Consider the following 72,089-nt stretch of genomic DNA (forward strand, 5'->3'; position numbering starts at 1 on the left):
TGTTCATATTATTTATTAAACAATGAAACACTATAACAAAGAAACAAAACGAAAAGCCAAACAGTTCCGTCAGGTAACGAATACAAAACAGAAAATAACTACCCACAAAACACAGGTGGGAAAAAGGCTGCCTAAGTATGATTCCTAATCAGAGACAACGATAGACAGCTGTCTCTGATTAGCAACCATACTCGGCCCAACACAAAGAAATACAACACATAGAATGCCCACCCCACACCCTGACCTAACAAAATAGAGAAATAAACCGTCTCTCTCAGGTCAGGGCGTGACAGATTTACCGTTTATAATGGTTGGATCTTAAAATTAGCCTAGCTATAAATTATATACTTTTAAACTAATATCAAATCAAATTTATTTATAAAGCCCTTCTTACATCAGCTGATATCTCAAAGTGCTGTACAGAAACCCAGCCTAAAACCCCAAACAGCAAGCAATGCAGGTGTAGAAGCACGGTGGCTAGGAAAAACTCCCTAGAAAAGCCAGAACCTAGGAAGAAACCTAGAGAGGAACCAGACTATGAGGGGTGGCAAGTCCTCTTCTGGCTATGCCAGAAGAGCCGATCATTCAGAGTATCTCTACCGCAACTGCTGTCTCTAGAGAGTTGAAAACAGCAGGTCTGGGACAGGTCAGGTCAGGGTGAACAGGTCAGGGTTCCATAGCTGCAGGCAGACCAGTTGAAACTGGAGCAGCAGCATGGCCAGGTGGACTGGGGACAGCAAGGAGTCATCTGGCCAGGTAGTCCTGAGGCATGGTCCTAGTGCTCAGGTCCTCCGAGAGAAAGAAAGAAAGAAAGAAAGAAAGAAAGAAAGAAAGAAAGAAAGAGAAAGAAAGAAAGAGAAAGAGAGAGCATACTTAAATTCGCACAGGACACCAGATAAGACAGGAAAAATACTCCAGCTATAACAGATATAACTAATAGCCTCGTGTTTATTCTCTTCCATAGTTGTCTGTCAATGTTGTGCAATGTTATAGCTATAGTAAACGTTTATGAATTAATGATTTGCTGATAATGGTTGCAATCCAACCATTGATCAATAAATAATTGTATAGGCCTAAAGTTCACTGCAAATGAGCACCAACTAAACCGTGGTGCAATGCATCTGACTTGACTGTTGGTGAGTGAATGTCAATGTTTTAAATAAATACATTGTTTTAATGTATTTATTTATTTGTTAGGGACAGATACAATGATTCAATGTTTTAGTTGTATCTATCCCTAACATATTAGGCTAATATTTTAGGCTACTTAGGCTATCTATTATTAACTGGAGGGTGACAGCAGTGACGTCATCATGGGATAAATGTAGGCTTAGCATTCGCAGGATTATGCAATAGTGATCTTTTTTATTTAGCAAATTTAATTAGTGTTCTGTTTCTTTGGCCAACCCTTGTAGAAATTAAGTCAATGAGCATTATGGGTAAAAAAAACAAAACAAACACAGCGGAATATAAAGTGGCCAGCTCTTCTTTTGACCATAAAATGAAGAAAATCTGCGCAAAATCTAGGAGATCCTCCCACAGCTTAGAATGCTTAGGATATTATAATATTGATATTATATGCCATTTTGGATTTAGTGTATACTTTTATCTTAAGCGACTTTCAGTCATGTCATTTTTGTTGTCACTGCTCTTGTTGTTGTGCGTTTCCTAGCCTGGATTGGTTGAATGGATGATCACAGCTTCACTTCAGCTGGTCAGTTTGCTATTGCATATCACCACTGAGACAATTGTTCACTTGGTGTCATAAGAGGTCAACCGAAGTGATCCCTCCATACAGTAGAATAGAGAAATGACACAGAGCTCATTTAAGCCTTGCTCCGAGCTTTGTGAGAAAGACAGAGAGAGGGAAGCTGCTACTTTAGAGAGAGACAGAGAGAGGGAAGCTGCTACTTTAATTCTCCTAACCTGCTATGTAAGTTCTCCTAACCTTGACCTAATTCTCCAAACCTTAACCTAACTCTCCTAAAACTCTACTTTAATTCTCCTAACCTTAACCTAATTCTCCTAACCTTAACCTAATTCTCCTAACCTTCTACTTTAATTCTCCTAACCTTAACCTAATTCTCCTAACCTTCTACTTTAATTCTCCTAACCTGTTGCGTAAGTTTTTCTAACTTGCCACTTTAATTCTCCTAACCTGCTACATAACTTCTCCTAACCTTAACCTCATTCTCCTAACCTGCTACGAAAAGTAAATTTTGACATTAGTACTGTATATTGTACAGTATTTTTAGTCAAAACCCCGGAGACTGGGTGGGACAGAGGGGAGAGGAGCATTACCCATTCTATTTACAGTCCCGGGTTGTATTCATTGGACACGACATCGAAGAATATGGACTGAAACAGGGAGGGAAGTATTCCAGCACTGCAGGTATAAAAAAGATGTATACATTTATCGAATACAAAAGAAGAAGAACATTTACAACTTAAAAATGGAGATTGCCTAAATGCTGCTGCCTGTGCACTCACAGACACCATAATGGGACTGGACACCATAATGGGACTGATATAATGATCTAATTCCATTTCAATTCCAGTCAATTCAGGAAGTACAGTGAAATTCCAATTCCAATTGTTTTCAATTGGGGATTGGAATTTGGTTTACTTTCTGAATTGACTGTAATTTAGATGGAATTTACCCTGGTATTGTCAGAAGCCTATGACAGATACACTATATATACAAAAGTATGAGGACACCCCTTCAAATCAGTGGATGACTATTTCAGCCACACCCATTGCTGATAATTGTATAAAATCAAGCACACAGTCATGCAATCTCCATAGACAAAACATTGGCAGTAGAATGGCCTTACTGAAGAGCTCGCTCAGTGACTTTCAACGTGGCACCGTCATAGGATGCCACCTTTCCAACAAGTTAGTTTGTCAGATTTCTGCCCTGATCAACTGTAAGTGCTGATATTGTGAAGTGGAAATGTTCAGAAGCAACCACGGCTCAGCTGCGAAGTGGTAGGCCACACAAGCTCACAGAACGGGCCGAATGCTGAAGCGCATAGCACATAAAAATCGTCTGTCCTCGGTTGAAACACTCACTACCAAGTTCCAAACTGCCTCTGGAAGCAACGTCAGCACAAGAACTGTTCGTTGGGAGTTTCATGAAATGGGCTTCCGTGGCCGAGCAGCCCCATACAAGCCTAAGATAACCATGCACAATGCCAAGCGTCAGCTGGAGTGGTGGAAAGCTCATTGCCATTGGACTCTGGAGCAGCGGAAACAAATTCTCTGGAGTGATGAATCACACTTCACCATCTGGCAGTCTGATGGACAAATCTGGGTTTGGCGGATGCCAGGAGAACACAACCTGTCCCAATACATATTGGCAACTGTAAAGTTTGGTGGAGGAGGAATAATGGTCTGGGGCTGATTTTAATGGTTCGGGCTAAGCCCCTTAGTTCGAGTGAACGGAAATCTTAACGCTACAGCATACATTCTGGACAATTCTGTGCTTCCAACTTTGTGTCAACAGTTTTGGGAAGGCACTTTCCTGTTTCAGCATGACAATGCCCCCATGCACAAAGTGAGGTCCATACAGAAATGGTTTGTCGAGATCGGTATGGAAAAACTTGACTGGCCTGCACAGAGCCGTGACCTTAACCCCATTAAACAACTTTGGGATTAATTGGAACGCCGACTGTGAACATGGCCTAATCGCCCAATATCAGTGCCCGACCTCAATAATGCTCTTGTGGCTGAATGGAAGCCCCGCAGCAATGTTCCAACATCTAGTGGAAAGTCTTCCCAAAAGAGTGGAGGCTGTTATAGGAGCAAAGGGGGGAACCAACTACATATTAATGCCCATGATTTTGGAATGATATGTTCCGAGCAGGTATCCACATACTTTTGGTCATGTAGTGTACATCAACTTCATTTGATGACACATTTACATTTACATTTACGTCATTTAGCAGACGCTCTTATCCAGAGCGACTTACAAATTGGTGCATTCACCTTATGATATCCAGTGGAACAACCACTTTACAATAGTACATCTATATCTTTTTTTTGGGAGGGGGGGTTAGAAGGATTACTTAATCCTATCCCAGGTATTCCTTAAAGAGGTGGGGTTTCAGGTGTCTCCGGAAGGTGGTGATTGACTCCGCTGTCCTGGCGTTGTGAAGGAGCTTGTTCCACCATTGGGGTGCCAGAGCAGCGAACAGTTTTGATTAGGCTGAGCGGGAACTGTGCTTCCGCAGAGGTAGGGAGGCAAGCAGGCCAGAGGTGGATGAACGCAGTGCCCTTCTTTGGGTGTAGGGACTGATCAGAGCCTGAAGGTACGGAGGTGCCGTTCCCCTCACAGCTCCGTAGGCAAGCACCATGGTCTTGTAGCAGATGCGAGCTCCAACTGGAAGCCAGTGGAGTGTGCGGAGGAGCGGGGTGACGTGAGAGAACTTGGGAAGGTTGAACACCAGACGGGCTGCGGCGTTCTGGATGAGTTGTAGGGATTTGATGGCACAGTCAGGGAGCCCCGCCAACAGCGAGTTGCAGTAATCCAGACGGGAGATGACAAGTGCCTGGATTAGGACCTGCGCCGCTTCCTGTGTGAGGCAGCGTTGTAGTCTGCGAATGTTGTAGAGCATGAACCTACAGGATCGGGTCACTACCTTGATGTTAGCGGAGAACAACAGGGTGTTGTCCAGGATCACGCCGAGGTTCTTAGCACTCTGGGAGGAGGACACAATGGAGTTGTCAACCGTGATGGCGAGATCATGGAACGGGCAGTCCTTCCCCAGGAGGAAGAGCAGCTCCGTCTTGCCGAGGTTCAGCTTGAGGTGGTGATCCGTCATCCACACTGATATGTCTGCCAGACATGCAGAGATGCAATTCGCCACCTGGTTATCAGAAGGGGGAAAGGAGAAGATTAATTGTGTGTCATCTGCGTAGCAATGATAGGAGAGACCATGTGAGGATATGACAGAGCCAAGTGACTTGGTGTATAGCGAGAATAGGAGAGGGCCTAGAACTGAGCCCTGGGGGACACCAGTGGTGAGAACACGTGGTGCGGAGACGGATTCTCGCCATGCCACCTGGTAGGAGCGACCTGTCAGGTAGGATGCAATCCAAGAGTGAGCCGCGCCGGAGATGCCCAACTCGGAGAGGGTGGAGAGGAGGATCTGATGGTTCACAGTATCAAAGGCAGCAGATAGGTCTAGAAGGATGAGAGCAGAGGAGAGGGAGTTAGCTTTAGCAGTGCGGAGAGCCTCCGTGACACAGAGAAGAGCAGTTTCAGTTGAATGACCAGTCTTGAAACGTGACTGATTTGGATCAAGAAGGTTATTCTGAGAGAGATAGCAAGAGAGCTGGCCAAGGACGGCACGCTCGAGAGTTTTGGAAAGGAAAGAAAGAAGGGATACTGGTCTGTAGTTGTTGACATCGGAGGGATCGGAAGGGGTGCAACTCTCGCTCTCTTGAAGATGGAAGGGACGTAGCCAGCGGTCAAGGATGAGTTGATGAGCGAGGTGAGGTAAGGGAGAAGGTCTCCGGAAATGGTCTGGAGAAGAGAGGAGGGGATAGAGTCAAGCGGGCAGGTTGTTGGGCGGCCGGCCGTCACAAGTCGCAAGATTTCATCTGGAGAGAGAGGGGAGAAAGAGGTCAAAGCATAGGGTAGGGCAATGTAAGCAGGACCAGCGGTGTCGTTTGACTTAACAAACGAGGATCGGATGTCGTCAACCTTCTTTTCAAAATGGTTGACAAAGTCGTCCGCAGAGAGGGGGGAGGGGGAGGAGGATTCAGGAGGGAGGAGAAGGTGGCAAAGAGCTTCCTAGGGTTAGAGGCAGATGCTTTGAATTTAGAGTGGTATGAAGGGGCTTTAGCAGCAGAAACAGAGGAAGAAAATGTGGAGAGGAGGGAGTGAAAATATGCCAGGTCCGCAGGGAGGCTAGTTTTCCTCCATTTCCGCTCGGCTGCCCGGAGCCCTGTTCTGTGAGCTCGGAATGAGTCGTCAAGCCACGGAGCAGGAGGGGAGGACCGAGCCGGCCGGGAGGATAGGGGACATAGAGAGTCAAAGGATGCAGAAAGGGAGGAGAGGAGGGTTGAGGAGGCAGAATCAGGAGATTGGTTGGAGAAGGATTGAGCAGAGGGAAGAGATGATAGGATGGAAGAGGAGAGAGTAGCAGGAGAGAGAGAGCGAAGGTTGCGATGGCGCAATACCATCTGAGTAGGGGCAGAGTGAGTAGTATTGGAGGAGAGCGAGAGGGAAAAGGATACAATGTAGTGGTCTGAGACTTGGAGGTGAGTTGCAGTGAGATTGGTAGAATAACAGCATCTAGTAAAGATGAGGTCAAGCGTATTGCCTGCCTTGTGAGTAGGGGGGACGGTGCGAGGGTGAGGCCAAAAGAGGAGAGGAGTGGAAAGAAGGAGGCAGAGAGAAGTGAGTCAAAGGTAGATGTAGGGAGGTTAAAGTCACCCAGAATTGTGAGGGGTGAGCCATCCTCAGGAAAGGAACTTATCAAGGCGTCAAGCTCATTGATGAACTCTCCAAGGGAACCTGGAGGGCGATAAATGATAAGGATGTTAAGCTTGAATGGGCTAGTGATTGTGACAGCATGGAATTCAAAGGAGGATATAGACAGATGGGTCAGGGGAGAAAGAGAGAATGTCCACTTGGGAGAGATGAGGATTCCAGTCCCGCCACCCCGCTGACCAGATGCTCTCGGGTATGCGAGAACACGTGGTCAGACGAGGAGAGAGCAGTAGGAGTAGCAGTGTTTTCTGTGGTAATCCATGTTTCCGTCAGCGCCCAGAAGTCGAGAGACTGGAGGGTAGCATAGGCTGAGATTAACTCTGCCTTGTTGGCCGCAGACCGGCAGTTCCAGAGGCTGCCGGAGACCTGGAACTCCACATGGGTCGTGCGCGCTGGGACCACCAGGTTAGAGTGGCAGCGGCCATGCGGTGTGAAGCGTTTGTGTGGCCTGTGCAGAAAGGAGAGAACAGGGATAGACAGACACATAGTTGACAGGCTACAGGAGAGGCTACGCTAATGCAAAGGAGATTGGAAAGAAAATTAACTAAACAACTGGGGAAGCGAGAGAGCAGGGCCTCCCTCACTAACCATTCGCTGAAACACTCAAATAGAACTATTCCAACTTCCACTTAGAAATTATAATTGATGTAAACTACAGTGGTTCAATGTTTCCAGGAATAGGCTCAAACTTAGTTTATTCAGCTAGATAACTTGGTACAGTATTCTTCCGTGAAACCCACCCAGTGCACCGTGTCTTATGACGCCGTCGCTAACTAGCATGCTAGCATCCAATAACACACGGTTAGCACCAATACTTGGTTACAACAAACTACCAATGGATCATTCATGTTCGTGTCTAGTTCCTTTAATAACGCAGAAGTAATTAAACGTTGGCTAGCTAACACAAAGTCAGTCCTGCTAGCTACACAAGTGGACTACACAACTCGAAAGCTTACGTTGCAAAAATCTTATTGACTAAAAATGATACAGTACTGCTAGCTGGTAGCTGATAGAGTTGGCTAGCTAGCAGTGGCTGCGTTTACCTTTATCTTTGATACAAAGACAACTATGTAGCTAGCTAACATAACACTAATCAAATCGTTCCGTTGTAACGCATAGAACCAACACATGTTGGTTCTAGTTGTTGTTCATGTGTTTAGTTTAAATGCAGGGGCAGAGTGCTATCTGGGCCCTGGGCTCCCACAATTAGCACAATGATAATGAAACCTTCCTGTCCATCACTTAAATGATCACAATATCATCCCAATATTAACATGTACTCACAACAATGTGTAGCATATTGCACAGTGGTTCTTTAAAAAAACATGAGTCTATTGATGCACTGGTGCGTCAATCTATGTAATATAATATACAAATCCTGTCAGTTTAAACTAGAGATACTGTATCTGTTGTATTGCATGAGCTGCATCTCAATCCACCACATCCGTTATTCCACATCTATGGTGGAAGGTGGCCGAGCTACAGCAGTGTTTATCCGACCATGAGACATCCCGAAAATCAGTCTTCTCACGAAAATGTCTGTAGCGTCCGAACGGCCTGTAAACTAATATGACCCCACTGTGGAATGGGTAGACTCTCACAAACACGATGGTGTTCTACATTTTGCTCTACGACCCCCACAAGTGTCACGGGCCTCGTCTGAAGGTACCAATACAAATTAATAGAAATATGGAGGTAGTTTTGCGCCAACAAAAATATGGGGTAAAATATGTATCCCAAAAAAACGAAATATACTGCTCAGAAAAATAAAGGGAACACTTAACAACACATCCTAGATCTGAATGAAAGAAATAATCTTATTAAATACTTTTTGCTTTACATAGTTGAATGTGCTGACAACAAAATCACACAAAAATAATCAATGGAAATCCAATTTATCAACCCATGGAGGTCTGGATTTGGAGTCACACTCAAAATTAAAGTGGAAAACCACACTACAGGCTGATCCAACTTTGATGTAATGTCCTTAAAACAAGTCAAAATGAGGCTCAGTAGTGTGTGTGGCCTCCACGTGCCTGTATGACCTCCCTACAACGCCTGGGCATGCTCCTGATAAAGTGGCGGATGGTCTCCTGAGGGATCTCCTCCCAGACCTGGACTAAAGCATCCGCCAACTCCTGGACAGTCTGTGGTGCAACGTGGCATTGGTGGATGGAGCGAGACATGATGTCCCAGATGTGCTCAATTGGATTCAGGTCTGGGGAACGGGCGGCCCAGTCCATAGCATCAATGCCTTCCTCTTGCAGGAACTGCTGACACACTCCAGCCACATGAGGTCTAGCATTATCTTGCATTAGGAGGAACCCAGGGCCAACCGCACCAGCATATGGTCTCACAAGGGGTCTGAGGATCTCATCTCGGTACCTAATGGCAGTCAGGCTACCTCTGGCGAGCACATGGAGGGCTGTGCGGCCCCCCAAAGAAATGCCACCCCACACCATGACTGACCCACCGCCAAACCGGTCATGCTGGAGGATGTTGCAGGCAGCAGAACGTTCTCCACGGCGTCTCCAGACTCTGTCACGTCTGTCACGTGCTCAGTGTGAACCTGCTTTCTTCTGTGAAGAGCACAGGGCACCAGTGGCGAAATTGCCAATCTTGGTGTTCTCTGGCAAATGCCAAATGTCCTGCACGGTGTTGGGCTGTAAGCACAACCCCCACCTGTAGACGTCGGGCCCTCATACCACCCTCATGGAGTCTGTTTCTGACCGTTTGAGCAGACACATGCACATTTGTGGCCTGCTGGAGGTCATTTTGCAGGGCTCTGGCAGTGCTCCTCCTGCTCCTCCTTGCACAAAGGCGGAGGTAGCGGTCCTGCTGCTGGGTTGTTGCCCTCCTACGGCCTCCTCCATGTCTCCTGATGTACTGGCCTGTCTCCTGGTAGCGCCTCCATGCTCTGGATACTAAGCTGACAGACACAGCAAACCTTCTTGCCACAGCTCGCATTGATGTGCCATCCTGGATGAGCTGCACTACCTGGGCCACTTGTGTGGGTTGTAGACTCCGTCTCATGCTACCACTAGAGTGAAAGCACCGCCAGCATTCAAAAGTGACCAAAACATCAGCCAGGAAGCATAGGAACTGAGAAGTGGTCTGTGGTCCCCACCTGCAGAACCACTCCTTTATTGGGGGTGTCTTGCTAATTGCCTATAAATTCCACCTGTTGTCTATTCCATTTGCACAACAGCATGTGAAATGTATTGTCAATCAGTGTTGCTTCCTAAGTGGACAGTTTGATTTCACAGAAGTGTGATTGACTTGGAGTTACATTGTGTTGTTTAAGTGTTCCCTTTATTTTTTTGAGCAGTGTATTTCCTGAGTGTTCTTATATCTCCTAGATATAGGACAGACACTTCAAAACCTTCGGTAGTCGATAGTTTACATACACCTTAGCCAAATACATTTAAACTCAGTTTTTCACAATTCCTGACATTTAATCCTAGTAAATATTCCCTGTCTTAGGTCAGTTAGGATCACCACTTTATTTTAAGAATGTGAAATGTCAGAATAATAGTAGAGAGAATTATTTATTTCATCTTTTATTTCTTTCATCACATTCCTAAGTTTACATACACTCAATTAGTATTTGGTAACATTGCCTTAAAAATTATTCAACTTGGGTCAAACATTTCAGGTAGCCTTCCATAAGCTTCCCACAATAAATTGGGTGAATTTTGGCCCATTCCTCCTGACAGAGCTGGTGTAACTGAGTCAGGTTTGTAGGCCTCCTTGCTCACACATGCTTTTTCAGTTCTGCCCACAAATTTTCTATAGGATTGAGGTCAGGGCTTTGTGATGGCCACTCCAGTACCTTGACTTTGTTGTCCTTAAGCCATTTTGCCACAACTTTGGAAGTATGCTTGGGGACATTGTCCATTTGGAAGACCCATTTGCGACCAAGCTTTAACTTTCTGACTGATGTCTTCAGATGTTGCTTCAATATATCCACATAATTTTGATGCCATCAATTTTGTGAAGTGCACCAGTCCCTCCTGCAGCAAAGCACCCCCACAACATGATGCTGCCACCCCGTGCTTCATGGTTTGGATGGTGTTCTTCGGCTTGCAAGCGTCCCCCTTTTTCCTCCAGACATATCGATGTCATTATGGCCAAACAGCTCTATTTTTGTTTCATCAGACCAGAGGACATTTCTCCAAAAAGTACAATCTTTGTCTCCATGTGCAGTTGCAAACCATAGTCTGGCTTTTTATGGTGGTTTTGGAGCAGTGGCTTCTTCCTTCCTGAGCGACCTTTCAGGTTATGTGTTTTGATTGTCAAAAGGAGTGGACCAAAACGCAGCATGTTGAGTGCTCATATTATTTATTATAATGAAACACTTAAACAAAGAAACAAAAACGAAAGCAAACAGTTCCGTCAGGCAACAGACAACTAAACGGAAAATAACTACCCACAAAAACCCAGGTGGGAAAAGGCTGCCTAACTATGGCTCCCAATCAGAGACAACGATAGACAGCTGCCTCTGATTGGAAACCATACCGGCCAAAACATAGAAATAAAACACATAGAATGCCCACCCCATATCACACCCTGACCTAACTAAACAGAGAAAAACGGCTCTCTCAGGTCAGGGCATGACATTATGTCGATATATGTCGCTTTACTGTGGATATAGATACTTTTGTACCTGTTTCCTCCAGCATCTTCACAAGGTCCTTTGCTGTTGTTCTGGGATTGATTTGCACTTTTCGCACCAAAGTACGTTCATCTCTAGGAGACAGAACGCGTCTCCTTCCTGAGCGGTGTGGTCCCATGGTGTTTATACTTGCGTGCTATTGTTTGTACAGATGAATCTGGTACCTTCAGGCATTTGGAAATTGCTCCCAAGGATGAACCAGACTTGTGGAGTTCTACCATTTTTTTCTGAGGTCTTGGCTATTTCTTTTGATTTTCCCATGATGTCAAGCAAAGAGGCACTGAGTTTGAAGGTAGGCCTTGAAATACCTCCACAGGTACACATCCTTCCCTCATGCTGCCAAACATACCCTCGTAAAACTGACCATCCTACCGATCCTCGACTTCGGTGATGTCAATTACAAAATAGCCTCCAACACTCTACTCAGCAAATTGGATGCAGTCTATCACGGTGTCACCCGTTTTGCCACCAAAGCCCCATATACTACCCACCACTGCGACCTCTATGATCTCGTTGGCTGGCCCTTGCTTCATACTCGTCGCCAAACCCACTGGCTCCAGGTCATCTACAAGTCTCTGCTAGGTAAAGCCCCGCCTTATCTCAGCACACTGGTCACCATAGCAGCACCCACCCGTAGCACGCGCTCCAGCAGGTATATCTCACTGGTCACCCCCAAAGCCAATTCTTCCTTTGGCCGCCTCTCCTTCCAGTTCTCTGCTGCCAATGACTGGAACGAACTGCAAAAATCTCTTAAGCTGGAGACTCTTTCCTCCCTCACTAGCTTTAAGCACCAGCTGTCAGAGCAGCTCACAGATCACTGCACCTGTACATAGCTCATCTGTAAATAACCCATCCAATCTTCCTCATGCCCATACTGTATTTATTTATTTATTTATCTTGCTCATTTGCACCCCAGTATCTCTACTTGTACATTCATCTTATGCACATCCTACCATTCCAGTGTATAATTGCTATATTGTAATTACTTTGCCACCATGGCCCATTTATTGCCTTACCTCTCTTATCCTACCTCATTTGTACATGCTGTATATAGATTTTTCTACAGTATTATTGATTGTATGTTTGTTTATTCCATGTGTAACTCTGTGTTGTTGTATATGTCGAATTGCTATGCTTTATCTTGGCCAGGTCGATGTTGTAAATGAGAACTTGTTCTCAACTAGCCTACCTGGTTAAATAAAGGTGAAATAAACATTTTTAAAAACTCCAATTGAATCAAATGATGACAATTAGCTTATCAGAAGCTTCTAAAGCCATGACATCATGTTCGGGAATTTTACAAGCTGTTTAAAGGCACAGTCAACTTAGTGTATGTAAACTTCTGACCCACTGGAATTGTGATACAGTGAATTATAAGTGAAATAATCTGTCTGTAAACAATTGTTGGAAACATGACTTGTGTCATGTACAAAGTAGTTGTCCTAACCGACTTGCCAAAACTATAGTTTGTTAACAAGAAATTTGTGGAGTGGTTGAAAAACAAGTTTTAATGACGCCAACCTAAGTGTATGTAAACTTCCAACTTCAACTGTATATGTCATACCTAAAGGGGTCCTCAAATAGCTAAATGATTCATGGTATGACCATCTTAAAACAATTCCAGCTTTTTAAATGTTGCCATTTGTCAAGCACTTACCCTCTGATGTCCACTCCCTGGCATCTCTTGATTGAAGTTAGTGTCTAGCAAGCAAGCAGCTGCGTTTTTCAAACAGGGATGGGTGAAGTAGCCTTCTATCTCGTGCTCTACTTTGTGTGTGGGTGTGTAAACGTGTGTGTGTGTGTGTGTTTGCGAGAATAAGTTATATGCATGTGTGTGTGCTTGTGTGTTACCATGCGTGTGTTTGTTATGCTCACAAATGTGTGTTTATGTTGTATGGGAGTGTGTGTGTGTGGGGGGGGGTTCACCCCACTGGTCTCTCTGACTCTGCCTCACACCCATACTACCAAAAGTTGTTATACCTTTACTTTTAATGAAACAAAGTTAATCTTTGAACAACAAAAAAAACACGTGTATGATCAACAATCTAGAAAACAGAACACTGTGTTCGCTGATTAATATCAAAATCACAACTAAATTAACTATCTTACAAAAAACATGATGGATGATGGTTGCCCAGCCTGGTCTCATAGATTAGACGTAACATAGTAAAGACATTCAAATTAATATGATATATTATGTTCTGTATGGTTACATAAGATAGAAGGTAACTTAAGTAGGATGGTTGGTCGGGGTGGATGGGTATACGTATAATGCGAAGATCTAGCAAACTAAAGGTTGTGTGTTTGAATCTCATCACGTACAACTTTAGCATTTTGTCTAATTAGCATCTTTACAACTACTTACTGCCTTTTAGCTACTTTGTAACTACTTAGCACGTTAGCTTAACTTTAATCCTAACCTTAACCCTAACCTTAACCCTAACCCCTAGCCAGGCTAACGTTAGCCACCTAGCTAACGTTAGTAACAACAAATTGTAATTCGTAACATATATGTTTTGAAATCCGTACCATATTGTACAAATTGTAATTCGTAACATATTATATGAAATGGATGATGGACATCCACAAATTAATACATACCGTACGAAACGTAACATATCATATTAATTGGAGTGTCCTGGATTTACCTTTATTAGGTTACGTCTACCCCTGAGTCCAGGTTGGGTTGCCTTACAGAAAGTAAACATAACAGTGTGATAAAACCTTAACATATTACTCAGTGGTAATATCTATGTTCAAAAATACCACCTTCAACCATTTCTCTGAAACACACATATCATACAAGGCATCAGTGTGTATGGTCAAGCATATCCCTTTGTAATTAGTATGGACATCTATAATCCACTGTCAAAATCTTTGTTGTCTCACTGAATGAGCAAACTCATAAACTGCAAAACCTGTGACAGACCCACATGGTTTAGTTTCAGTCTCAGACCACCAATACATACATAACCATAGATCTCTCAAGGGTTTCTGTAGCCACAATAACCTGTGCTAAAACCCATTCCTTTCTAGGGCCATTTTCAGACCTCTTCCTGGTTTATGGACATTTCTCAACCCAGTAGATTTTCACCAGTGTCATTCCCAGAGAGATCAGTGATGTTATTCCCTAACGGAGGAAGGTACTTCCTGGGATCACCAGGGAAAGGTACGGAGGGGGGCTGGTTGAAATGCCCCATCAGGAAGATTCCGATGGTGCCCATGAAGAACGACAGCGCCATGGCGATGAAGCACACCCTGTCAATCACCCGGCCAACCAGGAACCACTCCTCATTCTCCTGTTGTGGCATCAGAGGGACAGGTCAGAGGGGAGACTAAGAAGTGGAGAATCACTCTAAATGTTGGGAAATCAGTTTCCTTTCAGTAATGAAAGAGTAATGAACGGTATTACAGAGTGAAACATGTTCTGGCACAAAATGGTAACTGTGCATCACCCAGGTGGGTGAAACACATTTGGGAGACTCACACTGTCAAAGTTGTTTTGCTGCCTGGCACTCTTGGCAATATGTTTGCAGGATTCCACACACTGGCGCACCTCCGGTGAGGCCTGGGCCAGGCTGGTCCCCAAGTCCTGTGCCGTACCCCCCTCAAGACTGTTATCTAGGGTCAAAGGTTAAAACAGAGAATTAACCTATAGAAATTTCTTGCAATTTTCTCGCAGCTAAGATTGAAAATATGGTAACACTTTACATTAAACTACCCTTATTATTGTGTAATTACACTGTACTTACAGCAGCAAACCCAACCCTAGCTTCATGTCCAGCTGCTGGTTCAACCCTAACCCTTGTACCAACACTTATCCTTTTCCTAAGTGGAGGGTAAGTACAGTGAATTCCCATTGTAATATTCTATGTGTAACCGTACTCACAGATCTTATCCAGTGCAGATTTCATGAGGCCGTCTCTCTCTCTGAGCCTGGAGAACATGAGTTCAGACCGGGCCGTCTTCATGACGTATTCTTCTGCCTTGATGATGAGTCCTAGGGAGCTGCGACGCCGGCAGGGGACTAGAAATATGTTACTCCCACTGTCGGTACTGTGACTGTGAACATTACAGGTTCCATCACTGAAGTCACAGTCCTCAGACGGTGTCCACGGTCGCATCTGCATCCTCAGCAGCCGAGGCAGGATGTTCAGCAGGACCTGAGGTCAACATTGTCAAGGGTCAAAGGTCAACACCAGAGTTGGGGTAGGTAGCCTAGTGGTTAAGAGCATTGGGCCAATAACGAAAGGTCGCTGGTTCGAATCCCCTAGCATAAACTTTTGATGTGCCTTTGAGCAAGGCACATAAACCCAATTGATCCTGTAAGTGGCTCTGGATAAGAGTGTCTGCTAAATGACTAAAATGTACATGTAAATATGGGGCCAATTTGAATTGAAGACACTTAATTCAGGAAGTCTATTTTTATATATATATACATAGATTACTTGTCCTTAGTTTATTGATAAATCATTCAAATTAGATTTTTTTAAATCTTAGAATTTCAGTTTAATTCCAGAATTGACCCCATCCCTGGTCAACACTACCAGTCCAATCAGTCAAACTTTCCCTTATGGCCTAACAAGCCATCCAGTAATGCAGAGGACCATATAAAACCACATTAGAGGCGTGGGACGCTTCTGACAAACTTGCTGGTCACAGTTTTACAGTCTTACCTTCCTGACTTTATTGTTCATGATGTGTGTATTGGGGGACCTTAGAGAGAGGTTCAGCACGATGACACAGTTCATTACTATGATGGTGGTCACGGACATGACAAACATCAGGTACCTACAAAACACATGAAGCCATTAAAGCTAACGGTTACAGAAATCAGGACTGCAGACAGGCTCTATAGACCTCTGTTATAGACCTCTATATGAGTGACCTGTTGTTATGTTGGACACCTACTGACAAAAAAATATGTTATTAAATATTTTGACATTTTTTCAAAATTAAAGATTTAAGGAAATACAGGCAGGCACCACATTACTACAAGACAAAACGGCTCACTCAATCAAATCTGATGGTCTATATAAGCCAGCTTTGATATAATAAAAATAATCTTGAAAAGGTAGTGGAATGGGGTAATGTCTTAGTGTGATGTGGGAAGAATCCAATACTTAACCTTGTATGTGGTACAAATCACATTATTGTGGGAGAACCTCCTCTAAGGGTATGAATTAGTCTGTTTGAGAAGGTTTGAATCCTAATCAACCTGCTTACACATAGTCTGAAGTACAATACCAACATAGCTGCTGTAGTAGGTCAAAGCTGTGTGCTGGAAAACCTTGGTAGAGCATGGGTAAAGTACAGTAGGCATTGTGGGGCTCATGAATTTCCTTTCTTTATCGACTTCCGACCAATGGCTACTTCTCACTTAAAACATTGTTTTTAATAGAATAACATATTAGAACTAGAAGGTTGTTTTCCATTAAGAAAATTGTGTGACTTGCTTCCACTCTTTAGAAGTTTTTTTGTGGTAGTTGAAGAAGTTTAAAACATTTTACTTAAAGGGAAGCAGTAAAATATAGTCTAAGTAAATTATATTAAAATAAGTGGTCCTACTTTCCGATAAGAGGAACAGTCTGGGAGGTTTCTGGAACCTTGTTGGCTATGAGGATGAGGAAGACAGTCTGGGCCAGGAGAATCATGATGGACACGGTGCACTTCTGACCCCCAGCTGACCAAAACCAAAATCAGATCACAAGCACAGAGAGTCAATCAGTTGATAAACATCTACATTTACATTGATATTTTTGTCATTTAGCAGCTCTTATTCGGAGCGACATGCAGTTCATCATCAGACAATGAAATACTGTATGTACTGGGTTGCACAAGCATCTATAGGTGTATCAGAGGTGTTACCGGGTAGGTTACGTGAATGTGCGGACGGTGAGTATGTGAGTGTGTGTGTGTTTGTGCATGAACGTGTGTGTGCGTGGGTGTGCATACGCGTGTACATGTGTATTCGTCTGTGTGTGTGCGCGAACTTGTGTTCATATGTGTGTACAAGTGTATGCGTGCGTGTGTGTGTCCATGCAGTCGTCACCTTTGGCAGGCAGGAAGTAGACGAGCAGGCCCAGGGATGAGATGAGGACACAGGGAACGATGATGTTGATGACGTAGAACAGAGGTTTCCTCTGGATCATCAGGAAGAACACCACTTCCTGGTACTCTAACTCATCTTTAGTGTAGCGCTGGTTAATCAGCTTCTTAGCAGGCCTGTGTTTGATGATCCACTCCCCATTCTCTGGCAACAGACGAGAGCTAGACTTAATATGAATAGTGTCATGGCTTCCATGTAAGCTGCTTAGAACATTATATAATTCTGTCTAGAATGAGATAACGAGAGAACAAGAGAACAAGAGGTTTGAATCCTGTTCAGTTCCCAGATGATGCAAGAACTTTGTATTTGTTTTTAACAAACAGAACCCAAATTGAATTGAACGTTTATTGACGATTCTATGAACATTTATTGTCTTGTTGTAAAATGCTCTCATGTTATCCTCTTTTCCCTAATGTCCCTAGTATTTTTCATACGCTCACAAAAAAAACACATAAATCAATCAAGGTGTTTGCGGCGTAGGGTTACTACAATACCTGTAAAAGCCTCAGGGTCGATCACCACCCACTCCACAGGCTGGTTTTCCTCCTCTGTGAGAACTAGTTCTATCTCGTTTGCGTTGTAGGTCTGGGAACTGAACACAGGGATAGAGGAAACACAGTCATCCATAACTGTGAAACTAAAAACACAGAACCTCCACTGACACACCAATAAGCTACATCTCATATTGACTAATGATATTTTTATATTTGCGGTTAAATCGATTGGTTTCCCAGACAATTTTCCATACACTTTGGGCTGGATTAAATCCGTATCGCGAAAGATCCACGTTATAGCTCGATTGAAATTTAAAGGCAATGTTCCTGCGTTCGCAGAGACTGCATTCACAGTAAATGCTGCATGTGTTGACTGAATCGGAAAATTAACTTTACATTTTAACATAGCTTTGCGATGCGGATTGAATCCAGCCTCCACTCAATTCTTTCAGATCTGCTGAAGGGGTATACAGTATAACGGCCCAGGGAGGTTAAGGGCGAACTAGTCAGTTGCAACCAAAATGTCTAGTCTGCACTTAACCCAAACCCTCTGAATCAAAGAGGTGTTGGGGACTGCCTTAATCAACGTCATCGGCACCCGGGAAGCAGGTGTTGTCAGGGGTTAACTGCCTTGCTCAAGGGCAGAACGGCAGTTTTTTTGCACATTTTCCTTTTGGGGGATTCGAACCAGCAACCTTTTCGGGTAACTGGTCCAACGCTCTTAACCGCTAGGCTACCTGCAGCTGGTGGTTATTTTCAGTTGAGATTAGTCATTAGTGGGGTGTGTGTGACTGTGACGCCCATACCGGAACACCATGGTGCAGTTCTGCCAGTCGAAGGGGAAGTAGTTGACGGTGATGGAGCAGGCGCTGCGATAGATGGCAGGAGGCAGCCAGTACACACAGCCACCAGGAGACACCAGGGCATTACAGTACATGGCTATCTCAAACTTTCCGTCTACACTTTGGAGAGAGAGAGAGAGAAAGGAGGGAGGTTATGTATGGGATTTTTTCTGACATCTGACAACTTCCTAACATGGATGCCGTTATCATGAATCTGCAGTGTTCCCTTGGCCAGCACGTTAAGTGATGATTTTACATCATGCTTTCTAGACTCACTTGTTCTCCAGGATGATGTCAGGCAGCCAGATGCTCTTGGAGGGGATCCTCATCTGGGAGGTGAGGTTTCCGTACAGGATAGACCTGGGAGGTTGGTCCCAACTCAGCCTGTAGTCACACCATTTCTGACAATGGAAAAAGCAGATAACAAATAGAATATGAAAGGAAACGAAGACAAAGAGTCAGGAGACATGGTGTGGTACTAAACCACTGTGTGAGTGTTTAACTTGAGTCGACAAGGGATTTTACCATTTCAATCCAGACGCTGGTTGTAAGGGCTTCTTCCTTTTCATTCTAGGGATGGAAAGCAAGATGATCACACAGACACAGACACACACACACACACACACACACACACACACACACAGACACACACACACTGACCAGGGAAATAAGGTTGGTGAGGGTCATCTTGACGGTGACCTGTGTGATGTCACCACTCTTCTCCATGGGCCGGACGTTCTTGTTGTAGCCTATCATCAGGTCCTTGAACAGCTCCCCCTCCAGGTTCACCCCTGCCACTGCTGAGATACAATCATAGAGAGACACATGGTGAGATACAATGAGAGACGCCGAGTGGGTTAGAGTGAGAGAGACAAATAGTGACAGCGTGAGATAGAGGGAGATAGGGTGAGATAGAGGGAGATAGAGTGAGTTATTAATACTTCAATAGGGGAACACACAAGGTTGGATGTCAGCTAAAACTGCACGATATATACAAGAGTATGTGGACACCCCTTCAAATGAGTGGATTCAGCTTTTTCAGCCACACCTGTTGATGACAGGTGTATAAAATGAAGCACACAGCCATGCAATCTCCATAGACAAACATTGGCATTAGAATGGCCTTACTGAAGAGCTCAGTGGCTTTCAATGTGTCACCGTCATAGGATGCCACCTTTCCAACAAGTCAGTTCGTCAAATTTCTGCCCTGCTAGAGCTTCCCGGTCAACTGTAAGTGCTGTTATTGTGAAGTGGACATGTCTAGGAGCACCAACGGCTCATCCGTGAAGTGGTAGGCCCCTCAAGCTCACAGTACGGGACAGCCGAGTACGTGGCATGTAAAAATCACCTGTCCTCGGTTGCAAGACTCACTACCGAGTTCAAAACTGTCTCTGGAAGCAACATCAGCACAATAACTGTTAGTCGGGAGCTTCATTAAATGGGTTTCCATGGCAGAGCAATGCCAAGCGTCGGCTGGAGTGGCGTAAAGCTCGACGCCATTGGACTCTGGAGCAGTGGAAACGCGTTCTCTGGAGTGATGAATCCCACTTCACCATCTGGCTTTGGAGGATGCCACGAGAGCGCTACCTGCCCCAATGCATAGTGGCAACTGTAAATTACGGTGGAGGAGGAATAATGGTCTGGGGCTGTTTTCCATGGTTCATGCTAGGCCCCTTAGTTCCAGTGAAGGGAAATCTTAATGCTACAGCATACAATGACATTCTAGACAATTCTGTGCTTCCAAATTTGTGGCAACAGTTTGGGGAAGGCCCATTCCTGTTTCAGCATGAAAATGCCACCGTGCATTAAGCAAGGTCCATACATAAATGGTTTGTCAAGATCGGTGTGGCAGAACTTGACTGGCCTGCACAAAACCCTGACTTTAGCCCCATCGGACACCTTTGGGATGAATTGGAACGCCGACTGTGAGCCAGGACTAATCGCCCAACATCAGTGCCCGACCTCACTAATGATCTTGTGGCTGAATGGAAGCAACTTCCAACATCTAGTGGAAAGCCTTCCCAAAAGAGTGGAGGTTGTTAATGCCCATGATTTTGGAATGAGATGCTCGACGAGCAGATGTCCACATACTTTTGGTCATGTGGTGTAGCATACTGTGAATGTGATATGTTTTTCCTGCAGCAAATTATTCTTTCAATGTTATATACAAACAGATAAAAATATGTATTTTATTCCAACTTCAAATACATAAAAAACAAACATTGTCAAGATATGCCAGGATATGCATATAATTGGTACCATTGGAAAGAAAACACTTTGAAGTTTGTAGATATGTTATAATTAATGTAGGAGAATATAACACAATAGATATGGTAGGAACCCCCCCCCCAAAAAAAAAAATGTTTATTTTGAGGGACCGTGCTCTTACAATGGAAAGTATAGGGGCATACTGAATTCTAGCTCCCAGGATGCAATTCCTATGGTTTCCACAGGGTGTCAGCAGTCTATGTTCAAGGTTTCAGGCTTGTAACTTCCAAAACGAATAAGAAATATCAGTTTTAGTACAGGGACACAGTCTTGGAAATTCGTGTTTGGGCGCGCCATGAAGACAAGACGCACCTGCTAAAATCGGTTTCCTATTGAACATACTTCTTTCCGTAAGAAATATTATAGTTTGATTACATTTTAGGGTTTCTGATGAGTAAATAAAAACGTATTTTGACTTGTTGAAAAAGTTTAGGAGTAGATTTTCGGATTCCTTTCTCTGCATATTGAACGAGTGGATTACTCAAATCGATGGCGCCAACTAAACAGACTTTTTGGGATATAAAGAAGGATTTTATCTAACAAAACAACACTACATGTTATAGCTGGGACCCTTTGGATGACAAATCAGAGGAAGATTTTCCAAAAGTAAGTGAATATTTAATCGCTCTTTGTGAATTTATCAAACCTGTGCCGGTGGAAAAATATTTTGATGTGGGGTGCCGTCCTCAAACAATCGCATGGCATGCTTTCGCCTAGGCTTAAGAAGTTTTTAATCAAAAGACAGCTTCTCTAAGGGCCTTTTTTTTTGGAACACACAAAAATAGCTCAACTATTTTTAATTGTTTATTCTGTTCTCCAGTGACACTTTTTAACCATGCAAAACATTTGTGCCATTTTGAAGTGTTTGTATAAAGCTTTAAACTCATTGTCATAATGCTTCTACCAACAGCTCAGAAAACCTGTATAAGCTACTCATCCCATACCCTGACATTCCAATAAATACCAATAAAATACCAACTGAAATACCTCTAGAAACTAGCCATGCTTATACAGTAAAGTGGATGCTAACATTCTTACCAGTAGTGAAGATGAAGAGAAATATCCATAGACCGAGTGGTGGAAAGCGTTGAGATCCTGCTGCCATCTCTGGGACTGAGATTATTATCGTTTCATACCGATACTACTCTTTAGGTTTGGCTGCCACCTGCCAAGGGGTGAGGGGTGATGTGTGGTGTGTGTGGCAGGCGTGGGGTGTAGTTGTTAGTTTGTGTGTGTGTGTGTGTGTGGTGGTCAGGGTTGTGTCAGTTTCAGGGGAGGGTTTACTGTCTTATGGCCCTAAAAGTATTTCTGGAGCGCTGCACTCCTACTGTGTATCCCAGGACTGCATTGTCAGCTGTCACAACGCGCGCGCACACGCACACGCACACACACACACACACACACACACACACACACACACACGGCACTGGAATGTGTAGCGGCCCTTTTACGGGCTCCTTACCAATTATTTAATTTTGTGTGTTTTTTTACACTGATCGTAACTTTTTTTGTACATAATGTTTTCACCATCGTTTCCTATGACCGAAAAGAACAGCGATCACTAACCTCGATTTGGATGAAGATTTCCACTTCAAAGATTCGGAGGCACAGGACATACTGCTAACCCCGGACCAGGCCCTCATCCCCGAAACTCGGAAGAGAAAGTTACGGCGATATAGAGGTCAACGTGGGGGAACCCTGATGAAACTACGATATAGAGGTCGATGTGGGGGCACCCTGATGAAACTACAATATAGAGGTTGACGTGGGGTCACCCTGATGAAACTACCATATAGAGGTTGACGTGGGGTCACCCTGATGAAACTACGATATAGAGGTCGACGTGGGGGAACCCTGATGAAACTACGCTATAGAGGTCGACGTGGGGGAACCCTGATGAAACTACGATATAGAGGTCGACGGTGGGGGCACCCTGATGAAACTACGATATAGAGGTCGACGTGGGGGAACCCTGATGAAACTACGATATAGAGCTCGACGTGGGGGAACCCTGATGAAACTTCGCCGGCGAGTAAATAAACTGTCTCTACCCTCTGTTCTACTGGTGAATCTACAATCACTGGAGAACAAACTGGATGAGCTCTGTTCAAGACTATCCTGTCAACAGGACCTGAAGAACTGTAATATCCTATGCTTCTCAGAAACTTGGCTGAACAAGGACATGGATAATATACAACTAGTTGTTTTTTCTATGCATCGGCAGGATAGAACGGCAATGTCAGGTAAGCTCAAAGGGGTAGTGTGTGTCTCTTTGGTAACAACAGCTGATGTGCGATCTCTAATATTAAGGAGGTCCCGAGGTTCTACTCACCTGAGTTAGATTACCTCATGATAAGCTGTAGAACATAATATTTACCCTGTGAGTTGTCATGTATATTTTTCATAGCTGCCTGTTTACCAGACCAATTCTCAATCCATTAAATGTATTATGAAAACCCTTTTTTCATTAGAACTTGTCACAAAGTGCTTATACAGAAACCGAGCATAAAACCCCAGAGAACAAGCAATACAGATGTAGAAGCACGGTGGCTGGGAAAAACTGACAGCACCTAGCCGTCATGAGGCGACCGACAGCAACTAGCCATCATGAGGCGACAGCAACTAGCCGTCATGAGACGACAGCAACTAGCCATCATGAGGCGACAGCAACTAGCCATCATGAGGCGACAGCAACTAGCCATCATGAGGCGACAGCAGCTTGCCGTCATGAGGCGACCGGCAGCAGCTAGCCGTCATGAGGCGAGCGACAGCAACTAGCCGTCATGAGGCGAGGGACAGTAACTAGCCGTCATGAGGCGAGGGACAGCAACTAGCCGTCATGAGGCGAGGGACAGCAACTAGCCCTCATGAGGCGACAGCAGCTAGCCGTCATGAGGAGACAGCAACTAGCCGTCATGAGGCGACAGCAGCTAGCCGTCATGAGGAGACAGCAGCTAGCAGTCATGAGGCGAGCGACAGCAGCTAGCCGTCATGAGGCGACCGGCAGCAGCTAGCCGTCATGAGACGACCGGCAGCAACTAGCCGTCATGAGGCGACAGCAGCTAGCCGTCATGAGGCGACAGCAACTAACCGTCATGAAGCGACAGAAACTAACCGTCATGAGATGACAGCATCTAGCCGTCATGAGGCGACAGCAGCTAGCTGTCATGAGATGACCAACAGCAGCTTGCCGTCATGAGGCGACCGGCAGCAGCTAGCCGTCATGAGACGACCGGCAGCAACTAGCCGTCATGAGGCGAGCGACAGCAACTAGCCGTCATGAGGCGACCGGCAGCAACTAGCTGTCATGAGGCGACAGCAACTAGCCATCATGAGGCAACAGCAACTAGCCGTCATGAGGCAACAGCAACTAGCCGTCATGAGGCGACCGGCAGCAGCTAGCCGTCATGAGGCGAGCGACAGCAACTAGCCGTCATGAGGCGATAGCAACTAGCCGTCATGAGGCGACCAACAGCAGCTAGCCGTCATGAGGCGACAGCAACTACTGTAGCCGTCATGAGGTGAAAGCAACTAGCCGTCATGAGGTGACCGACAGCAGCTAGCCGTCATGAGGTGACCGACAGCAGCTAGCCGTCATTAGGCGACATTAACTACTGTAGCCGTCATGAGGCAAAAGCAACTAGCCATCATGAGGCGACAGCAGCTAGCCATCATGAGGCAACAGCAGCTAGCCGTCATGAGGCGACAGCAACTAGCCGTCATGAGGCGGGCGACAGCAACTAGCCATCATGAGGCAACCGACAGCAGCTAGCCGTCATGAGGTGACAGCAACTACTGTAGCCGTCATGAGGCGAAAGCAACTAGCCTTCATGAGGCGACAGCAGCTAGCTGTCATGAGATGAGAGCAGCTAGCCGTCATGAGGCGACAGCAACTAGCCGTCATGAGGCGACAGCAACTAGCCGTCATGAGGCGACAGCAGTTAGCCATCATGAGGTTACAGCAACTAGCCGTTATGAGGTGATCGACAGCAGCTAGCCGTCATGAGGTGACAGCAACTAGCCATCATGAGGCGACCGACAGTAGCTAGCCATCATGAGATGACAGCAACTAGCCTCGATGAGACGACAGCAGCTAGCCATCATGAGACGACAGCAGCTAGCCGTCAGGAGGCAACAGCGACTAGCTTTCATGAGGCGATCGACAGCAGCTAGCCGTCATGAGGCGACAGCAGCCAGCCATCATGAAGCGACAGCAACTAACCGTCATGAGGCAACAGCAACTAGCTTTCATGAGGCTACCGACAGCAACTAGCCATCATGAGGCAACAGCAGCTAGCCATCATGAGGCGACAGCAACTACTGTAGCCGTCATGAGATGCCAGCAACTAGCCGTCATGAGGCGACCGACAGCAACTAGCCGTCATGAGGCGACCGACAGCAACTAGCCGTCATGAGGCGACAGCAACTAGATGTCATGAGGCGACCGACAGCAACTAGCCGTCATGAGGCGACCGACAGCAACTAGCCGTCATGAGGCGACAGCAACTAGCCGTCATGAGGCAACAGCAACTAGCTTTCATGAGGCTACCGACAGCAACTAGCCATCATGAGGCAACAGCAGCTAGCCATCATGAGGCGACAGCAACTACTGTAGCCGTCATGAGATGCCAGCAACTAGCCGTCATGAGGCGACCGACAGCAACTAGCCGTCATGAGGCGACCGACAGCAACTAGCCGTCATGAGGCGACAGCAACTAGATGTCATGAGGCGACCGACAGCAACTAGCCGTCATGAGGCGACCGACAGCAACTAGCCGTCATGAGGCGACAGCAGTTAGCCATCATGAGGTTACAGCAACTAGCCGTTATGAGGTGATCGACAGCAGCTAGCCGTCATGAGGTGACAGCAACTAGCCATCATGAGGCGACCGACAGTAGCTAGCCATCATGAGATGACAGCAACTAGCCTCGATGAGACGACAGCAGCTAGCCATCATGAGACGACAGCAGCTAGCCGTCAGGAGGCAACAGCGACTAGCTTTCATGAGGCGATCGACAGCAGCTAGCCGTCATGAGGCGACAGCAGCCAGCCATCATGAAGCGACAGCAACTAACCGTCATGAGGCAACAGCAACTAGCTTTCATGAGGCTACCGACAGCAACTAGCCATCATGAGGCAACAGCAGCTAGCCATCATGAGGCGACAGCAACTACTGTAGCCGTCATGAGATGCCAGCAACTAGCCGTCATGAGGCGACCGACAGCAACTAGCCGTCATGAGGCGACCGACAGCAACTAGCCGTCATGAGGCGACAGCAACTAGATGTCATGAGGCGACCGACAGCAACTAGCCGTCATGAGGCGACCGACAGCAACTAGCCGTCATGAGGCGACAGCAACTAGCCGTCATGAGGCGACAGCAACTACTGTAGCCGTCATGAGGCGACAGCAACTAGCCGTCATGAGGCGACAGCAACTAGCCGTCATGAGGCGACAGCAACTAGCCGTCATGAGGCGACAGCAACTAGCCGTCATAAGGCGACAGCAACTAGCCGTCATAAGGCGACAGCAACTAGCCGTCATGAGGCGACAGCAACCAGCCGTCATGAGGCGACAGCAACTAGCCGTCATGAGACGACAGCAACTAGCCGTCATGAGACGACAGCAACTAGCCGTCATGAGGCGAGAGCAAATAGCCATCATGAGGTGACAGCAACTAGCCATCATGAGGCGACAGCAACTAGCCGTCATGAGGCGACATCAACTAGCCGTCATGAGGCGACATCAACTAGCCGTCATGAGGCGACAGCAAATAGCCGTCATGAGGCGACAGCAACTAGCCATCATGAGGGGACAGCAACTAGCCGTCATGAGGCGACAGCTGCTTGCCATCATGAGGCGACAGCAACTAGCCATCATGAGGCGACAGCAACTAGCCGTCATGAGACGACAGCTGCTTGCCATCATGAGGCGACAGCAACTCGCACCCTGATGGAAAAATCCCTCTAATAGTGCTCCTGTAGTTCACAGCCAGGCTCAGCTTACTGAGTCCCTTGGGAGATCGTTTGTGTATGGGACATATTTGGAATGATTTTGTGATAATAGCTTTGCTTACTGGCATGGAGAGCATTTGCTGTGGTGTCTGTGATGTGTGTCAGTCAGTCTGTTGGCCAGACAAAACATTTTCGCCATCGTCCTTTATGTGTTGGAGACAAAAGGCCAGGTAAGCTGTTTTATCAGTATTTACCACTTCTTAGAATGTATTATTGCAATTTTGCTTGAATATCAGCATTGATTTCCAGATTTCAGGACTGGGATGGGATATGGGATCAGCAATAAAAATCATTATTCTACTGGTTTACAGCACATAACACTCATAATATGATATAATACAGCGGTCCTCGAACTCAGTCCTGGGGACCCCAAACATTTATTTTTTTGTCCTAGCACTACACAGCTGATTCCAATAATCAACTCATCATCAAGCTTTAATTATTTGAATCAGCTGTGTAGCGCAAGGGTGAAAAACTAAATGTGCACCTGAGTTTGGGGAACGCTGACATAATATAATGACAACATGACAGACTTCTGAACGTCTGATGTCAGCTTAACAACTACTGACTTTACACTGTCATCATGTGATTTATTCATTTTAAGAGATCCCACTGTTGAAAGCTTCAGCTCGGATCCAAACCTTGGGGCCAAAGCCCTCTAATGCCATATGAAAGAAACTGTAGGCTAGCTAGGCTGGGTGGATAACTTGATGTGGTGGAACAGATATATAGGCCTACAGTATGTTTATACAGCTGTTGCCCTGTTGCCTATTCTCCCGAGTCCCAACCTGGCTAGCTCTTTTTAGGAGCCCCAAACTTCTCATGCTTTCCCTCTGAGGCAGTGATGGGCATAGGATCCGTAGTGTGTGCAGGCTTTTTTCCCCCAGCCCAGCTTCAATAGATCTGATTCAATAATTATGGTCTTCATAATAGATGACTAGTTGAATCTTGTATGGCTCAACTTCCATTTTAAGCCCTGAGTCAACTTCTTCACAAAAGCTAGTCTAAGACAGACATTCCCTTCTTTTTCCCAACCCTGACCACCATCATCACCCAAATAACGTTTCCTATCAGGGTGAGATCTGCTCTGTGAACTGTAGGTCTGTCAACACAGCTGCAGTTGTCACTGGTAGATCAAGCCAATTGTTTGTTGATAGTGTGTATACAAACCATCCAAATCATGTCAGACCTGAAAGACAATCCCAGATCTATGACCAGGGTCTGGGAATAGGGATAAGGGCTATGGAGATGAGGGGGGGTGTGATGGTTCCCTTCCCCCTATCATTCCTCCAGCCTGGATCACCGCAGCTGCTGTGTTGACAGGAAAGCTAATGTTAAAGAGTCAACATTATGCTTATTCTGGTCCAGTGTAGACGATGGACAAAACAAATGAGACCTTGATTCAACCTTGATTCAAAAGGACCATGATTGATGAATTGATAGATTACAAATTTATGAATGAATGAGTTCAGAGTTGAAACGAGGACAAGCGTTCACTGCTGTGCACTTCACATTACAGCATACTGTTTCACCACTTCACATTACCTTACAGCATACTGTATCACCACTTCACATCACCTTACAGCATACTGTATCACCACTTCACATTACCTTACAGCATACTGTTTCACCACTTCACATTACCTTACAGCATACTGTATCACCACTTCACATCACCTTACAGCATACTGTATCACCACTTCACATTACCTTACAGCATACTGTATCACCAAGCACAGAAGATGGGATAATCATGTTACTGAGATTTTTTACAAAAATACAAAGCATGTCTCTCTATACAAATAAATATAGCAAAATGAAGATACCAACGTACAGCATGTACAATCAATGCTTTAGGACTGTTTAGAAAAGACAGACATTTTTGAATAACTTATTTTTTTATACCGGCTCATAGAATTGGCTGTGTCTCACTGCATTATGCCAGCCATGGAGAACAACAAGCTATCTCCATGAACGGTTGCAAGGCACACATTCAAGGCTGTGTGTACAGATAGAGGTCAGAGGTCAAATTATGTCATATTGTAATGCCCCACTCCTGTCTGTGTTCTTCAGAGAGTACAAGCAGAGTTGCTTTGAGAGAATCACAGGTGATATACTGACACAGATATGGCAGCTCTGTGTGTGTGTGTGTGTGTATTATGTTTAGGTCTCCTAGGATGCCCACCGCCTGGCCCTGCCTCTTCCCATCTGAATGAGTAGTCTCCAGTCTCCAGTTTCCTGGTTACTTCTGGGTTAATTTCCCCAACAGATAATGTCTCTGGTCTTTGCCGCCACAAGCTGTCTCCAGACCACTTCTACACTGAGTCTTTGACGTGTGTTTGATCTGTTGTTGATAGTGTTTACGTTTTGAGAGCATCCAGCGCCAGAGCGATGATGCGTGGCATGCTACGGTAGAAGGACTCGTTCTCCAAACCCACCAGGCTGTAAAAGGTCAGAGGTCGACCCCCCACCACCGCCTTGACCCGTGCCTCGTACAGACCCCGATCGTTCTTAGAGCTCAGGTCTACTAGCACCTGAGAGGAGGAAGAGAGAGAGAGAGAGAGAAAATGGAACAGTTTTGAAAGTGTGAAACAGTTATACAGTGACACATCAATTGAAGGAAGAACAAGTGATAAAGTCTGAGTGGTTTGAGTTACTTGTCATTGACATTACATGCCAGGGTTTGGCTCAATTTAGAAGTTTGGAATTGACTCGCATTCAACTCACGAGTTGAAATAATACATTTATTAATTGAATTGGACACCCCCACAGTATGTAGAGTTAGAATTTGAGTTTGAGTGACAGGAAATATTATTTCATTCAGTGCAATTCAAATCAATTCCACTCAGTCATAGAACATGAGGGTTTCATTGAATCTGACAGGTCACACTTCCAAATACCAAAGAATATCACTTTTCTCTGGAAACAATGTTCATATATTCTTTTAACCTTAGTGGAAATATAATTGGCTATTCTATGCACTAATGATTTCATTGTTTGGATTCTTTTTGAAGGCCTCAGGATCAACTTGAGGGTTAAACTAATGCATTCTAGGAAATGTATTATTTTCCCCATATTGAACAAAATGTAAGTGATTCATGAAATATAATATTTGCGTCCAGGTTTTGTTTTGATCATTCATTTTAAGAGAGTGTCCTGAAAATCAATTGTTTCAGCAATATAGTATATGCACGTACAGTCGAAGTTGGAACTTTACATAAACTTAGGTTGGAGTCATTAAAACTAGTTTTTCAACCACTCCACAAATGTCTTGTGAACAAACTATAGTTTTAGCAAGTCGGTTAGGACATCTACTTGGTGCATGACACAAGTAAGTTTTCCAACAATTGTTTACAGACAGATTATTTCACTTATAATTCACTGTATCACAATTCCAGTGAGTCAGAAGTTTACATACACTAAGTTGACTGTGCCTTTTAACAGCATGGAAAATGTCATTCAATTATGTAATGTCTTTAGAAGCTTCTGACAGGCTAATTGACATCATTTGAGTCAATTGGAGGTGTACCTATGGATGTATTTCAAGGCCTACCTTCTAACTCAGTGCCTCTTTGCTTGACATCACGGGAAAATCTAAAGAAATCAGCCAAGACCTCAGAAAATAAATTGTAGACCTCTTCAATCTCTACATAATATGTCCCTTGAAGATAGACCCCATAAATACTGAAGTATAACTCACTTCCTGGAAGTTCATGTGGAGGTTCTTGGTGGGGATGCCCAGGACCCACTTGTACGTGTCTCTGATTCCACTCACATGCTGGGTAGGCTCTGCTTCTCCTGGACAAGCTGTCAAACACGCACATCCAACCTGTTATTATGCTGCTAATATCCAGTACTGCTGATGCTAACACACACGCATACACATATTCTATGAATGGGGCTAGGAGTTTGAGACCTGGGTCTATACAGTGAGGGGAAAAAAGTATTTGATCCCCTGCTGATTTTGTACGTTTGCCCACTGACAAAGAAATGATCAGTCGATCATTTTAATGGTAAATTTATTTGAACAGTGAGACTGTCACGACTTCCGCCGAAGTTGGTGCCTCTCCTTGTTCGGGCGGCGTTCGGCGGTCATCGTCACCGGCTTTCTAGCTGCCACCGATCCATGTTTCTTTGTCCATTTGTTATGTCTTGATTGTTCACACCTGGTTCCCATTTCGTTATGATTACTTCCCTATTTAAACCCTCTGATATTCAGTATGTTTTGTGCGTTATTGTTTTACTGTTGGTCGTGTTCCTTGTATGTATAGTTATTTGTTTTATCCCTGTGTGGATTTTGTATTTGAACTTTTCTTAGAGTAAAATAACGTATGTTTTACTCAGTTTGGTGTCCTGCGACTGACTCATTTTCTCATCTCATATACACGGACTCATTGACAGAGAGACAGAATAATAGCAAAAAAAATCCTGAAAAACATGTCAAAAATGTTATAAATTGATTTGTATTTTAATTAGGGAAATAAGTATTTGACCCCTCTGCAAAACATGACTTAGTACTTGGTGGCAGAACCCTTGTTGGCAATCACAGAGGTCAGACATTTCTTGTAGTTGGCCACCAGGTTTGCACACATCTCAGGAGGGATTTTGTCCCACTCCTCTTTGCAGATCTTCTCCAAGTCATTAAGGTTTCGAGACTGACGTTTGGCAACTCGAACCTTCAGCTCCCTCCACAGATTTTCTATGGGATTAAGGTCTGGAGACTGGCTAGGCCACTCCAGGACCTTAATGTGCTTCTTCTTGAGCCACTCCTTTGTTGCCTTGGCCGTGTGTTTTGGGTCATTGTCGTGCTGGAATACCCATCCACAACCCATTTTCAATGCCCTGGCTTAGGAAAGGAGGTTCTCACCCAAGATTTTACGGTACATGGCCCCGTCCATCGTCCATTTGATGCGGTGAAGTTGTCCTGTCCCCTTAGCAGAAAAACACCCCTAAAGCATAATGTTTCCACCTCCATGTTTGACGGTGGGGATGGTGTTCTTGGGGTCATAGGCAGCATTCCTCCTCCTCCAAACACGGCGAGTTGAGTTGATGCAAAATAGCTCCATTTTGGCCTCATCTGACCACAACACTTTCATCCAGTTGTCCTCTGAATCATTCAGATGTTCATTGGCAAACTTCAGACGGGCATGTATATGTGCTTTCTTGAGCAGGGGGACCTTGTGGGCGCTGCAGGATTTCAGTCCTTCACGGCGTAGTGTGTTACCAATAGTTTTCTTGGTGACTATGGTCCCAGCTGCCTTGAGATCATTGACAAGATCCTCTCGTGTAGTTCTGGGCTGATTCCTCACCGTTCTCATGATCATTGCAACTCCACGAGGTGAGATCTTGCATGGAGCCCCAGGCCAAGAGAGATTGACAGTTCTTTTGTGTTTCTTCCATTTGTGAATAATCGCGCCAACTGTTGTCACCTTCTCACCAAGCTGCTTGGCGATGGTCTTGTAGCCCATTCCAGCCTTGTGTAGGTCTACAATCTTGTCCCTGACATCCTTGGAAAGCTCTTTGGTCTTGGCCATGGTGGAGAGTTTGGAATCTGATTGATTGATTGCTTCTGTGGACAGGTGTCTTTTATACAGGTAACAAACTGAGATTAGGAGCACTCCCTTTAAGAGTGTACTCCTAATCTCAGCTCGTTACCTGTATAAAAGACACCTGGGAGCCATAAATCTTTCTAATTGAGAGGGGGTCAAATACTTATTTCCCTCATTAAAATGCAAATCAATTTATAACATTTTTGACATGCGTTTTTCTGGATTTTTTTGTTGTTATTCTGTCTCTCACTGTTCAAATTATAGACTGATAATTTCTTTGTCAGTGGGCAAACGATCAAATACTTTTTTCCCTCACTGTATGTCCATTGCATGAAATCAAAATAAAAATCTATTTAAATTACAGGTTGTAATGCAACAAAATAGGAAAAACAACAAGGGGGAGGAATACTTTTGCAAGGCACTGTGTGTGTAGATTAATGAGGGGAAAAAAATATTTAACCCTCTTGCTGTGTTCCGGTCGAATTGGACCGATTTACAAGTTCTCTCTCTGAAATATGTAGTTAATTTAATCTGATTGTCATAAGGTTCCATGACTTTGTCCACACAGGGCATCTGAACACACAACATACATTTTGATGATTTTCATTACATTTTGTGTGTTTTATTTAACTTTTGTTCACCTGTGGTGTTCCTGGTTGAAAATGACCGATCATTAGAAATGAATGGGTGAGACTACAATTAGTGTATAAAATTTGACTTCAGGCCCATGCCCATTTATAAGATGGACACACTTCCTCTCCCAGACCCCACATGCATGTGTGTTTGAGCACACACACACACACCTCACTCCCCTTCTTGGTTTCCATGGCAACCCCCACTGGAACCTTTCCCCGGTAGAATCTTTCCCCCACGGGAACCACACCTTTTGGCATTCTCACAAACAATCACAACATTGTTTCAATAATAAATATAACTTTTTTTCGCAGCTCTGGTATATAAAGCTTTTTTGAGGCCTTGCTCACAATCCATTCTGTGGCAGCACAATGACCAAACGATATACTGTATGTAAGGCTCTTGATCCTATCTTTGATCATGACTCTGGTGAGGAGGAGAGAGTCCTTGTTAAACTATGACACAAAGTAGTCTGTGATAAATAGCACAATATGTTTCATCTGAGTATTTGTTATAGTCAAAACAATCCATACGTTATGGCTTTTTTACTAAAAAACGAGTTGTATGAGCTCAGGTCAATGAGGCCTACAGGCCATAAATAGCAAATAGAAGTTCAAAACTTGTAATGTTCACAAGAACTTAAGTTGATAAAAAGATCTAACGCAACATTAGGTGATAAGATATGTATTATTATGGATTTATAATCATCTAGAATGGGGCGGTCATTTTGGACCAGGAACACATCATTAATTAACATGAAAAAAACACAACAGGAGGGTTAATCAATTTTAGAATAAGGCTGTAACGTAACAAAATGAAACTTTCCGAATGCACTGTATAGACCTAACTGTGACACGTACCGTTAACCCTAGTTATCTGCCTCTTGCGGAGACTCCTGCGTCTCCTGTGGTTGAGGGAACCCGGGAGGGAGGGAGAACCAGGAAGTAGAGTCTGTCTGGAGTCAGAGGTTGTTGCTATGGGAGACTTTGTGCTGCTGACAGTGGACAGAGACGGGAATAGACGCTGTAACGTTGTGTGTTCTCTCACAGCTTTGTCAAGCCAATCAGAAGGGTTTAGTGAGCTGACTGATGCTGGATCAGAAAACGTCTCCTCTTCAAAAGACTTTACACTAATTTCTACATCTTCTGTCGTCATTTCATTCTGTGTCCCGAATTTACGGATTTCACTGATGAGGGCTGTGAAGAGAGATTCTGACCCCTGAGATTCCGGAGGGAGGAATGAGGTGGGTGACTCTCTGGTGGGAAAAGCAGGAATGTGGGGGGAGTCTTGCTGTAGGAGGGCTGTATCCAGGTGTTGGATTGGGGGAGTGAGTCTGGAGTCCAGTTTGGAGCGTAAGGCCCAGATCATGGTCTGGTACTTCCCCTCCAAATGACGGAGAGAGCGGTCCTCTGCCTGGAAATTACATCAAAAACATAGTTAAAAACTGGTATAGTAAAGCACAGACTAATATATAGCTACTGTTTGGCAACAGTATAGCGTAGTTCAACAGTAAAGCAAACTATAATGTTGCTATAGCTACTGAATATACAGTAAAATAGTACAACACAGGGTCCTCATGGGAGACGATCATTACTGTAGCAGACAGACAAAGTGACTGAAAATGACCCTATCAAACCTTTTAAAGTGTGAAAGAAGAGTTGAGTTCACTATAGTCTACCTGGAGGAAAAGACTCCCTTCTAGGCGCAGTGGTTTGGAGTCGTGTGTCTGTCCATCTGTCTGTCCATGTGTCTGTGTGTCCAGCTCCTCAGCAATGCCCCTGAGGTAGTTCTCCCAGTCGGCCACCAGGGGGCCAACCTTCTGGAACAGCCCAGGACCCGTCTCCACTGACCCTGACCGGACCGTATCCCCTACCTGTTCTTTAACAATAATACCCCAGTTACACACATGCAGCCATGGGACACACACTTCTGTATTCATAATAATAATAACAATAATAATAATACTTCATAATAATACTACTACTGATCATAATAATAATTCAAATAAATACATAATAATAATAATAATAATAAATGCATATTAATAATAATAAATATAATTCATAAATGGGATTCTTATCTATAGAAACAGAGGGGTAAAGTATGAGTGTGGGTGTTTTTGTCATGGTGTTGAGGAGGAACGGGGGTGGGGGTAGCAGGGGTGGTGGGGGGGTTACAGTACTAGGATAGTAAGTAGTAGGGTGGTAGGGTAGTAGTAGGGTGGTAGGGTAGTAGTAGGGTGGTAGGGTAGTAGTAGGGTGGTAGGGTAGTAGTAGGGTGGTAGGGTAGTAGTAGGGTGGTAGGGTAGTAGTAGTCGGGTGTGTGGTGGGGGATAAGACGGATGTAGGAGAGTAACAGAGCCAGGGTGGGGAGGGACAGATGGTACGAGGAGGTTAGAAGGGGCGCAGTAGTGGGGAGCCGGTGCCATACCTGTTCCCCGTGGAATCTCCCTCCTCTCCCTTTCCTTGGCGGTCAGGGCTGAGCTGTAGATGTGTTCGACCAGCTGAGGCAGGGTTTGGGTGAAGAAGATCAGGTCTACCTTGTCTCTAATGTAGTCCTCTGCTCTCTGGAGAAGGTCCAGCAGGGTCAGCAGGAACGAATGCAGCTCTGAGGAGAGAGGACAAATGAAAGATACATGATTAAGGTCCAGAGAAAGACATATTTTGAGTAATCTGCAGAGAAATAGCTCATTATAATACCCAATATCCATCTGCGTCACAACAATATTATCATCATTACATATTGCTGCATACAATACAGGTCATTAAATGTATCATTTTTATACACTCCACATAGGGCGGTCGAGAGTTCATGGTCCTCATACTAACTTCAGGTTTCTTCATGAACGTCATAGTAAAACACAAAAATAGCTGTGAGTGTTACGGCTCAAACACTTACGGCACTTCTTGAAACGGCTGAGACACTTCTCCTCGGCCAGAAGGCTGCAGGCAGCAGTCCCCTGGCTGGGGGGGCAGGACTGGGCGTAGAAGCGACACAGAGAGCTGAACTCTGACCTCTGCTGCTCCTCCGACAGCTCCGACGTCTTCAGCAGCTCAGGACATGTCGGCTCCCGGCTCCCAAAGGACACTAGGTAAACCAAGAACAAGGGATAGTCGATATTAGAATGCTGATTAGGCAAAACAGTAGAGAAACTGGTTTTTCTATCTCTGTTTTTATTTGGTTGAGTACAATATCAACTAAAAAAATATATATCACAGGATAGAAATGTTCCAGATGTATGGCCAGACAACCAGAGCTAACGTTTGCTACATAAGAAAGTAATATGTCTCTGCCTTGTGACAGGTCTATGGCTATCGGTGTTACTGTTAATGTGACTCACTCAGTATCTCGGCCAGTATCCAATCGGAGAAGGCACTGACCCGTGTGTAGACCCCAGGCTTGCCCTTCTCCCCACAGCCGTCTCCCCAGGACGTGATGCCCTGCAGCTGGAAGCGACCTGACACGTGGTCCTGGTAGATCAGAGGGCCTCCAGAATCCCCCTATAGGACACACACAGTATTAAAGCTACGAAGTACTAGTCTACTGTACCTAGTGTAACTCATCACAGTACAACTCATCACAGTGTAACTCATCACAGTGTAACTCATCACAGTGTAACTCATCACGGTTTAACTCATCACGGTTTAACTCATCACAGTGTAACTCATCACAGTGTAACTCATCACAGTGTAACTCATCACAGTATAACTCATCACAGTATAACTCATCACAGTGTAACTCATCACGGTATAACTCATCACAGTACAACTCATCACAGTGTAACTCATCACAGTGTAACTCATCACAGTGTAACTCATCACAGTATAACTCATCACAGTATAACTCATCACAGTATAACTCATCACAGTATAACTCATCACAGTGTAACTCATCACAGTATAACTCATCACAGTGTAACTCATCACAGTGTAACTCATCACAATATAACTTCATAGTATAACTTCACAGGAGCACAGAGCTGGATTACCTCTAAAGCATGATACACTTCAAGACGTGTGTAGCTTTAGTCAGAAGGTGTCACACCCTGATCTGTTTCACCTGTGCTTGTCTCCACCCCCTCCAGGTGTCACCCATCTTCCCCGTTCTCCCCTGTGTATTTAAACCTGTGTTTCCTGTCTGTCTGTGCTAGTTTGTCTTGTACTGTATGTTCCAGGTCAACCAGCGTGTTTTTCCCGTGCACCTGCCTTTTCTATTCTCTTCTGCTAGTCCTCCCGGTTTTCACCCTTGCCTGTTTTCTGGACTCTGTACCCGCCTGCCTGACCATTCTGCCTGCCCTGACCTCGAGCCTGCCTGCCACTCTGTACCTCCTGGACTCTGAACCAGTTTTGACCTTTTGCCTGTCCATGACCATTCTCTTGCCTACCCCTTTTGGATTGTTTAATAAATATCAAAGACTCCAACCATCTGCATCTGGGTCTCGCCTTGTGCCCTTATAGAAGGTTCCTGTTCCATTTAAACAAATGTAAAGACAATCTTAAATCCGCCAGTCCCATTGCTCGGAGTTAGTCCAGTGTTAAGAAGTGACCAGGGTAAGGTATTATCCTTATCTCACTCAGTATACACAGGATTATTATGGCAGAATTCTACTACATAGGATACAATAAGACATGTAGTTTTAGTCAGGCAATTCCTGTTACATTAAAACAAACTCAAGATAACCAAAATCTCTTACTCTGAGTTAGTCAAATTTTAGGAAGAAGTGACCTGGGTATTATTTCCCAGAAATATCATTCCAGTGGCACCCACCTGGCAGGAGTCGACACCCCCAGAGAGGTATCCTGCACACAGCATGGTGTTGGTAACCAGCTCCTTGCCCAGGGCGCTCTTACAGACACTCTGGGGCAGCAGTGGAACCTTAGCCTCCATCACCACGTCAGCTGACGGACCGTCTGAGGAGATGGACAGGAAGTAGTTTTAATGACATACATTTTTTGGATAATTTAGCAGACTCTCTTATCCAGAGCGATTTAAAGTTAGTGCATTCATCTTAAGGTCACAAGGTGAGACAACCACATATCACAGTCATAGCAGGTACAACTTTTTCTCAATAAAGCAGCTATCAGCAAAGTCAGTGTTCATAAGAAAAGATAAGTGTGAGTTTTATTTTAAGAAAGGCTAGGGTGTTAATGAGTGCCAAAAAGAGAGTGCGTATTACAAGGTCTTCTTCCATATGTACTGTACATATCATACTGTGTGTAATGCCTTCAAATATATGGCTATAACCCTGTGTATGTAAACAACCTTGCCCAAACAGCCAACTTTATAACAACATGTACAGTCTGCTACAATATAGCTCCACACATCTTTGCTGAATGAATGATTTAATAATGGCGGTTATATTGGTTGGTTTCTGACGTCTTTATATATTTGAGAAGACAGTCAAACTCCTGATGATATACCGTGTCTTTGAATAATCTGGTGATACAGGTAACCTTGCGTGTCATCACACAAGGAGGTAACGCTCACATATTCATATGTCAGGTTTGGGGTTCATTCCATTTCAATTCCAGTCAATTCAGAAAGTAAACCAAATTCCAAATCCAAATTTTCCTCATTGAAGAGAATTGGAATTTTAGTGTACTTCCGGAATTTAAATGGAATTGACCCCAACCATGCTAGATGTACCAGGGTGGTCCCGTCCCCTCACCTTCGTAGAGGGAGCCCCATCCGGCCACCAGACAGGGGCTGCCAGTAGGAGGTTCCAGACCTGATGGTAGACACACAGGGGTTACATGCTCTGACAGGATCACCGGAGAGGTCAGCTCCACCAGCGCAATGTCGTTGTTAAACGTCTTGGGGTCGAACTGCATAGAGAGGAGGGAGGATTGATTAGTTGATTCATCTGATTGATTGATTCCATTGCTCTAGCCATAATTAGATCTTTCAATAACAGACTGTGCTACAAGACGTAAACTGTAGTATAGATGAAGGTGTGTTAACAGGCAGGACACACAGTAACAGAAGATGTCTGAGAAACACCTTGGGATGGGGGATGATGCGGTTGACCTTGAGAACCTGCTCATCAGGGTCGGTCTTGGTGATATCAAACTCTCCCACCACGGCCGTCCAGTAGCTCTCACTATGACTGCTACAGCAGGGAAACACAGAGAGAGAAGGAGAGAGAGGGTGGGAGAGAGAGAGAGAGATAGAGAGGGTGGGATAAAGAGCAAGAGAGGGTGGGAGAGAGAGAGAGAGATAGAGAGGGTGGGAGAGAGAGCAAGAGAGGGTGGGTTGGTGGGAGAGAAAGAGAGTTGGGGAGAGAGAGAGCGGGTGGGAAAGAGAGAGAGAGAGAGATGGTGAGAAAGAGAGAGAGAGGAGTTAATTATGCAGAACTTTTACTGTGAAGGAAAACATTCAGAGAGTCTAAAATAGAAGACGTGTCCCACTCCTTCTCCGTTTGACTATCAGTACCAAGAACCAGTACAAAAGGACCCACACATACACACGCACACACATACTTACCCAGCAAAGCAGTGAGCAGCAGTCACCACCCAGGAGCGGTCCACCAGCACCCCTCCACACATCAGCCCCTCGTCTAGCTGCAGGTTGACCAGCCAGGGCCAGCTGCCAGGCGGCGCCGGGGAACCCCCTACAATACGCGAGCGGGGCTGGGTCGCGTTCAGCACCGACGACACCCTCTGGCCACACACTGCTGCTGGGAGGGAGGGGGGGGGGGGGGTCAGGGTGGGTCCAAAGTGTTCCACAAAGTAGTACAGAAAACGGACTGAAACAGGGACATACTACCTGAACTTGTCCAATAAGAAATGCTTGTTTTTTGTTTTCCGTTTCAAAACGTTTCACTATGTTGTGCTGTCATGAATAAGACCCAGAATGGACTACATGGTGTTGCTCACCCACCCTGTGTGTGTGTCTGTGTGGCAGGCCCCAGATTCTGTATGGTGTTCAGGAGGCTACACTGGAGCACACGGGCACTGCAGCTCTCTCCCATGATCCTCACACACGCCTCCTCCTCTGTGTCTCCTGGTGGGCACCGCCGCCGGTAGTACCCGCACGCCTGGCTCAGCGCCCAGCTCCGCTCACCCTCCTCCGGAACCTTCTGGGCCTTGGTGATGACGTCACAGCCGGGCTCGGCCAATGTGCCGTCCAGAGAGGCTGCAGAGAGGAAGAGGAAGAGGAAGTGGCGATGAGACCATGATAATAACCACCACTGATTAAATGGGAAGCACTCTTTTCACGATACCGAAGTAACTTTTTCGTAGCTGGTTTGGAGAATTTATACAGCAGATTAGGATAATTAACGTAGCAGGTTAGGGGACTGAGGTTAAGGTTAGGAAAAGGTTTAGGGTTAGGCAAGATGCTCTCTTAACCTGCTACGAAAATCACTTTGTTTCGAAGTGGCGTGAAGACAGTGTTTCATCAGATTAAATGGCACCATGTATGAACACCGGGTTCTTCTCATCTCCTGTAATTCTTATGAGAGTTATGAATCCATCTATCTCTACTGTATCTACTTACACAAATCAGCACAACCACAGACATTAAAACACTCTGTCATGACGTTGGCCTGTTGAGGGAGGTTTATGACCCCCATAAATACCTTTCCCCTTTTCTCTCTCTCTACTTTGTAGAGCTGACTCTTGTAAACCCTTTGTAACATAGAGAGTCTGGTAACATCGAAAGGTGGAAAACGGAACCATATTTCGGTAATCCAACCAGTTGAAAATATGCGTTGGTACTTAATGAATATGATCTCAGATCAGTTGTTGTCTGAGACATTACTACTAATGACAGGATGACAAACTGTATCTTGGAAAGTCGACACATTCTAGTTATCAGATTCACATGGAACTGTTGTGCAATTTAAATGTTTAAATATGAAACTATTTGTGAAAAGATTAAATGTAATTTTAGCTTCTTAAATGAATGAACTGTTTGTCATAGAGAAACTCTGCTCACTCAGAGGCCCCTCCCAAGTGAACAGACTTTGGTTGTAAACCTCCCGCCCTTCTTTCACCACTATATAAACCCGCTGACGAAAATTCAACTTCCTGTTCCAAGGACGTGAGGACTTGCGGTCCCCGCGTTAAAAAGGACAAGGTCACCTACAGAACTAAGCCAACCTCAGCGTGAGCTCTGGTTGAACGACAAGAACCTAACGAAATTAGCATTGCATTTCAACGTGAAGATGACGATCCACACGCCGAAAGCATGAATTTCGACTATACCAGCCAGAACATAGCATGAGCTTAAAGTATGGCAACTTGGTATGAACTTTGAACTCTTATTCACTAAAGAAGTGATACCTCCTAGCCGTTGCGTTAGCGCAGCAACTGTAGACGTGGGCTAGGAGAGGACGGACAGAGTATCCATTCTACCACGCTCCAGTTCACCACTAGACATTCTTCAGAGGACCAGAGATCCATGCTGGACAACCCGGCCTTCTATCTACGACCAATCTACCGAAGCGCAGCTCAGAGTAAATATTTATTGCATTTTCCTTTTTCAAATGGTAGGTTATTTAGACTGTATAAGATACTGTATTTACGATAGCATAGCTGCCTACGGCCCGATAGAGAGACAAAACCTTTTTGCTCCTCAGTCTTCCCACTCTCACTCAAACCCAACCACCTTTCTTTGTGTAACCAGCCGTCATATCTGTTCTGTCCGCTAGAGACGTTTTCCTTTATAACATAATTTGTAATCAATGTATGATACATTCTGTGTATATGTAATTCTGTGTGATTATTTAGGTATTTAGTAAATAAATAATTAAACCAAATTTTGTATTGCTGATTGAACTTGTTAGCCAGGGTTCGTGAAGATAACCAAGAATTTACAACTTTCAGATGAGACTGAATAAGGTGATGATTAATATTGACTGCTACTGATATTACTAGGTCTTTAAGAGTTTATTCGGAAGATAACAGCTCTATAAAAAAACAATTGTGGTGCCCCGACTTTCTAGTTAATTACATTTATATGATTAGCTTAATCAAGAAATATTAATTACAGAGAAAGGATTTTATAGAATAGCATGTCATATCACTTAATCCGGCATAGCCAAAGACATAACAACTCTCATGAGCTAGCCTTATGTGGTTATCACATGGGTCTATGTTTTTTCTACGAGGAGAGAGAGAGAGAGAGAGAGAAAGCTATGGATGTTTCCTTACAGCAGGGTCCGTAGCGCTGTCCACAGTCCTGAAAGAGACAGGGTACACAGTCTCTACAGCCCATCTCGCTCCGACTCCGCTCTGACGTGGCCAGCTCCAGAGCCGACAGAGCACTGGTCAACGCTGCCTCCAGAACCACAGTACCCCGGTCCGATAGAGCTACAGAGAGAGAAGAGATGCAGAGAAGAGAGAGGGAGAAACAGAGAGAGAAATATCTGTGAGAATGGGTAAGCTTTGAGAACAGTATGACCAACAACAGTGAACATCTGTCATTGCTGAAATGAACAGTAGAAAGTCAGCAATGTGACCCAGTCAGCACTCGGACACAGAGACTGCACTTACATAGACATATACTATTAAGGTATTTTTAAAGGTTTATATTTCATTCAGACAACTTTCAGGCAAGTTTACACTGTATTCCCCGAGAAAACATGACTATAGGAAGCACATTCGGAAGGTCAATACAAGACTGACACATTCCTTAAGTGTGGAAAAGTCGGAGCAGTTGACAGCACTCTGTGTGTGTGTGTGTGTTCGTATGAGCGAGTACAACGTGTGTGTAGCCCCCTTTTTTCTCATGCTGCTCTTTGAGCCTGTTGAGAGAGAGGGGAGAGAGAGGAGACAGGGGAGAGAGAGGAGACAGGGGAGAGAGAGGAGAGAGGGAGAGAGAGAAGAGGGTTGTGCAGACGCACTTCAATTGCGCCGCCGGCCCTTCGCCCCCCCTCTGTGCGTTCCACATCACAGGGCAGGCCGCTAGCTAACGATGACAACGCTGATTGAAGACTTAATTAGATGACAGAGAGGGACAACGCATGGAGGACAGGGGACACGGGCTGGCTGGCAGGGCAGGACAGGGCAGGACAGTGTAGGGGAGGCAGAAACCCGGCACTCTTGGAACCCTTGTTCCAAACCGTTCCAAACACTCAGCACCGCCGTGTCCGCAGACATCATCACCAAGGCTTTTCTGTACTCAGCACTTCAACCAGAGAGATCTAGGGATTTCTACTCTAGTGATGCATGCTTGGCAACTATGCTGTAAATATTGTGATTAGGCTAGCTTCTGTAACTGCCATGGGAAAGCTGAACTACTTTGTTGTGGGAAATGTACTTGTTACGACTGTTATATGTGGTTGTCCCACCTAGCTAGTTTAAGATGAATGGACTAATTATAAGTGGCACTGGATAAGGTAACCTAGTGGTTAGAGTGTTGGGCCAGCGCTGCATGTTCAGGTAGCCTAGTGGTTAGAGTGTTGGGCCAGCGCTGCATGTTCAGGTAGCCTAGTGGTTAGAGTGTTGGGCCAGCGCTGCATGTTCAGGTAGCCTAGTGGTTAGAGTGTTGGGCCAGCGCTGCATGTTCAGGTAACCTAGTGGTTAGAGTGTTGGGCCAGCGCTGTATGTTCAGGTAACCTAGTGGTTAGAGTGTTGGGCCAGCGCTGCATGTTCAGGTAACCTAGTGGTTAGAGTGTTGGGCCAGCGCTGTATGTTCAGGTAACCTAGTGGTTAGAGTGTTGGGCCAGCGCTGTATGTTCAGGTAGCCTAGTGGTTAGAGTGTTGGGCCAGCGCTGTATGTTCAGGTAGCCTAGTGGTTAGAGTGTTGGGCCAGCGCTACATGTTCAGGTAGCCTAGTGGTTAGAGTGTTGGGCCAGCGCTGTATGTTCAGGTAGCCTAGTGGTTAGAGTGTTGGGCCAGCGCTGTATGTTCAGGTAGCCTAGTGGTTAGAGTGTTGGGCCAGCGCTGCATTACGGCTAAGAATTGGCTGGATATGTTCCTGCATGTGCAAGGTCCATTTGATTGTGATACAACTGTAAACCATAATTCACCCAATGACGGTAGTCTGACCTGCCTAATTAAATAAAGGTTAAATAAAAATTCACTCACTGTTATGTAGATGTCAAGATTACATCTGCAGTGCACAGGATCAGAGGAGAAGCCTGCTTGGACTAACTGTTTTATCAATGCCATGCTTATAGGTCGTCATTGAAAATAAGAATTTGTTCTTAACTGACTTGCCTAGTTAAATAAAGGTAAAAAAATATATAAAAATAGGGCCTTCACTTGCTCCTCCTGAGAATTGTTTTCTGATCCTGCTAATAGCAAAGCTTGTGCTTTCTAATGCTGCATGGTCCCAGTGACTACTGGAGGCAACCACCCACCTGTTGCTTTGCAGCCTCCACATTAGGACAGCACTGTAGCTGAATTGGTAGAGCATGGTGCTCACAACGCCAACATAGTGGGATCGATTCCTGGGACCACCCGGACGGAAAATGGATGCACCCATGACTGTAAGTAGTTTAGGATAAAACCCTCTGCTAAATGGCATATATTATAACACTAAGACCACCCTACTTACTGATGTCACTAATATCTGGAACGATGTCATCTGGTGGCACGGTAGTGTCTGTTCACTGTTATTCAATGAATGAATTACATTTTATTTTCATGTCAAATCTCCAGTTGCCTCCCCCATCTCTTATAAGATACATAAACAAACATTACAATGATTCACAGTGATAATTATTCTGGTGATAAGTGCAGTACAAACCGCATAAAGAATGAAAAATAAATCATTACATAACAGTAGATATGGTTATCCAAGCAATAACAACAACCCTAGAGCAGTAAAAATACAACAAATAGCCAAAATACCCAAAATACCGCCATTCGGGCTCCTGGTCTAAGGCACTGCGGTCTAAGGCACTGCGGTCTAAGGCACTGCGGTCTAAGGCACTGCGGTCTAAGGCACTGCGGTCTAATACACTGCGGTCTAAGGCACTGCATCTCAGTGCTAGAGGCGTCCTTACAGACACCCTGGTTAGAATCCAGGCTGTATCACAACCATCCATGATTGGGAGTCCCATAGGGCGGCGCACTTTTGGCCCAGCGTCGTCCGGGTTTGGCCGGTGTAGGCCGTCATTGTAAATAATAATTTGTTTTTAACTGTCTTGCTCAGTTAAATAAAGGTTAAATATAAAATAATAAACACAGATGTATGTGTATGGATACGTTTCTGCAGAGGCCTGTAGGTTACTGCACCTTCACAAGGAGGGTATTTCTGATCAAAACACTAAGTAGAATAAATTAGTATCACACTACCGAGAAAATACTACTGTATTTCAAGTGACAAGCTCATCTAAACTGTGATGACAGCAACTTGTGGTAACAGCAGTAGACTCAATAAGGCAGCAGAGTCAATGTCCAGTGTCCATGAGAAGAACAAGCATCATTAATGTGAAAGTCCCCACTACTCCTAATGCCACATTACTACTCCTAATGCCACAGCACTACTCCTAATGCCACATTACTACTCCTAATGCCACATTACTACTCCTAATGCCACATTACTACTCCTAATGCCACATTACTACTCCTAATGCCACAGCACTACTCCTAATGCCACATTACTACTCCTAATGCCACAGCACTACTCCTAATGCCACAGCACTACTCCTAATGCCACATTACTACGCCTAATGCCACAGCACTGCTCCTAATGCCACAGTACTACTCCTAATGCCACATTACTACTCCTAATGCCACAGCACTGCTCCTAATGCCACAGCACTACTCCTAATGCCACAGCACTGCGCCTAATGCCACAGCACTACTCCTAATGCCACAGCACTACTCCTAATGCCACAGCACTGCTCCTAATGCCACAGCACTGCTCCTAATGCCACAGCACTGCTCCTAATGCCACAGCACTGCTCCTAATGCCACAGCACTGCTCCTAATGCCACATTACTACTCCTAATGCCACAGCACTACTCCTAATGCCACAGCACTGCTCCTAATGCCACAGCACTGCTCCTAATGCCACAGCACTGCTCCTAATGCCACAGCACTGCTCCTAATGCCACAGCACTGCTCCTAATGCCACATTACTACTCCTAATGCCACAGCACTGCTCCTAATGCCACAGCACTGCTCCTAATGCCACAGCACTGCTCCTAATGCCACAGCACTGCTCCTAATGCCACATTACTACGCCTAATGCCACAGCACTACTCCTATTGCCACAGCACTGCTCCTAATGCCACAGCACTGCTCCTAATGCCACAGCACTACTCCTAATGCCACAGCACTACTCCTAATGCCACAGCACTACTCCTAATGCCACAGCACTACTCCTAATGCCACAGCACTGCTCCTAATGCCACAGCACTACTCCTAATGCCACAGCACTACTCCTAATGCCACAGCACTACTCCTAATGCCACAGCACTGCTCCTAATGCCACATTACTACTCCTAATGCCACAGCACTGCTCCTAATGCCACATTACTACTCCTAATGCCACAGCACTGCTCCTAAAGCCACAGCACTGCTCCTAATGCCACAGCACTGCTCCTAATGCCACAGCACTGCTCCTAATGCCACAGCACTGCTCCTAATGCCACAGCACTACTCCTAATGCCACAGCACTGCTCCTAATGCCACAGCACTGCTCCTAATGCCACAGCGCTACTCCTAATGCCACAGCGCTACTCCTAATGCCATAGCACTACGCCTAATGCCACAGCACTACGCCTAATGCCAGGCCACAGCACTACTCCTAATGCCACAGCACTACTCCTAATGCCACATTACTACGCCTAATGCCACAGCACTACTCCTAATGCCACATTACTACGCCTAATGCCACAGCACTACTCCTAATGCCACATTACTACGCCTAATGCCACAGCACTACTCCTAATGCCACATTACTACGCCTAATGCCACAGCACTACTCCTAATGCCACAGCACTACGCCTAATGCCACAGCCCTACTCCTAATGCCACAGCACTACTCCAAATGCCACAGCACTACTCCTAATGCCACAGCACTACTCCTAATGCCACAGCACTACTCCTAATGCCACAGCACTGCTCCTAATGCCACATTACTATGCCTAATGCCACAGCACTGCTCCTAATGCCACAGCACTGCTCCTAATGCCACAGCACTGCTCCTAATGCCACAGCACTACGCCTAATGCCACAGCACTACTCCTAATGCCACAGCACTACTCCTAATGCCACAGCACTACTCCTAATGCCACAGCGCTACTCCTAATGCCACAGCGCTACTCCTAATGCCACAGCGCTACTCCTAATGCCATAGCGCTACGCCTAATGCCACAGCACTACTCCTAATGCCACAGCACTACTCCTAATGCCACAGCACTACTCCTAATGCCACATTACTACGCCTAATGCCACAGCACTACTCCTAATGCCACAGCACTTCTCCTAATGCCACATAACTACGCCTAATGCCACAGCACTGCTCCTAATGCCACAGCACTACTCCTAATGCCACATTACTACGCCTAATGCCACAGCACTACTCCTAATGCCACATTACTGCTCCTAATGCCACAGCACTGCTCCTAATGCCACAGCACTACTCCTAATGCCACATTACTACGCCTAATGCCACATTACTACTCCTAATGCCACATTACTACGCCTAATGCCACATTACTACTCCTAATGCCACAGCACTACTCCTAATGCCACATCACTGCTCCTAATGCCACATTACTACTCCTAATGCCACAGCACTACTCCTAATGCCACAGCACTGCTCCTAATGCCACAGCACTGCTCCTAAAGCCACAGCACTACTCCTAATGCCACAGCACTACTCCTAATGCCACATTACTACGCCTAATGCCACAGCACTACTCCTAATGCCACAGCGCTACTCCTAATGCCATAGCACTACGCCTAATGCCACAGCACTACGCCTAATGCCAGGCCACAGCACTACTCCTAATGCCACAGCACTACTCCTAATGCCACATTACTACGCCTAATGCCACAGCACTACTCCTAATGCCACATTACTACGCCTAATGCCACAGCACTACTCCAAATTCCACAGCACTACTCCTAATGCCACAGCACTGCTCCTAATGCCACATTACTATGCCTAATGCCACAGCACTACTCCTAATGCCACAGCACTGCTCCTAATGCCACATTACATACATGAAGGGACGTCGCGTGCGCCATCCGTATGGTTAGTGAGAAAGTCCATGTTGCAAATGTACCCTCCCTTACTAGACGTCCGACCACGTCCGGATCTTCCAGGAAGTCATCGAACGGAGTCTCTCGGACCTTCGGTTTCCGTTTAATTAAATTTTCAAATTTTGGTCATTTCCTTGCAGTCCCGGATTATTCCACGAGAGGGCGTATGGAATCATATTGCAAATGTAACATATATCACCAATCGCGACACGGCTTTTTCTCCTAAACGGAAGATAATTCGAAGACGAAACTCGGTCTGCGTGGGTTTGGCATAATGGGCAGTTGGCCCCGAACAGGATGGAGTCGAGGCCTCGACGCTTTTCGAGTTAAGGCTATTTTTCTGGGATTGAAAGTCAAAGAGGAAAATAGAGTGCTGATTTGACCGCTTCACATCAAACTACATGAGCCTACGGTGTCAGGAGAAAAGGAACCATGCATTTACCAATGTTCATTTCAGAGAAATTGTACAATGACACATTGGGGATATTCAACAACAAGAGTTTTTTTTTCCAAAAAAGTTACATATCCAGTTGCAGCGTGTTCAGATGAGTCCGTTAAGGCAGGTTTCGGAGCTCTGCGAGATTTCTGTGATTTTCTGTGATTTTCTGAAACAACACACACTTGTTCAACCCTCTGTAAATAAGTCAGTTCTTAACAGAAACACTTAAAACTCAATATTCTATAAGAGCCTAACGTTCAGATTCCTGTGTCAACCAGAAATGCCTTATAATGGTGTCATAGGGGCTGTTTTGAAGGGTTAAAAAGGTCAGATCTTTCCACAACTTCATATGTGTGACTAGGCAACCCTCATGAACTGTAAATCAGTCATTTATCCCATCAGATGTCAAAGAAAAGCTCTCTCAAACACACACACAGCAAGGACGGAGTGACACAGTGCGGTGCTTAAAGACACAAAGAGCCTGCAATGGCATTACCATTATCTCTAGGCTGAGACGAGTTCAATGAGACACCCCGCTTGACCGTAGCTTGCTCGGTATGAGCGCAGCGACCGTGAGAAAACTAGGCCCAAAATGAGGCCTGCACCAATATGTCAAGTGCTTATGGGTGACAGTGAGAGAACCATTAGGGTTAGAAGCACAATTCAACCTCAGGAGCGTTCCTGAGGTCCTCCCGATCTGTGCAAGCCTAACCTTGACCCTGTGGCATTAACCCTTCACAGTGAAAAGAAGGTGTTTAGATCAAACTGTGTGCAATGACTTCTCTCCCCATAGGAATACATTGACAATTCTCCTAAATTCAACCTGAAGTCTATGTGGGTTATGGATGCCTTATGAACCTGTCTTCTATAACAATCCATCAGGCTACTGTGAGGTCTACCTGTGTCGATTCTAAGGTTCCTGGAGCAACCGGAAAATGTTAAAATCACCCTAGAGCTATTGTCATATAAGCAACCTGCAGATAGTGAAAATCACGCAACTCAACCATCTGTCATTCAGTCAATTCTTAAGGTAGAGACTTCATATTCAGGATTCTGTTTATGTCTACCCCAAAGACAACGTGTGTGAAGTAAGAGCTTCCTGTGACAACCGGAAGTTGTTAAAAACAGCCAAGAGCTATTGTCATATGGTCAACCTGCATATAGTGAAAATCACGCAACTCAACCATCTGTTATTCAGTCAATTCTTAAGGTAGAGACTTCATATTCAGGATTCTGTTTATGTCTAACCCAAAGACAACGTGTGTTGAGTAAGAGCTTCCTGTGACAACCGGAAGTGGTTAAAAACAGCCAAGAGCTATTGTCATATAACCTGCACATAGTGAAAATCACGAAACTCAACCCTATGTCATCCAGCCAATTCTTTAGGTAGAGACTTCATATTGAGGATTCTGTATATGCCTACCCCAAAGACAACGTGTGTCTATTCTTTTTGCAAAAAAAACAAAAACACACACACACAATTTGGCCATAGGGACATAGTGTGGGGCTTAGAGTCTTGTACCGCCTTCAATAGTTACTTTCGTTCAAACGATTCAAGAACCGTCAGACCTAGAGCTCCGAAATTTTAGAAACCTGTTCTAGAGCTCAAGTCGATAGTGCACGGTGATTTATGGGGCTCTAGAAGGTTCTCTGACCGAGAAACCGCCTCGTACATTTGCAATATTTTCAATTCATTTTGAATATCACGGACATGGCGACATGTAGAAATGTCCCAGAGTCGCAAGACTAGGTGCATTGAAACCGGCTCGGCCCATAGAGACGGACCCCAATATCTCTGTCCAATAGCTCATTCAGGGACCCCGTAGTAACGCCCTGAAAAAGTGGATTTTCAGCACCAATTAGGCCATTGCTCGGGCACCGAATGACCTATCGAGCCGAAACTTGGGATTCGGGGTCACCTCACATAGGCCTACACATAATGTCAGAGCTGGACCCGCAGCTATAACGTAACTAAGTGTTTTAGGTTTTTTTATGGTTAAAATTGAAAGCACTGTGAATTATGGGCCTTCTCTGACATATGTGATAGTTGGCTTCTATACGAGTTGGAAAAAGTGGATTTGGTGTCAGATGCTATCAGTTTGGTGTCAGATTGACATCTAATTGACTGATGGACGCTGACTGCTGGGTGACGAGCAATGGAGAGGAACCACAGTCACTGCCCGGCCATCCAGAGTTCATCGGGCCAGTCAATTATGCATTTCTGCAGTATTTTTGAGCATGCCTAAATTTGTGATGCTAAATGCCCATTGAATCATATTACAAACGTAACGCGCTATATTGCAAACGTAACGTGCGTTTGCAATATGATTCAACAGCAAAAAATATCACCAAAGTTGACATGATGAAATCAACACAATGAGCGACAGAGAGGAACCACAGTCACTGCCCGGCCATCCCGAGTTCATCGGGCCAGTCAATTATGCATTTCTGCAGTGTTTTTGAGCATGCCTAAATTTGTGATGCTAAATGCCCATTAAATCATATTGCAAACGTAACATGGAATATTGCAAATGTAACGCGCATTTGCAACATGATTCAACAGCAAAAAATATCACCAAAGTTGACATGATGAAATCAACACAATGAGCGACAGAGAGGAACCACAGTCACTGCCCGGCCATCCCCAGTTCATCGCGACAGTAGATTATGCATTTCTGCAGTGTTTTTGAGCATGCCAAATTCGTGATGTTGAGATCCATTGAAACATATTGCAAATGCGCATCAGTGCACATGGTGACCCGAAATGTGTTACCAGGAGTAATTTTTTAGAAGGGTTTTAAATGCCTTTAGAGGGTGCAAGGGGTGCACGGTTGGGTAGGGAGCACCTTCCATCAGTGCCCATCCAGTATGGGGCGCCCCTAGTCATTTTGGACATTTTTCAAAAAAATTGCTAAAAAACGACAATCCCACTTCTCTCATGTCACCATCAAGCCATGGAGAGGAACCACAGTCACTGCCCGGCCATCACCAGTTCATCGGGACAGTTAATTTTGCCTTTCTGCAGTGTTTTTGAGCATGCCAAATTCGTGATGTTGAGGCCCATTGAATCATATTGCAAATGCGCATCAGTGCACATGGTGACCCGAAATGGGTTACCAGGAGTAATTTTTTAGAATGGTTTTAAATGCCTTTAGGGTGGTGCAAGGGGTGCACGGTTGGGTAGGGAGCACCTTCCATCAGTGCCCATCCAGTATAAGGCGCCCCTAGTCATTTTGGACATTTTTCAAAAAATCGCTAAAAATCGACAGTCCCACTTCTCTCATGTCACCATCAAGCCATGGAGAGGAACCACAGTCACTGCCCGGCCATCACCAGTTCATCGGGACAGTTAATTTTGCATTTCTGCAGTGTTTTTGAGCATGCCAAATTCGTGATGTTGAGGCCCATTGAATCATATTGCAAATGCGCATCAGTGCACATGGTGACCCGAAATGGGTTACCAGGAGTAATTTTTTAGAATGGTTTTAAATGCCTTTAGGGTGGTGCAAGGGGTGCACGGTTGGGTAGGGAGCACCTTCCATCAGTGCCCATCCAGTATAAGGCGCCCCTAGTCATTTTGGACATTTTTCAAAAAAATCGCTAAAAATCGACAGTCCCACTTCTCTCATGTCACCATCAAGCCATGGAGAGGAACCACAGTCACTGCCCGGCCATCACCAGTTCATCGGGACAGTTAATTTTGCATTTCTGCAGTGTTTTTGAGCATGCCAAAGTTGTGATGCTAAATGCCCATTGAATCATATTGCAAACGTAACACGCAATATTGCAAATGTAACGCGCATTTGCAACATGATTCAACAGCAAAAAATATCACCAAAGTTGACATGATGAAATCAACACAACGAGCGATCGAGAGGAACCACAGTCACTGCACGGCCATCACCAGTTCATCGGGACAGTTAATTTTGCCTTTCTGCAGTGTTTTTGAGCATGCCAAATTCGTGATGTTGAGGCCCATTGAATCATATTGCAAATGCGCATCAGTGCACATGGTGACCCGAAATGGGTTACCAGGAGTAATTTTTTAGATGGGTTTTAAATGCCTTTAGGGTGGTGCAAGGGGTCCACGGTTGGGTAGGGAGCACCTTCCATCAGTGCCCATCCAGTATGGGGCGCACCTAGTCATTTTGGACATTTTTCAAAAAATCACAAAAAAACCTCACCATCAAGCCATGGAGAGGAACCACAGTCACTGCACAGCCATCCCCAGTTCATCGGGACAGTCAATTATGCATTTCTGCAGTGGTTTTGAGCATGCCAAAGTTGTGATGCTAAATGCCCATTGAATCATATTGCAAATGCGCATCCGTGTATTTGTAATATGATTCAATAGCAAAAAATATCACCAAAGTTGACATGATGAAATCAACACAACGAGCGATGGAGAGGAATCACAGTCACTGCACGGCCATCCCCAGTTCATCGGGACAGTCAATTATGCATTTCTGCAGTGGTTTTGAGCATGCCACATTTGTGATGCTAAATGCCCATTGAATCATATTGCAAACGTAACATGGAATATTGCAAATGTAACGCGCATTTGCAACATGATTCAACAGCAAAAAATATCACCAAAGTTGACATGATGAAATCAACACAACGAGCGATGGAGAGGAACCACAGTCACTGCACGGCCATCCCCAGTTCATCGGGACAGTCAATTATGCATTTCTGCAGTGGTTTTGAGCATGCCAAAGTTGTGATGCTAAATGCCAATTGAATCATATTGCAAATGCGCATCCGTGTATTTGCAATATGATTCAACAGCAAAAAATGTCACCAAAGGTGACATGATGAAATCAACACAACGAGCGATGGAGAGGAACCAGGAGCGTTCCTGAGGTCCTCCCGATCTGTGCAAGCCAACCTTGACCCTGTGGCATTAACCCTTCACAGTGAAAAGAAGGTGTTTAGATCAAACTGTGTGCAATGACTTCTCTCCCCATAGGAACACATAGACTATTCTCCAAAATTCAACCTGAAGCCTATGTGGGTTATGAATGCCTTATGAACCTGTCTTCTACAACAATCCATCAGGCTACTGTGAGGTCTACCTGTGTTGATTCTAAGGTTCCTGTGACAACCGGAAGTGGTTAAAAACACCCAAGAGCTATTGTAATATTGCCACCTGCAGATAGTGAAAATCACGCAACTCAACCATCTGTTACTCAGTCAATTCTTAAGGTAGAGACTTCTTATTCAGGATTCTGTTTATGTCTACCCCAAAGACAACGTGTGTGAAGCAAGAGCTTCCTGTGACAACCGGAAGTGGTTAAAATCACCCAAGAGCTATTGTCATATTACGTGCGCATGGTGAAAATCACGTAACTCAACCATCTGTTACTCAGTCAATTCTTAAGGTAGAGACTTCTTATTCAGGATTCTGTTTATGTCTACCCCAAAGACAACGTGTGTGAAGCAAGAGCTTCCTGTGACAACCGGAAGTGGCTAAAATCACCCAAGAGCTATTGTCATATTACGTGCGCATAGTGAAAATCACTCAACTCAACCATCTGTTTCTCAGTCAATTCTTAAGGTAGAGACTTCTTAGTCAGGATTCTGTTTATGTCTACCCCAAAGACAACGTGTGTTGAGTAAGAACTTCCTGTGACAACGGGAAGTGGTTAAAACAGCCTAGAGCTATTGTCATATGGTCATCCTGCATATAGTGAAAATCACGCAACACAACCATCTGTTATTCAGTCAATTCTTAAGGTAGAGACTTCTTATTCAGGATTCTGTTTATATGTACCCCAAAGACAACGTGTGTAAAGCAAGAGCTTCCTGTGACAACCGGAAGTGGTTAAAAACACACAAGAGCTATTGTCATATTGCCACCTGCAGATAGTGAAAATCACGCAACTCAACCAACTGTTACTCAGTCAATTCTTAAGGTAGAGACTTCTTATTCAGGATTCTGTTTATATGTACCCCAAAGACAACGTGTGTGAAGCAAGAGCTTCCTGTGACAACCGGAAGTGGTTAAAATCACCCAAGAGCCATTGTCATATTACGTGCACATAGTGAAAATCACGCAACTCAACCATCTGTTACTCAGTCAATTCTTAAGGTAGAGACTTCTTATTCAGGATTATGTTTATGTCTACCCCAAAGACAACGTGTGTGAAGCAAGAGCTTCCTGTGACAACCGGAAGTGGTTAAAAACACCCAAGAGCTATTGTCATATTACGTGCGCATAGTGAAAATCACGCAACTCAACCATCTGTTTCTCAGTCAATTCTTAAGGTAGAGACTTCTTATTCAGGATTCTGTTTATATGTACCCCAAAGACAACGTGTGTAAAGCAAGAGCTTCCTGTGACAACCGGAAGTGGTTAAAAACACACAAGAGCTATTGTCATATTGCCACCTGCAGATAGTGAAAATTACGCAACTCAACCATCTGTTACTCAGTCAATTCTTAAGGTAGAGACTTCTTATTCAGGATTCTGTTTATATGTACCCCAAAGACAACGTGTGTGAAGCAAGAGCTTCCTGTGACAACCGGAAGTGGTTAAAAACACACAAGAGCTATTGTCATATTGCCACCTGCAGATAGTGAAAATCACACAACTCAACCATCTGTTACTCAGTCAATTCTTAAGGTAGAGACTTCTTATTCAGGATTCTGTTTATGTCTACCCCAAAGACAACATGTGTTGAGTAAGAACTTCCTGTGACAACGGGAAGTGGTTAAAACAGCCTAGAGCTATTGTCATATTAAGAGCGCATAGTGAAAATCACGCAACTCAACCATCTGTTTCTCAGTCAATTCTTAAGGTAGAGACTTCTTATTCAGGATTTTGTTTATGTGTACCCCAAAGACAACGTGTGTGAAGCAAGAGCTTCCTGTGACAACCGGAAGTGGTTAAAAACAACCAAGAGCTATTGTCATATTACGTGCGCATAGTGAAAATCACGCAACTCAACCATCTGTTTCTCAGTCAATTCTTAAGGTAGAGACTTCTTATTCAGGATTTCGTTTATGTCTACCCCAAAGACAACGTGTGTGAAGCAAGAGCTTCCTGTGACAACCGGAAGTGGTTAAAATCACCCAAGAGCTATTGTCATATTACGTGCGCATAGTGAAATTCACGCAACTCAACCATCTGTTTCTCAGTCAATTCTTAAGGTAGAGACTTCTTATTCAGGATTCTGTTTATGTCTACCCCAAAGACAACGTGTGTTGAGTAAGAACTTCCTGTGACAACCGGAAGTGGTTAAAAACACCCAAGAGCTATTGTCATATTACGTGCGCATAGTGAAAATCACGCAACTCAACCATCTGTTTCTCAGTCAATTCTTAAGGTAGAGACTTCTTATTCAGGATTCCGTTTATGTCTACCCCAAAGACAACGTGTGTGAAGCAAGAGCTTCCTGTGACAACCGGAAGTGGTTAAAAACACCCAAGAGCTATTGTCATATTACGTGCGCATAGTGAAAATCACACAACTCAACCATCTGTTTCTCAGTCAATTCTTAAGGTAGAGACTTCTTATTCAGGATTCCGTTTATGTCTACCCCAAAGACAACGTGTGTGAAGCAAGAGCTTCCTGTGACAACCGGAAGTGGTTAAAATCACCCAAGAGCTATTGTCATATTACGTGCGCATAGTGAAAATCACGCAACTCAAACATCTGTTACACAGTCAATTCTTAAGGTAGACACTTCTTATTCAGGATTCTGTTTATGTCTACCCCAAAGACAACATGTGTTGAGTAAGAACTTCCTGTGACAACGGGAAGTGGTTAAAACAGCCTAGAGCTATTGTCATATTAAGTGCGCATAGTGAAAATCACTCAACTCAACCATCTGTTTCTCAGTCAATTCTTAAGGTAGAGACTTCTTATTCAGGATTCTGTTTATGTCTACCCCAAAGACAACGTGTGTGAAGCAAGAGCTTCCTGTGACAACCGGAAGTGGTTAAAAACACACAAGAGCTATTGTCATATTGCCACCTGCAGATAGTGAAAATCACACAACTCAACCATCTGTTACTCAGTCAATTCTTAAGGTAGAGACTTCTTATTCAGGATTCTGTTTATGTCTACCCCAAAGACAACGTGTGTGAAGCAAGAGCTTCCTGTGACAACCGGAAGTGGTTAAAAACAACCAAGAGCTATTGTCATATTACGTGCGCATAGTGAAAATCACGCAACTCAACCATCTGTTTCTCAGTCAATTCTTAAGGTAGAGACTTCTTATTCAGGATTCCGTTTATGTCTACCCCAAAGACAACGTGTGTGAAGCAAGAGCTTCCTGTGACAACCGGAAGTGGTTTAAAATAGCCTAGAGCTATTGTCATATTGCCACCTGCAGATAGTGAAAATCACGCAACTCAACCATCTGTCATTCAGTCAATTCTTAAGGTAGAGACTTCTTATTCAGGATTCCGTTTATGTCTACCCCAAAGACAACGTGTGTGAAGCAAGAGCTTCCTGTGACAACCGGAAGTGGTTAAAAACACCCAAGAGCTATTGTCATTTGGCCACCTGCAGATAGTGAAAATCACGCAACTCAACCATTTGTTATTCAGTCAATTCTTAAGGTAGAGACTTCTTATTCAGGATTCCGTTTATGTCTACCCCAAAGACAACGTGTGTGAAGCAAGAGCTTCCTGTGACAACCGGAAGTGGTTAAAATCACCCAAGAGCTATTGTCATATTACGTGCGCATAGTGAAAATCACGCAACTCAACCATCTGTTTCTCAGTCAATTCTTAAGGTAGAGACTTCTTATTCAGGATTCCGTTTATGTCTACCCCAAAGACAACGTGTGTGAAGCAAGAGCTTCCTGTGACAACCGGAAGTGGTTAAAATCACCCAAGAGCTATTGTCATATTACGTGCGCATAGTGAAAATCACGCAACTCAACCATCTGTTTCTCAGTCAATTCTTAAGGTAGAGACTTCTTATTCAGGATTCCGTTTATGTCTACCCCAAAGACAACGTGTGTGAAGCAAAAGCTTCCTGTGACAACCGGAAGTGGTTTAAAATAGCCTAGAGCTATTGTCATATTGCCACCTGCAGATAGTGAAAATCACGCAACTCAACCATCTGTTATTCAGTCAATTCTTAAGGTAGAGACTTCTTATTCAGGATTCTGTTTATGTCTACCCCAAAGACAACGTGTGTGAAGCAAGAGCTTCCTGTGACAACCGGAAGTGGTTAAAATCACCCAAGAGCTATTGTCATATTACGTGCGCATAGTGAAAATCACGCAACTCAACCATCTGTTACTCAGTCAATTCTTAAGGTAGAGACTTCTTATTCAGGATTCTGTTTCTGTCTACCCCAAAGACAACGTGTGTGAAGCAAGAGCTTCCTGTGCCAACCGGAAGTGGTTAAAAACACCCAAGAGCTATTGTCATATTGCCACCTGCAGATAGTGAAAATCATACAACTCAACCATGTGTCATTCAGTCAATTCTTAAGTTAGAGACTTCATATTCAGGATTCTGTATATGCCTACCCCAAAGACAACGTGTGTCTATTCTTTTTGCAAAAAAACTAAAACACACACACACAATTTGGCCATAGGTACATAGTGTGGGGCTTAGAGGCTTATACCGCCTTCAATAGTTACTTTCGTTCAAACGATTCAAGAACCGTCAGACCTAGAGCTCCGAAATTTTAGAAACCTGTTCTAGAGCTCAAGTCGATAGTGCACGGTGATTTATGGGGCTCTAGAAGGTTCTCTGACCGAGAAACCGCCTCGTACATTTGCAATATTTTCAATTCATTTTGAATATCACGGACATGGCGACATGTAGAAATGTCCCAGAGTCGCAAGACTAGGTGCATTGAAACCGCCTCGGCCCATAGAGACGGACCCCAATGTCTCTGACCGATAACTCATTCAGGGACCCCGTAGTAACGCCCTGAAAAAGTGGATTTTCAGCACCAATTAGGCCATTGCTCGGGCACCGAATGACCTATCGAGCCAAAACTTTGGATTCGGGGTCGCCTCACATAGGCCTACACATAATGTCAGAGCTGGACCCGCAGCTATAACGTAACTATGTGTTTTAGGTTTTTTTATGGTTAAAATTGAAAGCACTGTGAATTATGGGCCTTCTCTGACATATGTGATAGTTGGCTTCTATACGAGTTGGAAAAAGTGGATTTGGTGTCAGATGCTATCAGTTTGGTGTCAAAATGACATCTAATTGACTGATGGACGATGACTGCTGGGTGACGAGCAATGGAGAGGAACCACAGTCACTGCCCGGCCATCCAGAGTTCATCGAGCCAGTCAATAATGCATTTCTGCAGTATTTTTGAGCATGCCTAAATTTGTGATGCTAAATGCCCATTGAATCATATTGCAAACGTAACGCGCAATATTGGAAATGTAACGCGCATTTGCAAGATGATTCAACAGCAAAAAATATCACCAAAGTTGACATGATGAAATCAACACAACGAGCGATGGAGAGGAACCACAGTCACTGCACGGCCATCCCGAGATCATCGGGCCAGTCAATTATGCATTCTGAGCATGTCAAATTCGTTAAAAATGTTAAAAGCAACAGAGTCCCACTTCTCCCTCATCATACATGACAAGTAGACCATCTGCGTTGATTGATGGCTCAACATAGGGATATATATCATTTGGGCAGTATAAATGCCATTTGGACCATGGTTCACTGACTTTTGGGTTTGGAAACCGACTTCCTATGATCGTACATGGCAAACGGACAAACATTCTGATTTGGCACATTCAATACTTTCCTACATGTATAATTGACAAAAAAAGAATTGGACATTTCATTTGCACATTTCTAATGGCATTTGGCAAAAAATATAAATTTGTCACTTTTGACTTCCTATGAAATCATATTCCAAATGCACAAATCATATGCCTTATGCACAAGCAAATATGTCACTTTTGACTTCCTATGAAATCATATTCCAAATGCACAAAACATATGCCTTATGCACAAGCAAAAACAACCCAAAAAATTATGTCAACAAAATATGTCAAAAGTATGTCCATACAGCTCTTATACATGTGTAATTGACATAAAAATCAAAAAAAATTCGAAAAACGGTCCAGAAACCACTTTTTTAGGGTTGAAAAGTTTTCAAAAAATATGTAATTTTTTCAAAATTTGACACTTGGGACTTGAATTGTGTTACATTTGCAATATGAAAATTCACTGCGGAGAGCTCTAGCTATCTTTTGGATATTTGCTGTAATTTGGCACTTGCAATACTTCCAGAAGTGACAAAAAAAAGCATTGGATATGTCATTTTGCAAAAAAAAAGAAAAAAAAAATGTCACTTTTTTCCTATGAAATCATATTCAAAATGCACAAATCATATGCTTTGCGCACAAGCAAAAGCAACCCAAAAAACGACATCAATAAAAAACGTCAGAAGCATGTTCATACAGCTCTTATACATGTGTAATTGACATAACAATCGAAAAAATTTCGAAAAACGGTCCAGAAACCACTTTTTTACAAGGTGCTAAGTTTTCAAAAAAAAAATCATTTTATCAAAATCTGAGACTTGGGTAAGAATTGGGTATCATTTGCTGTATGAAAATCCAAGGTGGAGCGCGCTCGCCATCTAAAGGAAATTTGGGGTGTTACAATTGGCAATTGCCATCGGAAAATTGCCATATGATTGGCCCGGAGATGGACCGCTTTGGGTGGTTTTTGCAATCGTGTGTATGATTCGTGCTATGCCAATATGTTGCCATGTTATTTTGTCCAAATCAGGGGGGTATTCCCTTACTATGCCTAATGCCACAGCCCTACTCCTAATGCCACAGCACTGCTCCTAATGCCACAGCACAACGCCTAATGCCACAGCACTACTCCTAATGCCACAGCACTACTCCTAATGCCACAGCACTACTCCTAATGCCACAGCACTACTCCTAATGCCACAGCGCTACTCCTAATGCCACAGCGCTACTCCTAATGCCATAGCACTACGCCTAATGCCACAGCACTACTCCTAATGCCACAGCACTACTCCTAATGCCACAGCACTACTCCTAATGCCACATTACTACGCCTAATGCCACAGCACTACTCCTAATGCCACAGCACTTCTCCTAATGCCACATTACTACGCCTAATGCCACAGCACTACTCCTAATGCCACATTACTACACCTAATGCCACAGCACTACTCCTAATGCCACAGCACTACTCCTAATGCCACAGCACTGCTCCTAATGCCACAGCACTACTCCTAATGCCACATTACTACGCCTAATGCCACAGCACTACTCCTAATGCCACAGCACTACTCCTAATGCCACAGCACTACTCCTAATGCCACAGCACTTCTCCTAATGCCACATTACTATGCCTAATGCCACAGCACTACTCCTAATGCCACAGCACTGCTCCTAATGCCACATTACTATGCCTAATGCCACAGCACTACTCCTAATGCCACAGCACTGCTCCTAATGCCACAGCACTACGCCTAATGCCACAGCACTACTCCTAATGCCACAGCACTACTCCTAATGCCACAGCACTGCTCCTAATGCCACAGCGCTACTCCTAATGCCATAGCACTACTCCTAATGCCACAGCACTGCTCCTAATGCCACAGCGCTACTCCTAATGCCACAGCGCTACTCCTAATGCCACAGCACTACGCCTAATGCCACAGCACTACTCCTAATGCCACAGCACTACTCCTAATGCCACAGCACTACTCCTAATGCCACAGCACTACTCCTAATGCCACAGCACTACTCCTAATGCCACAGCGCTACTCCTAATGCCATAGCACTACGCCTAATGCCACAGCACTACGCCTAATGCCAGGCCACAGCACTACTCCTAATGCCACAGCACTACTCCTAATGCCACATTACTACGCCTAATGCCACATTACTACGCCTAATGCCACAGCACTACTCCTAATGCCACATTACTACGCCTAATGCCACAGCACTACTCCTAATGCCACAGCACTACTCCTAATGCCACATTACTACGCCTAATGCCACAGCACTACTCCTAATGCCACAGCACTACTCCTAATGCCACAGCACTACGCCTAATGCCACAGCACTACGCCTAATGCCACAGCACTACTCCTAATGCCACAGCACTACTCCTAATGCCACAGCACTACTCCTAATTCCACAGCGCTACTCCTAATGCCACAGCGCTACTCCTAATGCCATAGCACTACGCCTATTGCCACTGCACTACGCCTAATGCCAGGCCACAGCACTACTCCTAATGCCACAGCACTACTCCTAATGCCACATTACTACTCCTAATGCCAGGCCACAGCACTACTCCTAATACCAGGCCACAGCACTACTCCTAATGCCAGGCCACAGCACTACTCCTAATACCAGGCCACAGCACTACTCCTAATGCCAGGCCACAGCACTACTCCTTATGCCAGGCCACAGCACTACTCCTAATCCCAGGCCACAGCACTACTCCTAATGCCAGGCCACAGCACTACTCCTAATGCCAGGCCACAGCACTACTCCTAATGCCAGGCCACAGCACTACTCCTTATGCCAGGCCACAGCACTACTCCTAATGCCAGGCCACAGCACTACTCCTAATGCCAGGCCACAGCACTACTCCTAATGCCAGGCCACAGCACTACTCCTAATGCCAGGCCACAGCACTACTCCTAATGCCAGGCCACAGCACTACTCCTAATCCCAGGCCACAGCACTACTCCTAATCCCAGGCCACAGCACTATGTGTATACACTAAGTGTACTCCTCTACATCATCCACACTAAGGAACATGTTATTCAGTGAATAGCAAAGAAACTGACATGAGAAACTGTCAAAGGTATGACAGCAGTGAAACCTGTACAGCGAAAAACAGAGACACCGTTCGTTCAGTACCTCTTTTTTTCCATTCTTATTGTTGTTGAGAGGTGAACCTGTAAGTGAGCATTTTATTTTACTGTGTACACTGTGTGCTCCTGTGCAAATGAAAAACTTAACTTCAAATGACAGACAGAGGAGGCCTCTTACCTTTCAGAGCACTCTGAGGCATCCTGTACACCTCTCTCCCGGCCGGCGCTCCAAGGCAGCAATCCATGGCCATCAGCAGCAGTGACACCAGCAACATGCTGTCTGATCACCACTCAGCGGTAGAGACAGAATCACAACAACAACAAACAAGGCTGTGTAGAAGAAGGACAGGGCTGGTAGTAGGAGAAGTCTCTGTGGTGGCCGTCTCTGCCACAGTCTCTCTGCACTCTCCCACACACACTGTGGTGCAGCAGGGCATCTGTCTGCAACTTTCCTTAGAGGAACAATGGGAAGGAGTAGAGTGGTCTGGAGTATATATAGAGTCTCTCTGAGAACACCAGAGAGGGAGGGAGGGAGGGAGGGAGGTGATCACATGGCTAATGAACAAACAGCTGAATTCATTAAGACTGTGACAGCAAATTGAGTGCAACTTGCCAAGGCTGGAAATTACAAAGAGGTTTAGTTCATTGACCAGGGGGAAGAGGGAGGAGGGAAGACGAAGGAGGGTGGAGTGACGGGGCTTGGAGGCAAGGAGGGGGGTGTTGTTTGAATTCATTAACATTGGAGGGAGATAGAGTTAGTTATGGAGCTATGGCTGTGCTGATGTGAAATCGATGAGGTGAGAGAGAGTGAGGGAGACAAAGAGATGAGAAGAAGAAAAAGAGGGAGGGACAGAGAAAGAGAAAGGGACCAACCAAATGCAAAAGAGACACAGGACGGAGAGATGAGAGGAAGAGAGAGAGAGAAAGGGCGAAGGACATGGATGGAGAGGGGGAGAGACAGAGTAGGACAGACAGAGATGGGGGAGGGACAGTGAGAAAACAGAGAGTGAGAGAGAGGAGCATCTGCCATTTTCCCTGCCTGTCAAAGAGGGCATTGTGCTCGGCGTCTCTCAGAGGATACCCAGTTCAAAGCTTTCCCCCGGGCATCACTCAGACAGCGCCTCCATTGATCAATATGTGTCCCTGGGCATCCCTCAGACAGCGCCCCACATTGGTCACTATGTCCCCGGGCATCACTCAGACAGCGCCCCACATTGGTCACTACGTCCCCAGGCATCACTCAGACAGCGCCCCCACATTGGTCACTACGTCCCCAGGCATCACTCAGACAGCGCCCCACATTGGTCACTACGTCCCCAGGCATCACTCAGACAGCGCCCCACATTGGTCACTACGTCCCCAGGCATCACTCAGACAGCGCCCCACATTGGTCACTACGTCCCCAGGCATCACTCAGACAGCGCCCCACATTGGTCACTATGTCACCCAGGCATCACTCAGACAGCACCCCACATTGGTCACTATGTCCCCGGGCATCACTCAGACAGCGCCCCCACATTGGTCACTATGTCCCCGGGCATCACTCAGACAGCGCCCCACATTGGTCACTACGTCCCCAGGCATCACTCAGACAGCGCCCCACATTGGTCTCTACGTCCCCGGGCATCACTCAGACAGCGCCCCACATTGGTCACTATGTCCCCAGGCATCACTCAGACAGCGCCCCACATTGGTCACTATGTCCCCAGGCATCACTCAGACAGCGCCCCACATTGGTCACTACGTCCCCGGGCATCACTCAGACAGCGCCCCACATTGGTCACTACGTCCCCGGGCATCACTCAGACAGCGCCCCACATTGGTCACTACGTCCCCAGGCATCACTCAGACAGCGCCCCACATTGGTCACTACGTCCCCAGGCATCACTCAGACAGCGCCCCACATTGGTCACTATGTCCCCGGGCATCACTCAGACAGCGCCCCACATTGGTCACTATGTCCCCGGGCATCACTCAGACAGCGCCCCACATTGGTCACTATGTCCCCAGGCATCATTCAGACAGCGCCCCACATTGGTCACTACGTCCCCGGGCATCACTCAGACAGCGCCCCACATTGGTCACTATGTCCCCGGGCATCACTCAGACAGCGCCCCACATTGGTCACTACGTCCCCGGGCATCATTCAGACAACGCCCCACATTGGTCACTACGTCCCCAGGCATCACTCAGACAGCGCCCCACATTGGTCACTATGTCCCCAGGCATCACTCAGACAGCGCCCCACATTGGTCACTATGTCCCCGGGCATCACTCAGACAGCGCCCCACATTGGTCACTACGTCCCCAGGCATCACTCAGACAGCGCCCCACATTGGTCACTATGTCCCCGGGCATCATTCAGACAGCGCCCCACATTGGTCACTATGTCACCCAGGCATCACTCAGACAGCGCCCCACATTGGTCACTACGTCCCCGGGCATCACTCAGACAGCGCCCCACATTGGTCACTACGTCCCCAGGCATCACTCAGACAGCGCCCCACATTGGTCACTATGTCCCCAGGCATCACTCAGACAGCGCCCCACATTGGTCACTATGTCCCCAGGCATCACTCAGACAGCGCCCCACATTGGTCACTATGTCCCCAGGCATCACTCAGACAGCGCCCCACATTGGTCACTATGTCCCCAGGCATCACTCAGACAGCGCCCCACATTGGTCACTATGTCCCCGGGCATCACTCAGACAACGCCCCACATTGGTCACTATGTCCCCGGGCATCACTCAGACAACGCCCCACATTGGTCACTACGTCCCCAGGCATCACTCAGACAGCGCCCCACATTGGTCACTACGTCCCCGGGCATCACTCAGACAGCGCCCCACATTGGTCACTATGTCCCCAGGCATCACTCAGACAGCACCCCACATTGGTCACTACGTCCCCAGGCATCACTCAGACAGCGCCCCACATTGGTCACTATGTCCCCAGGCATCACTCAGACAGCGCCCCACATTGGTCACTATGTCCCCAGGCATCACTCAGACAGCGCCCCACATTGGTCACTATGTCCCCGGGCATCACTCAGACAGCGCCCCACATTGGTCACTACGTCCCCAGGCATCACTCAGACAGCGCCCCACATTGGTCACTATGTCCCCGGGCATCACTCAGACAGCACCCCACATTGGTCACTATGTCCCCGGGCATCACTCAGACAGCGCCCCACATTGGTCACTATGTCCCCGGGCATCACTCAGACAGCGCCCCACATTGGTCACTATGTCCCCAGGCATCACTCAGACAGCGCCCCACATTGGTCACTATGTCCCCAGGCATCACTCAGACAACGCCCCACATTGGTCACTATGTCCCCAGGCATCACTCAGACAGCGCCCCACATTGGTCACTATGTCCCCAGGCATCACTCAGACAACGCCCCACATTGGTCACTACGTCCCCAGGCATCACTCAGACAGCGCCCCACATTGGTCACTATGTCCCCAGGCATCACTCAGACAGCACCCCACATTGGTCACATACAGCCCTTTATTACGCCATTAAAATATTGTCAGTTCACATCACTTTTGTCTTTCTCAGAGGAACTCTCCAATCATTACATACAGATACATTTTAAGAGTGGCGGTCATCATAAGTTGGTTACTCAGGTCATATGGTCAGGAAAAAGTCCTAGCCCAATCTATAAGGTATTATAACTTCTGACCTATACACTGCACTCAACGTATTCATACCCCTTGACTTTTTTCCACATTTTGTTACCTTACAGCCTTATTCTAAAATGGATTATATCGTTCCCCCCCCCCCTTATCAATCTACACACAATACCCCATAGTGCCAATTAAAAAAACGTTTTTGGGGGGGGGTCAGACTTACCATCGGGTTCTTGGTCACCTCCCTGACCAAGGCCTTTCTCCCATGATTGCTCAGTGTGACCGGGCGGCCAGCTCTATGAAGAGTCTTGGTGGTTCCAAACTTCTTCCATTTAAGAATGATGGGAGGCCACTGTGTTCTTGGGAACCTTCAATGCTTCAGAAATGTTTTGGTACCCTTCTCCATATCTGTACCTCGACACAATCCTGTCTCGGAGCTCTACGGACAATTCCTTCGACCTCATGGCTTGGTTTTTGCTCTGACATGCACTGTCAACTGTGGGACCTTACATAGACAGGTGTGTGCCTTTCCAAATCATGTCCAATCAATTGAATTTACCACAGGTGGACTCCAACCAACTTGTAGAAACGTGCAGATCATCTCAAGGATGATCAATGGAAACAGGATGCACCTGAGCTCAATTTCCAGTCTCATAGCAAAGAGTCTGAATACTTATGTAAATAAGGTATTTAGATTTTTTTACTGTTAACAAATTTGCAAACATTTCTAACAACCTGTTTTCGCTTTGTCATTATGGGGTATTGTGTGTATATTGATGAGGGGGGGAAATTATTTAATTAATTTTAGACTAAAGTTGTAAGGTAATAAAATGTGGAAAAAGGGAAGGGGTCTGAATGCTTTCTAAATATAAGGTATTATAACTCCAAGCCCTGTCTATAAGGTGTTATAATTCCTAGGCCTGTCTATAAAGTATTATAACTCCTAGCCCTATCTATAAGGTATTATAACTCCTAGCCCTGTCTATAAGGTGTTATAATTCCTAGGCCTGTCTATAAAGTGTTATAATTCCTAGGCCTGTCTATAAAGTATTATAACTCCTAGCCCTATCTATAAGGTATTATAACTCCTAGCTCTAAGGTATTATAACTCATAGCCCTGTCTATAAGGTGTTATAACTTCTAGATCTATATATAAGGTATTCTATCTCCTTGCCCTATATACACAAGGTATTATAACTCCTAGCCCTGTCTATAAGGTATTATAAATCCTGGACCTATCTATAATCTATTATAACTCCTAGCCCACCCAATCTGTAAGGTATTACAAATATGTCAAATGAAGGGTAGGACACAGATTTTCATTGTAATTAAAGTTACTTCTAAGTTGAAACTTTATATTTAGTTGAATTTTTCCTTTGAAAATCACTAGTTAAACTTTGCGCTGGTTGTTCAGACACCCATGACACAGGTTCTTGAGACGTCTGTACCTGTGACGATCGTCGTAAGGAGTAGACCAAGGTGCAGCGTGGTAAGTGTTCATTATTATCTTTATTTAACTCACAACACAGCTGTGCAGGCGCACTGGCGACACAGTGCGTAGAACTGGCGCAGGATATACTGGGCCGTGGAGGCGCACTTGAGGTTTGGAGCGTATGGCTGGCACAACCCGTCCTGGCTGGATCCTCCCCATAGACCGGCAAGCGCGGGGCGTTGGAACAGGCCTCACTGGTTTGTGCTGGCGAACTGGGGGTACCGTGCGTAGAGCTGGCGCAGGATAACCTGGGCCGAAGAGACGCACCGGAGACCAGGAACGCTGAGCCGGCACAATCCTTCCTGGCTGAATGCCAACTCTAGCACGGCCACTGCGGGGAGCTTGCACAGAGTGCACCAGGCTGTGGCTGCGCACTGGAGACACCGTGCGCATTACCACATAACCCGGTGCCTGACCGGTGCCTGACCAGTCCTACTCTCTCCACGGTAAGCACGGGGAGTTGGCTCAGGTCTCCACTCTGACTCTGCCAATCTCCCCGTGTGCCCCCCCAAAAAAACATTTGGGGCTGCCTCTCGCACTTGCCTCGTGGTTGGTATAGTGCCTCGTAATATCGCCGCTCCGCTTTCGCTGCCTCAATCTCCTCTTTAGGACGACGTTACTCCCCAGCCTGCCTCCAGGGTCCTTTCCTGTCCAGTATCTCCTCCCAAGTCCACTGGTCCATTCCACGCTGCTTGGTCTTATTGTGGTGGGATCTTCTGTGACGATCGTCGTAAGGAGTAGACCAAGGTGCAGCGTGGTAAGTGCTCATTATTATCTTTATTTAACTCAGAACACTAAAACAAAACAATAAACAATGGAAAACAAAGGTCACGTTCTGCAGGCTAACTGAGCTGTACAAAAACAACATCCCACAACTGAAAGTGGGAAAAAGGGCTGCCTAAGTATGATTCCCAATCAGAGACAACGATAGACAGCTGCCTCTGATTAGGAACCATACTCGGCCAAACAACAAAGAAATAGAAAACATAGAATGGAACATAGAACTACAAAATCTAGAATGCCCACCCAAATCACACCCTGACCTAACCAAAATAGCGCTTCAGCACTCTGCGGTCCCATTCTGAGAGCTTGTGTGGCCTACCACTTTGCGGCTGAGCCGTTGTTGCTCCTAGATATTTCCATTTCACAATAACAGCATTTACAGTTGACCGGGGCAGCTCTACCAGGGCAGAAATTTGACAAACTGACTTTTTGAAACATGGCATCCTATGACGGTGCCACGTTGAAAGTCACTGAGCTCTTCAGTAAGGCCATTCTAATGGCAATGTTTGTCTATGGAGATTGTTTGGCTCTGTGCTCGATTTTATACACCTGTAAACAACGGTGTGGCTTAAATAGCCGAATCTACTAATTTGAAGGGGTGTCATTTAAAGTGGAACTGACAGCATTTAGCAACACAAAATCTTATTAAAATATGTACATATACACCCGAGGAAGAATATTACACTTAAAAAAAACTATTCTGACAAGGGAATGCAGCATTGCGTTTGGACAATAAATAGACACTGCAGTAAATGAAACCTAATTAAAAACATCTGTCTCGACCAGAAATGGAGTCTACACAGAACGGTGTGCCATAGCCAATCAGGGCTACAGTAGGCCTTTAAAAACTCAGCAGAAAATGAAACGTTCTCTCACTGTCAACTGCGTTTATTTTCAGCAAACTTAACATGTGTAAATATTTGTATGAACATAACAAGATTCAACAACTGAGACAAACTGAACAAGTTCCACAGACATGTGACTAACAGAAATGTAATAATGTGTCCCTGAACAAAGGGGGGGGGGTCATCAATCAAAAGTAAGTCACTATCTGGTGTGGCCACCAGCTGCATTAAGTACTGCAGTGCATCTCCTCCTCATGGACTGCACCAGATTTGCCAGTTCTTGCTGTGAGATGTTGCCCCACTCTTCCACCAAATCACCTGCAAGTGCCCGGACATTTCTGGGGGGAACGGCCCTAGCCCTCACCCTCCGATCCAACAGGTCCCAGACGTGCTCAATGGGATTGTGATCCGGGCTCTTCGCTGGCCATGGCAGAACACTGACATTCCTGTCTTGCAGGAAATCATGCACAGAACAAGCAGTATGGCTGGTGGCATTGTCATGCTGGAGGGTCATGTCAGGATGAGCCTGCAGGAAGGGTACCACATGAGGGAGGAGGATGTCTTCCCTGTAACGCACAGCGTTGAGATTGCCTGCAATGACAACAAGCTCAGTCCGATGATGCTGTGACACACCGCCCCAGACCATGATGGACCCTCCACCTCCAAATCGATCCCGCTCCAGAGTACAGGCCTCGATGTAACGCTCCTTCCTTCGACAATAAACGCGAATCCGACCATCACCCCTGGTGAGACAACCGCGACTCGTCAGTGAAGAGCACTTTTTGCCAGTCCTGTCTGGTCCAGCGACGGTGGGTTTGTGCCCATAGGCGAAGTTGTTGCCGGTGATGTCTGGTGAGGACCTGCCTTACAACAGGCCTACAAGCCCTCAGTACAGCCTCTCTCAGCCTATTGTGGACAGTCTGAGCACTGATGGAGGGATTGTCCGTTCCTGGTGTAACTCGGGCAGTTGTTGTTGCCATCCTGTACCTGTCCCGCAGGTGTGATGTTCAGATGTACCGATCCTGTGCAGGTGTTGTTACACGTGGTCTGCCACTGCGAGGATGATCAGCTGTCCATCCTGTCTCCCTGTAGCGCAATTTATTGCCCTGGCCACATCTGCAGTCCTCATGCCTCCTTACAGCATACCTAAGGCACGTTCACGTAGATGAGCAGGGACCCTGGGCATCTTTCTTTTGGTGTTTTTCAGAGTCAGTAGAAAGGCCTCTTTAGTGTCCTAAGTTTCAATAACTGTGACCTTTATTGCCTACCGTCTGTAAGCTGTTCATGTTTTAACGACCGTTCCACAGGTGCATGTTCATTAATTGTTTATGGTTCACGGGAAACAGTGTTTAAACCCTTTACAATTAAGATCTGTGAAGTTATTTGGATTTTTACAAATTTTCTTTTAAAGACAGGGTCCTGAAAAAGGGACGTTTATTTTTTGCTGAGTTTACAAACAAGCCACTTCCCACATGGGCTTGCCATCATTCACTTTGAACTGGACTGTTTTTTTACAGGCAGTTGCAACAGCGAGACTTTAGATCATTAGAGCACATTCACCAAAAGCCACAAAATACACCTGAATGGATTTCTGCAAATACACTGCTCAAAAAAATAAAGGGAACACTAAAATAACACATCCTAGATCTGAATGAATGAAATAATCTTATTAAATACTTTTTTCTTTACATAGTTGAATGTGCTGAAACAAAATCACACAAAAATAATCAATGGAAATCCAATTTATCAACCCATGGAGGTCTGGATTTGGAGTCACACTCAAAATTAAAGTGGAAAACCACACTACAGGCTGATCCAACTTTGATGTAATGTCCTTAAAACAAGTCAAAATGAGGCTCAGTAGTGTGTGTGGCCTCCACGTGCCTGTATGACCTCCCTACAACGCCTGGACATGCTCCTGATGAGGTGGCAGATGGTCTCCTGAGGGATCTCCTCCCAGACCTGGACTAAAGCATCCGCCAACTCCTGGACAGTCTGTGGTGCAACGTGGCGTTGGTGGATGGAGCGAGACATGATGTCCCAGATGTGCTCAATTGGATTCAGGTCTGGGGAACGGGCGGGCCAGTCCATAGCATCAATGCCTTCCTCTTGCAGGAACTGCTGACACACTCCAGCCACATGAGGTCTAGCATTGTCTTGCATTAGGAGGAACCCAGGGCCAACCGCACCAGCATATGGTCTCACAAGGGGTCTGAGGATCTCATCTCGGTACCTAATGGCAGTCAGGCTACCTCTGGCGAGCACATGGAGGGCTGTGCAACCCCCCCAAAGAAATGCCACCCCACACCATGACTGACCCACCGCCAAACCGGTCATGCTGGAGGATGTTGCAGGCAGCAGAACGTTCTCCACGGCGTCTCCAGACTCTGTCACGTCTGTCACATGTGCTCAGTGTGAACCTGCTTTCATCTGTGAAGAGCACAGGGCGCCAGTGGCGAATTTGCCAATCTTGGTGTTCTCTGGCAAATGCCAAACGTCCTGCACGGTGTTGGGCTGTAAGCACAACCCCCACCTGTGGACGTCGGGCCCTCATACCACCCTCATGGAGTCTGTTTCTGACCGTTTGAGCAGACACATGTACATTTGTGGCCTGCTGGAGGTCATTTTGCAGGGCTCTGGCAGTGCTCCGCCTGCTCCTCCTTGCACAAAGGCGGAGGTAGCGGTCCTGCTGCTGGGTTGTTGCCCTCCTATGGCCTCCTCCACGTCTCTTGATGTACTGCCCTGTCTCCTGGTAGCGCCTCCATGCTCTGGACACTACGCTGACAGACACAGCAAACCTTCTTGCCAC

At 45.5% G+C, this 72,089-nt stretch overlaps 2 protein-coding genes across 2 annotated transcripts; both read right to left on the reverse strand.

Moving 5' to 3' along the window:
* Positions 1 to 13,808: 13,808 nt before the first annotated feature.
* On the reverse strand, positions 13,809 to 22,072 carry LOC115156420 (cholinergic receptor, nicotinic, gamma). Its single transcript, XM_029703854.1, has 12 exons — positions 21,926 to 22,072; positions 19,280 to 19,419; positions 19,145 to 19,189; positions 18,896 to 19,020; positions 18,584 to 18,739; positions 17,778 to 17,875; positions 17,227 to 17,427; positions 16,743 to 16,857; positions 15,851 to 15,965; positions 15,064 to 15,337; positions 14,662 to 14,795; positions 13,809 to 14,473 (listed from the first exon to the last, which is right to left on the reverse strand). Exons 1-12 carry the CDS (start codon positions 21,990 to 21,992, stop codon positions 14,249 to 14,251), a joined length of 1,695 nt encoding a protein of 564 aa, XP_029559714.1. The 5' UTR covers positions 21,993 to 22,072; the 3' UTR covers positions 13,809 to 14,248.
* A 6,951-nt stretch (positions 22,073 to 29,023) lies between these two features.
* LOC115156421 (serine protease 56-like) lies at positions 29,024 to 42,337 on the reverse strand. Its single transcript, XM_029703855.1, has 13 exons — positions 42,239 to 42,337; positions 39,963 to 40,217; positions 39,567 to 39,756; positions 39,084 to 39,192; positions 38,752 to 38,908; positions 37,851 to 37,993; positions 36,424 to 36,583; positions 35,982 to 36,170; positions 35,514 to 35,690; positions 34,762 to 34,961; positions 33,944 to 34,496; positions 30,602 to 30,708; positions 29,024 to 29,435 (listed from the first exon to the last, which is right to left on the reverse strand). The coding sequence occupies exons 1-13, from the start codon at positions 42,300 to 42,302 to the stop codon at positions 29,262 to 29,264; spliced, it is 2,478 nt and encodes an 825-aa protein (XP_029559715.1). The 5' UTR covers positions 42,303 to 42,337; the 3' UTR covers positions 29,024 to 29,261.
* Between the last annotated feature and the right edge of the window lie 29,752 nt (positions 42,338 to 72,089).

Source organism: Salmo trutta, chromosome 21 (genome assembly GCF_901001165.1).
Source record: "Salmo trutta chromosome 21, fSalTru1.1, whole genome shotgun sequence".
Lineage (NCBI taxonomy): Eukaryota > Metazoa > Chordata > Actinopteri > Salmoniformes > Salmonidae > Salmo > Salmo trutta.

Coding starts and splice junctions, on each gene's coding strand:
- LOC115156420 (XM_029703854.1), bottom strand. CDS start 21,992: ATGGCAGCAGGATCTCAACGCTTTCCACCACTCGGTCTATGGATATTT. Junction 19,021..19,144: donor CCAGCGTCTGGATTGAAATG/GTAAAATCCCTT, acceptor TTCCATTGTCAG/AAATGGTGTGACTACAGGCT. Junction 15,966..16,742: donor ACTGTTCCTCTTATCGGAAA/GTAGGACCACTT, acceptor TGTGTTTTGTAG/GTACCTGATGTTTGTCATGT.
- LOC115156421 (XM_029703855.1), bottom strand. CDS start 42,302: ATGGGCTGTAGAGACTGTGTACCCTGTCTCTTTCAGGACTGTGGACAG. Junction 39,757..39,962: donor CACACAGACACACACACAGG/GTGGGTGAGCAA, acceptor CCCTCCCAGCAG/CAGTGTGTGGCCAGAGGGTG. Junction 37,994..38,751: donor ATGGGGCTCCCTCTACGAAG/GTGAGGGGACGG, acceptor CCATCTCCTCAG/ACGGTCCGTCAGCTGACGTG.